Source organism: Salvia miltiorrhiza, chromosome 8 (assembly GCF_028751815.1).
Source record: "Salvia miltiorrhiza cultivar Shanhuang (shh) chromosome 8, IMPLAD_Smil_shh, whole genome shotgun sequence".
NCBI lineage: Eukaryota > Viridiplantae > Streptophyta > Magnoliopsida > Lamiales > Lamiaceae > Salvia > Salvia miltiorrhiza.
Genome location: NC_080394.1, coordinates 19283137 through 19352992, shown reverse-complemented (window position 1 = coordinate 19352992; position 69856 = coordinate 19283137). Strand labels below are relative to the sequence as shown.

The following is a 69856-nucleotide window of genomic DNA, read 5'->3' as shown; positions in this document are numbered from 1 at the left end:
GGTTAGCCATCGAGCTCGAAAATTTTATTAAAAAAAAATCAACTAATATATTTTTTTTGACAATTTTATATTTGTCACAAAAATATACACGCACATATAAATAAATGATATTTTAATATTGACTTATATAATCATTAAATTCTTATAGGAATAGAGATGCATACATTTTTCTTAAATGATTATCATTTTGAAAATTTCTACATCTAAATGATTATATTAAAACAAAGAGAAGTAAAATGATGAACATGCCTTTCGAATATTGAATCAAAATACATTTCACAAATATTTTTGGGGGGAAAAATCGTACTCTCTATGTTTCAATTACTATATTGGGACATCCCATTAGTAGTGTCTCATAACATTTTTAGTAAAAAATTAACCATTTAAATATTATTAATGATGAGCCCAACTCATTTTACATACAAACCACTTAAAATAATCTTAAATATATTCCACAACACACACTTTATATACTAACTACAATTTTCAAATCTTTGTGCCTAGAAGTAATGAGACAATACTAATTGGACGAAGAGACTATTATACTAACTTTTAGAAGCAAAATACATAAGTTAGAAAATAAATAACGAGAAAAATTTTATATAATCAAACAAACACATTATTTTTGGGTCAGCCCTTCAGGATATTTTATGGTCAATCTTATTAGATTGTCGGACTATTCTGTTATGGAATAGGGCTATTCGGGCTGAAGTCATAGTAATTTTTAATGCAATTAAGAAGGAGAAGATTATATTAATTCATTTTAGAGCTTTTAAATTTTTAAATAAAAGTTTCAAAATATGAAATTTGCATTAGTTTTAATATAAATTTGTAGATGAAAATTAGTTATATATCCAAAAGGTAGAATTTAAAATATTATACAGATTTATTTAATTTTTAGCCATGTTTTGTGTACGAATTATTCTTTATTTATTTGTATAAATATACGTGTTGTTATCTTTTTATTTTTATGTTGTTTGTATCTAAATATGATTTTTTTAAATAATAATATAATTTGGAAATTTAAGTATCCAAAATTATATTAAGTGTGAGCAATTAATTTTGTTATATTAACGGTTTAGTAATTTGTTCAAAATGAGATTGACTTAAATTAATTACTTTATAATCTATAAATTTAATTATTATTATATGTTTCTCATTAAATTTAATGTTGTACTTATCGAGTGGATAATATTGTTATTATGCATTGTTTCAAATTAAAATATTGATATTTAAATTAACAGTTATTATCAATTAATTTAACTCATATTTATGATATTTTATCCTTTTAAAAAAATAATTTTTTTGTATTAATTAATTTCAACATAACTTTGTAGATGAATAATTAGTTATATATATTAAAAATATAATTCAAATATGACTTTTTATTTATGAAATATTTATTATTATTGTGGTGTGTAATAGTCTACAATAATAATATGTAACATTAATTTTCAATGTTTTAGTAAATGATGCGGAAAAGGGTAGTGATATTGATCCACAAGAAGCTCAGGAAACTCTTGAAATAGCAGAAGCTAGTTTGAGAAAAGCTGAAGGAAAGAGACAAATAATTGAGGCAAATCTAGCTCTCCGACGAGCTAGGACAAGAGTCGAGGCTGTCAGTGCAATTTCATAACTAGTTGGTTCAAATAATTTTCAATTGTGTAATAACTATAATTATCATTACCTTTTATACAAAGTTGAAAATTTACATTTTCAATTTCGGGACTTTATTGAGTAATTGATGTGGATTATTTTATTTTATTTTTAAAATATATTTTATATTTGCTTATATTTTTAATATTTATATATTTATTTATTTATTTAAATATGTCATTTAATTTTGATACTCACCGTGAATCGCATACTAGTTAAATTGGCGTTGCAGTTCGAATAATATTAAGTCAATCCGCCAATTAATTGTGATATTTTTGTGGGAATAATAGAAGTTGGATTTTTTTTGGTTTAAAGAATAGAAGTACTATCATTTTATATATGTTTACATTTGCTGAAATATCATACAAAAACTAATGTGAAATTGGATATTTATTTGACAATCTTTTTTTTTTTTTGCAACATTATTTGATAAACTTAAATATTAGTCAAATCAAATCGATCAATAAAAATATAACTATTAATCAAATTAAATTGGTGGTGCAAAAAATATTATGGGGTATGAAAATTCACATTGATTACACGTATTTATATATATAGGTTGTTAAATGAGCGATTTTTAATTAGAAAGCGATGAAGACTCAATGTGCGTTTTTTGCAAAGAGAAAAATAATTTTCAACGATAAAGATTCAAGGTGCATTTTTTGCAAAGAGGATGAGGAAAATACAATTCACCTTTTCTTTAAATGTAAGATCGTCTCCTCTGTTTGGGACGATTTCACAAATGGCTGAATATGTATATGGTATCTCATTATGATCCTATCATACATTTTCTCCAACATTTGTGATATTTTTGGAAAAGGTAAACTGTCAAAAATTGCTGCTACAATTTGGATAGGGGTGGTATGGTCTATTTGGAAGACAATAAATAAAATGGTCTTTGAGGGTGGTGTCTTTGAGCTCGCCAAGGCATGATGAGATTAATATTAGAGTTTGGTCTTGGATTTTTTTAAAGGATCGAAACTTGTTTGATGCTTCTATTGCTCGTTGGATGTCTAATCTGAGATCGTGTTTGGAGTCGTAAGTTACGTAGGTGTTTTTGGCACTGAAGTGATCTTTTTGTAAGGAACTGAGTACTCTTTGCATTCAAATTGTGTTCTTAATATATTTCTTTTTCTGATAAAAAAATAAAATAAATTAGAAAGTGATATATGTGGATAAGAAATGTGAGAAACATAAGATTAATGAAATAAAAAGATGATTACAAGATATGCAAAAACTCTCACATAATTTCACATATGGAAAGGAATTAATGTGAATATAGAAATCCTTATTTAATTATAGGGGTTATTGCCGTAAAATACATTAAATTTGTTAATTTTTTGGTTTATATCACCACTTTTTTTTGCCAGAAAATACATGAATTTATACTTTGTTTGTAATTATCCCATCATTTACAATTTCGCCCAAATTAAATCTGAGGTGGCAGTCGAAATTGCCAAATCATATGTACACCTCTCTCTCTCTCTCTCTCTCTCTCAGACACACACAAACACACGCACACTTCCCCAACCCCCCTTCCCCCTCCCCCATCCCACCGCCACCACTTCTCCAGCCCGGTGGAGCCTCCCCCTTCCCCCTGCCTGCCAGAGTTTAACAGATGAGAGGAGGCGTGTCGTCAGTGGCCTTGTTATGACTTTAGAAAGAGGACAGACGGAGGTGACATCGTGTATGGCAGAGTTTTCACTGGAAATTTTGGGGAAAAGGGTGGCTGGATTTAGGGATCTGGGGTTTGGGAGCCTAGGGCTCGGCAGCGGCGGCTCTGCCGTCGTTTCGACTGAAGCAGAGGAGAGTCGAGCGAGGGAGAGGGAGATGTGCAGCGACAGTCGTCGCTTCGCCGGTAGCTGCTACTTTGGTTGTGTATGTGTGTGCAGAGGAAAGAGAGAGAGAGAAAAAGAGAGATATAGAGATAGGGGGTGGTTAAGGGATGAGAGGGCGGCAACGGCGGCGGCGGCGCTACCGTCACCGGAGAAGGAAGAAGGGGGATGGGTTGTCCGCGTGTGTGTGTCTGATAGAGAGAGAGAGAGAGAATGGGTGGTTAAGGGATGAGAGGGCGGCGACGACGACGACGCTGAGAAGAAAGAAGGGGGTGGGGTTGTGCGTGTGTGTGTGTGCGGGTTTGTGTGTGTGTCTGAGAGAGAGAGAGAGAGAGAGAGAGAGAGAGAGAGAGAAAGAAGTGTGTTAATGTGTGATTTGGCAATTCCGACAGCCACATTGGCCATTCCGGCTGTCACGTTAGCAGCCACCTCAGATTAATTTGGGTGAGATTATAAATGGTGGGATAACTACAAACAAAGTATAAATTCATGTATTTTCTGGCAAAAAAAAAGTGATGATGTAAATCAGAAAATTGACAAACTTGATGTATTTGAAGGCAATAACGCCTTAATTATACCCTTGCGACAATTGAATTTTTGCAACAACAATCACCAAAGATTTCATTGCTTAAATAGAATTTAGGCTATTGCAAAAAATAAATTATTTTCATATACACACACATCAAATTTTTACTTTTTTTTGGACAAAATCTATTTTTGAACATAAATATCGACCACATAATTGAAAGATATCAAGAGTGTTCTCGGAGTCGGGAGCTCGATGGCTCTTGTCTTCGACGAATATGAGGAGAACGAGGAACAATGATATACTTTTAGAAGATAATAATTTACATTTATCTATATATCTATATATATGAAAGTTGAGGTTTTTTATCCTTAAATTTCTATTCTCTAAATTTTTTTCACTAAATTTTTTCTCTTCTTTTTCTATTTTAATTATTTTCAAAAAATCGTTAACTTCAACTCATGAAACAATATTCAACACGAATGTTAAATTAAAGATACAAGAAGATCTCAAATTCGATGTAAATATTATAAAAAATAATTTTAAAATAAATAATTTATGATTATTTAAAGTGTCAAAAATATTTTTCTTCTCTCTCATTTATTTTTTATGTTGAACCTCATTCTTTTGTTTCATTTTATTTTTGTTTGTTGGTGAAAAAATAAGAAGATGTCATATTTCCATTTCAAAACAATTTACATGATTGTTTAATTGTAATTATTTTAAATTTAAACATTTTTTTAATTGTAGTATTTTTTTTAATACAACTAAGGAGCATAAAATTTGTATTAATTTTACTATGAATTTGAAAAAAAAAACTGTTATATATCTTGAAATTAGAATTTAAAATTTATGTATACGAATTATTTATTTATTTATATAAACATATTTGTTATTATATATATATATATATATATATATATATTATATTATTCATATTTTCCCGATTTTTAATTAATTTTAGGTTATTTAAATATGAACTTTTAATAATAATACAATTTGGACGTAAGAGTTCAAAATAGTTATAACTCTCTCCGTCCACGAAAGAACTTCATAGGATAGGAGGGAGTGACACAAATTTTAAGAAAAAAAATTGTTGAATGTATTAAGAGTGGAGAAAAGATTATTGAGAGTATTGTGAGTTGTGAAAAGATGTTGTAATTAGTATTGAGAGTGGTGAAAAAATGAAAAGTAAGTAGTGTGGTATAGTCCAAAAATAAGTATAAAGTTCTTTTGTGTACATCCCAACAAGGAAAAGTAGAAAGTTCTTTCGTGGACTGATGAAGTATTAGATAACGGCTATTAATTTTGTTATATTGATGATTTAGTGTTATTTGCTTAAATTATTTGCTTTACAATCTATAAATTTAATTATTATACAATATTCATTAAATTTAATATTATACTCATTATGTTGATAATATTGTTTTTTTTTTTCTGTACACTATTTTAAATCAAATATTAATATTTAAATTAACATATATTTTTTTTATCAATTAATCTAGTTCATAAATAATGATATTTTGATATATTTACATAATATTAAATTTTAAAAATAAATAAATATCATGACTCGTGCATCGCATGAGAGTGCGTAATAGTAGCAATTTATAAAAAAGGGTTTATCTATCTCAAATTTAAATACTGTCATTTTCTATAATATTGTACTCCCTCCGTCCCAATATTCAAGTCCCGTATTCCTTTTTGAGCCGTCCCATGTAACAAGTCCCCTTTCCTTTTTTGGCTAAAATTAGGGATGAATTAGTAGCTTAATTAGCTATACTATAAAACACAAAAATTAACCCTAAAACCTACCCACCCACCCGATCAGCCACTCTCTCTCTCCTCTCTTCTCTCTGACGCCTCCACCACCACCATCCTCACGCCTTCCTCCACCTTCCACCGCTTCCAACACCTTCCACCGCCTCGCACCTCCGCCGCGATCCTCTTGCACTGACGCCTCCACCATCCTCACGCCTCCGCCACCATCCTCCTGCGACGCCTCCACCTTCCTCCTGCTCCGCCTCCAACGCCTCCATCGCCTCGCGCCTTCGCGGGCTCCAACGCCGCCTCTGCCGCAACAGCCGCCGCCCTCCGCCTTCTTCCACCGCCTGGCACCTCCGGCGCCTCGCGCATTCGCCACCGCCTTCCACCGCCTCCAACACCTCCTGCTCCGCCTCGCGTCTTCGCCGCCAACGCAACTCGCGCCGCCTCGGGCTTCCGTCTTCACCGACTCCAACGCCACCGCCGCTTCGCGCCTCCTCCTGCGCCGCCTTCCACCGCGGGCATATCTGCTCAAATAATTTAGGGATTTGCAGGTATTTAGGGAAAATTGTCTGGTTTTGGTTGTTGGGGTGTGGTTGCATATTTGCAATTGAATTTGGTTTTTGAATTGATAATGCGAGCATATTTCAGTGTAAGGTGTTATAGAGCTGGTTTGGCCGATTTCGATTTTAATTTTGTGTGATTAGTTCAAAATAACGAGGATATGATCTGTGTTGGTTGTGATGTTGAGATAGCTCGAAGTTTAGATTCGTTTCGTGCTTAATTAGGGTTTTTGATGTGGAAAAAATGGTGCAATGTTGTGTTTTGCAGCCATGTTTGGAGGTGGTAACAGATTATTGAAGCATTCAAGAGGAACAAAGAAAATCCAGTCTCCAGTTTTCATTGCATTGCTGATTTTGGTAATAGTTGCATTGGTGTTCTTCTTTGGAAACAATGGTGATAGGTCTAGTTTGATGCCTGACTTGGATAACCAGAAATGGAGTAGCTTGGACTCGTTGGTTCGATTGGATCCATTTGTGGAATGGAACTGATTTGATATGGCAGTCTCCAAAGTGTCTGTCAATTGAATTCCAGTTTTTTAATTTTGCTTGTACTTGTATTAGTCAATTGAATTAGTAAATAAAATAACATTAAATAAAGCACTAATTATGTGGTCCCTACTACTTTTACATTCACTTTAACTCTCCTAAATACCCGTGCCCAAAAGAAAGGGGACTTCATTAACGGGACGGAGGGAGTACTTTACATCTACTAAGTGATTAGTGACGATATGAAGAAAAAAATGCAAAACTTCAGGGTAAAAGACTCGAAATCATTGGATGCACATTTGTCTTCAAATATAAAACAATCAAAACAAAACAATTCATTATCTGAAATTTGAAATGGAAAACATATAACTCATTGAAAATGACATATACATACATATTCAAACCCTTTAAGTCTGTCTCAACCGACATGGAAAATATATTGAAATCGGATAAGTTGAAATTGAAATATTTTTGAGTAGATAATATATAATGTTTCACATTTCGAGAGTTTTAGCAATAGCAATAGCAATAGCAATAGCAATAGCAGCTAAACAAAAACCCAGAATACAGACATCGCTCACTTGTTTGTCCCTACAAAACAATTCTCCAACATTTCCATTAACATCTTCCCATTATTTTATGCAAAAAAAGCTGGAAACTTTCCAATCAGATTCGCACTAACTTTCTCAATCTATACCGGCATTACAACTCCGCACTCGCAGCAGCATCGATTCTCTTAATGGCCTCCAAAACCGCCGTCGTTGCATGGTCTGCTCCACCGCTCTCTCTCTATCTGTATCTCTCACTCGCGCACACACACACACAGTGTTGTTCTCTGCTTCTTCTCTCTCACCGTGCTTTTCAGGGGTTCCGGGGAAGACGGCCAGTTAGGAATCGGAAACAATGAAGAGAAAGAATGGGTCTGCACCATCGACGCCCTTAGCTCCGAAAAAATTTGCTCCGTTGTCGCCGGCAGCCGCAATTCCCTCGCTATATGTGAAGACGGCAAGGTTTCCTTTGAACCCTTTTACTCTATTCCGTTTCTTTTGGCTTTCCAAGAGCATTGGATTGCTAGCCTTTTAATTGGTGGTTTGGAGCAATTATTTACTTACTTTGTGTTCGAAATTGTTAGTTGTTTACTTGGGGTTGGAATCAAAGAGGGACCTTGGGGCACCCGCCGGAAACCAAAACTGAGAATGTTCCTAGTCAAGTTAAGGCTCTTGCAAACGTCAAAATAGTTCAGGTATTTGTTTCAAGTTTCGAGCTTTGGAGTAGGAGATAATGAATAGTAAGCCTTGTTCATAAAATGTTAATGGTTTTTGTTTTTCTTCTCAGGCTGCTATTGGTGGTTGGCATTGCTTGGCTGTTGATGATCAAGGCCGAGCCTATGCGTGGGGTATGCAAACTTACTTGCCTTTATGCACTATTTTTCTCTTTGCTCGGAAGGGCAAACAAATTGGAAAAATTAAGATACATTACGAAATGGATGTTTGATTCGTACAAGTGATTTATAGATGATTAATGAAATCTTGGACCTTATTTCAGTTCGTTGTATTTAATGTGATTCGAAACTGAACACAATTATGTAAGGTGTCTTCTGCTTCTAAAGGTTGAGGTCTACTGTGGTGCAGGCGGTAATGAGTACGGGCAGTGTGGTGAAGAACCTGAGCGTAAAGATGATACAGGCAGACCGGTTAGAAGAGATATTGTGATTCCACAGAGATGTGTGCCAAAACTTTCAGTTCGTCAGGTGACTCAACTACATTTGTCTAAATTTCGTGCGTCTTGAAATTTCATTACAGTTTAGATGTGGTTGGCTAAACAAGATTGATGAAAGTTTAGGACCAGACTTGGGCGTGTATGGAACTATGTTTATTTTGCGCTTAACTGAAACTTATGCTAAATGTTCATTGTTGAACTGTTAGTTGCACACATATCCATCTCCGGAAATAGATATCGTTCCCCGTCATTTTACTCATCTCCAGTCTAGAATGACCAATAAGAGGTCTTGCTCTGAGAGAGGATTTCTGGTTCTGTTCAATGATCAGCATTTGCAAGACAGTAGGGGCTAGAGCTCCTTACCCTCAAACCCGACTTAGCACGATTTCATAAATCTGCCAGCTTTTTATGATTTTGTCACTCACTGTTAACATGTCTAACTTTCTCACACCTTAGGTCGCAGCTGGTGGGACGCATTCAGTAGTTCTAACACGGGAAGGACACGTTTGGACGTGGGGTCAACCATGGCCTCCCGGTGATATGTATGTTCCCATGCATTGAAGTCTGCAATATTATTAGTATTGCTGTGCTGCCTGTACTTCTATTGAAGCATCCTAGGATCCATGATCAGTTAGTGTTGAGTAATTTCCTTATCTTGTTTGTTAGCTAAACCCCATATTCATATATTCTCCTCGGATTTGTAGAAAACAAATTTCCACTCCAGTCCGAGTGCAAGGCCTTGACAGTGTGAGAGTTATTGCAGTTGGAGCATTTCATAACTTAGCCCTTCTTGATGATGGAACTGTAATGGCATGGGGCAATAATGAGTATGGCCAGCTTGGAATCGGTGATACACAGCCGAGATCACAACCAGTTGCCGTCCAAGGACTATCTGATCTTAATTTGGTTCGTGTCCCCAACCCTGATATATCTCCTGGAAGCTTTTTCTTACATCGAGAAGGCATAACATCTTGCAAGCATATTAACTTGGCTGCTCAAGATACTGGCTTTTATACAGATTTTTTTTTTATCAATGTCCTTTGAATATCAGTTCTTTCTTTAGATGATTAGTGCACCATGAAATTGAAAATATTGCTATGGCTTAACCAACAAGGGGATGAGGCATTTTCAGGGGTTGAAGCCCTTTAGATGCATACTTTGTCAGTTATTCCAACGAATTCAAGAATCGTTGGCAGTTTTCTCTTCTGTTATATTATAGCCAACCTGATAATTTATTGAACATTCCCCCCCAAAAGTAAAAAAGAAAAAGAAAATGAATAAGAATGATTCTCCTGATTTTATTCATTGCATGGTTTTGCAGGTTGATATTGCTGCAGGAGGATGGCATTCTACTGCATTGACCGATGATGGAGAGGTAAGATTTCTGATTAAGCTTTGGAATTGGAACTTAATTCTCTTATAAACTTGAAAAGAAAAAATTTGCTGACCATGTCTTGAATGAATCTAAAGCCAAACACTACTAATGGCATACATGGTGTAACTTGTAACTTCATTTTCCACATATTTACTCTCTTACGTTATGGTGATAGATCTCATTGATATTCTGAACAACATATCTGGACATCTCTTGTATTTGTTTATACGCTGTGATTATGTGGATGAGCGGAGCGTCTCGTCTTTCTTGTAGGTGTACGGCTGGGGTAGAGGGGAGCATGGGAGACTGGGTTTTGGAGATGACAAGAGCAGCAAAATGGTTCCTCAAAGGGTTCAACTTCAAGTAGCCGACGAAACAGTGCAGGTTTTCCCATATTTCCTATCCTTACACTATATCATTAGGCTAGCATGATGTCTTGATGAAAAACAAATCAAGATGATTCAACACATGCTTATTGAGTACAGGTGTCTTGTGGAGGTACGCATTCTGTCGCGTTAACACAGGATGGTCGCATGTACTCGGTGAGTTTCTGCAGATTATTTTTCTCAACACTTGAAAAAATGAACATTGTGTAAGAACAAATGGTCTTATATCAGTCACAGGCATGATAAAATTGCTTCCTTATGAATTGTTTATGTGTTGATACTGCTTGTTTGTTTTCAATATCTTTCAAATAATCTGAAGCATAGATACATACACGACAACTAATTCTGAATTCTGATCACGTCAGTTCGGACGAGGAGACCACGGTCGTTTAGGTTATGGAAGGAAAGCAACGACCGGGCATCCGGCAGAAGTGCCTATAAACATCCCTCCTCCCAAGGATGTGACTGCAGAAGGCCGTTGGTGTGCGACCCTCGTTGCTTGTGGTGGCCGCCACACGCTGGCTCTCGTAGAATGGCGTGATCATGAACCTGAGGAGCTGCTCTGAAGGAAGCTTTTTATTACTATGATCGATCCGGACGCTTGGGTGAGAAAAATATAGTGTAATCAAAGTAGAATATCTGTGGTGCTTGCAAAGTCCAAACGAACTTAACTAGTATCTATGTGAAAGAATACAAGCCCTGAGAGTCTCGCACTTCATCTTGTGTTTCCTTTTCACTATATGTTGTATTTTATTTACATGCCACAGTATTCACACACTCAAAAGGGGACGGGGAAAACGAGGCAAGGCGTAGCCGGAAACAAGATCTGGGCGTTAGAATCTGCTGGTAAACGTTTCAGCATGCAGAAGCAGCAAGTAGAGTAGTTGAGTCACTCCTGATATAGTGATGAATGCTTCTAGTGTTTGCTGTCAAATTATATATGTATGTTCATCAAGATTATGAGATTGAAAATATATACTCCCTCCGTCCCCAAAATAAGTTCCTCTTTGGGGATGGCATGGGTTTTAAGGAAAAATTATAAAGTGTATTGATAGTGGAGAAAAATATGTTATAATTAGTATTGAGAGTGGTGAAAAAGTGAAAAGTAAGAATAAATAAAGTATTATTAATGGTGGGGTAGTTGTCTAAAAATAGAAAAAAAGAAAGATGAATTTATTTGGGGGACGTCCCAAAAAGGAAAAAGAGGAACTTATTTTAGGGACGGAGGGTAGAGTTTTTAGGAAACCTTACCAAGCGTTTACCCCTGTGTCCTCCCATAATGATTTGCTTGCAAACAAGCCTGTATAGTATACAAGACCGACCATTGTTTATGTATATGTATATGTGGAGAGAGAGAGAGAGAGAGTACCCAAAAGCGAGTGCATTTAATGCCCATGAAAAGATTGCTGAAGTTGTAGCAGTGGCGAGAGTGAGACTGCTCCATATTCGAAGATGAGCGTAACCCAAAATCACTGAGCATGCGCCCATCACTCCTGCAATTAATGCATATACTAGAAGGAAAATTGTTGAAGGGTTCCCGCCCAAATCTGCCAACTCAAATAAGACGATACTCATTAGAAAAATGTGAAATTTTTATTCCTACTACTTCTATGGCCTACTCATTATCTCCTACTTTTCGTGCCTCCCCGAAAAGTTTAAACTCGCTCTCATTGTTTACATACATTCGAATTGAACCATTATTTATTATGCATCTCAAAAGGTTCTAAACTCAGCATCTTCTGCAAATTTCACCTTATGTTTTAGCACCTACTGTCTCTTATGTCATGACCCTCTTTCAATAGGATTGGATCCTCCAGCAAACAACGTCGTTTCAGCTTTCTATTTTTCATATTTTCCAATGCTTCATGCTTAATGAAAATGGTCGACAAAAATCAATTTATGAGTTAATACTTAATATTGTGTTATTATGATCATAAATAGGTAGGAATTATATGACACGTATATTAAAAAGAACTTTAATTTGAAATCAACTTTAAATTGATTTCAAATCCATTTCAATTGTAATTTTGTTAATACAAACAATTTTGATGTCAATTTTCATAGGATCTATTTTTCTCACTTTCTTTCTTTTTTCCTCTTTCCTATATCGCGACAAAAGCCTTTTAATATAGTATACGTAAAAAAAATGAACAAGTTATGAACATTTAAAATTGTGTGTGAAAATACGTATATATAATGTGGTTCGAGTGAGATTTATATATACACTCTCAACGGAACATTTAAAATTGAATTTTGTGATTTTTTCTTTTTTATTTGAATTATTAATGATAATTTTCATTTTATATATTTAATTTAATTATACAATAATTTTATTAATTCATTAAGGAGAAGATTAAATTAAACTAAATATCATTAAAACTAAATTAGATTTATATATGAAATTGATATATATATATATATATATATATATTACTGTTGTATATATTATAGTGAGATCTTGATTCAAGTTAGTCAAAATTACAATTTAAGGCAATATTAATTATTTCAATAATATGAAAGGAATAATAGAATTATAACAATATAGACTTTCATATATTTTTATATATAAATAAAAACACACACAAATGTATATTTATTTAGAATATTATCACTGTTTTATAATACAAATATATCCTTTGTTGTAAATATTATATAAATATATATCTACATAATAATTCTATATTAAAACTATAAGTAATTTATTTATGTTATGAGAACTATAAAACTAATACTATATTATGTGTACATATATAAGTAAAAATATTTTTAAAAAGTTTGAAAATTAAAATATTAAATACTATATGACTTTAAGTTATTTAAGTATCCACATAAAAGTGATATTTTGACGAACAAAAAAAAAATGCTTAGAGTTCTCTCACATACACATTATATAGAGAGAATATATCTTTTATATATAGAAATAATTAGATTTATAGAAACAAATAGAAATTTAAATTTGTTTATAAAAAGAAAAACTTAATTCTGGTGACGGAATAACATACTACTAGCGGTCTAGCAGATAAAAACTTTCCAAAAAGTATCAAACCTATAACTAGCATCTAAAAGTAATAAAAATAAAAATGATAATATTACACTATATTATTGCAAAAATCAAATTGTATGTTCATTTTTATTTTTGTTTTTACTCTGGGGGAGGAGGAGCGGTGGGTTTAAACCCTAGATATCACTGTTCGCAGACAGACATTCGCACTGCTTGGTGTCCCTTTGTGGACATCAAATTGTATGTTCATAGAAAGCAACAAAAAAAAGTTGAAATTTTGAAATAGTATGAATAATATGTTCTCACTAGCTAGTTTGCTATTTTATCTATACACAAATTGGTTCCAATATTGAATTTTGTAAATGGCACACAGCAATATCTACAAAATATGTATATTATTAATACTTTAAGGGCGTGTTTGGTTTTGAATTTTACAGCATATTAGTTAAGTTAATACAGAGTAGTAAAGAGTTTGATATTCTATAACACGTATGCGAACGGCCCTGCGATATGTGAAGGCCCTGAGCTAAAAATCCGGATTACGCAGGATAATTAATACCGCCTCCCCCCTCGGATTACGCAGGATAATTAATACGGGTCTGCAATTATGTCCATTTTTAAACTTATCTAACCTAGAAATATGGATACCAAACGAAAATCATGATTAATTAACCATAATAGCAAACAACCAACCAATATTAGTAACACACATTTATCCACGCTAATAATCTAGTTTACTAACTATACTGACTAATCCCTTACCCAAAACCAAACACATCCTAAAAGAACCAAATTTAGCCTGTTTGTTTGGCACAGATTCTGACATGAGAAAATAATCTGATTCCAAAATATTAAATTCTTGTGTTTGGTTAAATTTTTAACAGTTAAGGAAAGTAATAAGAATCCTGAAAATAAGGAAAGTAGCGCAACTTTCCAGGATTCTTATTCCCTAACTTTTCTTAGGTATTCTTTTTCCTCATTCTCAGGATTCTTACTTATTTGTATTATTTTATAAAATATAAATTCTAATTTTTATTTAGTAGGTATTTAATATTATTATTATTAAGTTCATAATTTATTTTTAGCAAATTATAATTTATTTATGAATCATACTTTATTAAGAAAATCTTAGTTTAATTTTTTAAAACTATAAATCATACTTTATGTACATTATTATTATTATTATTATTATTATTATTATTATTATGTAAGAAAAATTGAATTTAATTTTAGAATTATAAATCATATAATTAACCTTAATAATGTACTTTGTTGTTACTAAAAAAAATAATTAGAGAAATTTATTATAAAGATTAAATTACAATTTAATTCTTATATATATTGATTAATTATAGTTATTTAATGATACAAATCCGAAATCCTAACAATTATTTTTGGTATTTTCAAACACTGAAGAATGAATCTATTAAGATTCATTTTCATGAGAATAACAATCCAAATCCACGTTACTTTCCTGGCAAACAAACATGCCAATAGGTTTTATGAATATTGTAGAGTGGAAATTAAAGTTTCTAATTACACCCTACCCAACCACGATATTTTATTTTGAATATAACTATTCTTTAGTTCGTAATAGGCTTATTTAGAGTTTGGAAAAATAGGAAGAAATTAAAACATTGCATCGGCAAAAGGCAAGCATGAAGCATGTAAAGTAGAATAAATCCAAAATATTCTAGAAAAAGCAAGGCCGTGGCTCGCAGCATTTTCAGTTGCAAGAACAATTTTTTCAACGTAAAAAATGAATCGGCAGTGCGCGTGTGTGAGAGAGAGAGAGAGCAGAAGCAAAAATGATGCGAAGAAAATAAAGAGGTCGTACAAGGATGGCTCTGGTTGCCGTCGATGTATTTGTCGAGAGACCATCCGGCCAACCCAACAAGTATGAGACACACTACCGCGTTAACCACCAGCAGCGGCCCCATCACCCTTCTTCCACCTCCTCCATACGCCATCCCTCTCTCTCTCTCAATAACTAATTCATATGCGCCTGTTATACGTCTCTATGCAATTTGCATTTATTTCATTCACACACCCCCCCCCCCCTCCTCTCTCTCTCTCTATATATACACACACACATATATGGGTTGGTTGGAGGTGGTGGTGGACACGGCAAATGGCAATGATGAAATACGTGGTACCTTCTGCAGGACTGAACCTCAGGTGTAGGATGGTTGGTTTAATTTCACGAATCACGATGATTAAATAATTAATTTAATGACTCCAAGGGAACATCAAGCGGTGCGATCTTCTGTCTATAAACAGTGAAGTCCCCACTTCCAAATCAAAAAAATAAATAAATTTGAGATGTGATAAATTATCATGTAATTGAATTAGAATGTGAGCCGAGCGGCTGAATTATAAAAATTAAATGTATTTGAATTACAATTTTTATGCACACGAAGATTAAGAAAAAATATTTAGAATGTAAAGTAAATGTGGATCACTGGTAAAAATAATGCGTAAAAGTAAGTTGAGATTACTTGTTATGGATGTAAGTAGATTAAAAGTTGGATACGTAAATTAAGAAGAATTAGTGATTTTAATTATTTTTATTTTAAAAAAATATTTATTATAAATATGATCCCCTAAAACAAATATATGTCATTTAAACTAAAAAAATATATTTATTTTATTAATCATATATACCTCATTACTCAAATTAATCAAACATCACATATTCTTTCCATCTTTCTTCATACAATCTGATTAAACAATTTTATACTCTTTCCCCAATTCACACCATCATACATCTCATTCATTAATTCTCGCCAAAACCACATTTCCTTTCTGTCTCTCTTTTGTTCCCTTTTGCTTCTTTTAAGGAGATTTCTTAATTAGTTCAATTGTTTAGCACGCTATTTCGGGAGTAACTTTAAAACCATGATTCATATAATAAGAAGAAGAGGCAAGAATAGCAACTTTAGTTTACAACCATAAACAAGTTCGACCAAAAACAACCTCAATCAACACACTCACACACAGAGTCAGTGTGAGAGAGAGCAGATTGAAATTCTATTTAACTGATGATAACAGTATTATTCGATACCAAACTTGTGAAACTGAAGGAAGGCAACTTATCTTTATGAATACTAACTACATATGAATTCTATGTTGGAAACATTGATGCCAAACTATCCTCTTTAAATCAGATCAAGTGGAGGTTCGAAGACAAGAGATAAACACCCTAAGAGCAAGAGGAAGAGGGAGAAATACAAGAGGGATTTGCAAGGATCTGAATACCGTCTAACAAATGTGATTCTTTCCTGTCGACCTGCTTCTGTAGATGCATCCTTCACTTGCACGACTGGGCACGTGACGAAGCCATAGGCTATACCCACAAAAGCTGTGCCAAAGTGTGCCCTGCAAACACCGGAGTGAGTGAGGATCATCACAGACATGCCCTAACTATATGTTATTCCTATATAATTCAGATATATCATCTCTTGATCAGTTTAATGCGAGTATGACCCAGCAAATGTATATAATGATTAATACTGTTTTGCCTTTCCTTTTGTGATGGCAAGGTGATACACTTGACTTAGCTCAACGAAATTATGCATGACAACGAGCTTCACAGTCTAACGAGCAAGCATGCTGATGATATTTAAGGTAAATGGTTGCTTGAGTACCAGTCATCAATAGGGCTGAAATTGCTAAGGACACATATACAAGCTGTCGTGATAATTGCAACCCGAAACATTCTTTCGTACGCATCCCCTGAAATCTCATCTTTGCCTTGAACTTGGTAAATAAGCCAAGCTCCAATAATGGCAAAAATCGGTTCCTGTATAAGGATAATCAGGTTATCTATAATGCAGCTTGCATAAAGTTAGATACACATTGCTAAAATGAAATAACCGGAAACTATCTTTGACCAGGCTAAGCAATTTTGCCATGTCAGGGACCATCTGCATTGTTCTTATAGAAACTTGGATAGCCATCCCTTGTTGACAACAATATTGACAAGATTGATCATCTACTCTCCTAGATCACATAACTTTGATGTTTATACAAGTTATTTTTGGCTTTAATCCTGTTCGTTTAATTCCCCAAAAGGAAGGATTGTTGTTAAGGAAATTTCGTAAGTGCAAAAAAGATTATGCGTTTGAAACTAAAACGCCTACTTGATCAGTTGCAGCTTTAAAATAATAACAGAAGACTAATGATTATTTTAAAGTTGCAGTTGATCGAGAAGCTGTTCAGATCACTAATAATTATGTGAAAACCAACATTATACAACTGCATATTTTCAGTAATTAGCTTACCGTCCCACCAACGGATGGCTCAGGTGTGTGAAGATAGCTGATTAGGTTTCCAGAAATTCCTCCAAGAACATATAGCAGTAGAAAGGTGAATGAGCCATATTTTCTGGACACTTCAAGGCCAAAAGTGAAGAGGGCCCAGCTCCCAAGGGCTATATGAACGATACCAGAATGCTGCGAATAACTAAACTTCAGCAGAATGAATTACATACAAAGAAAATATTGTAATATATTATGTTCACTAGAATTATGATATGTAATGTTTTTTGAGATGGCACTTAAATGCTCCATCAATAGAGAAGGGGAACATGCCGGAATTGTAGAAAAAGGACCATATAATCTTGCAGAGTTCCATCTTTAATCAAAACAAGTTCGAGCAATTATGAGTCAATATTTGAAAATTTGCATAATTTCTAAATCCAATTTTTTCCATATCAACAGACATAAAAATGTTGTTCCTCTTGCTTCTCTTCTTAAACACAAGTAGTATTCTTGTTGCAAAGAATTACCAGTTAGATCAGAATGAGCATTTGTGATGGCTAAAGGATGATAAAGGCGAAAATAGCTGATAAGCATGATTGTGCACCTATACTCAACTTTTCTATGTGCAGGTAGGTAGGTGGTGTGTGTTATCACAGTATAACCTATGCTAGACACCGTGAAATTAGCCCGAGCCCTAAGTAGTGACTGTTGAGTAAGATCTCACATGTAAACTGAATATACTTCCACGCGTGTGATAGTTAGATATAGAGTTAAATAGCTCGCATTCTTCTTCAGAGCACATCATTGTAGCAGAAAGAAGCCAAGGAGAGAAAAAACAAGTTACTAACTCGAAACCCTAAGTGCAACAAGAATAAACTGACAATAGGATATTTCTAAGTAATAGGAGGTTAACACTTTGGCTTTTCTCCTAATACCAATTGTTTGGAATGTCAAATTTTATATCCTAGATGAAACATTTACAATTATAATTTCAGTTATCTAGGCCATTTCAAGGGACTTTACCTCATTTTTCACATGAAATATTTGTCAAACAGAACTAAACTAATTACAGTAATGAAGCACGAACCGAATCATCAATCTTGTACCAGAAAGATGGGAGTCACTAGCCTCCACCACTCTCCGTGTAGAATCAAGTTATTTATCTTTGCTCCATAAACCGTGGGCAGTGAAAATAGCTCGAAAGTAGAGCTCTTTACCGGAGTGGCAATCTCAAAGAGGAAAACTGCTATGTTTATAGATACCAATACACCACTGCAAGAATAAAATAAATATTTTAAAAGAAAGTTAATATTAACATTGGTGTGTAATCACCACAGTGCAACAGAAAGACTTAAAAGGAACACTGAACACATATTACATCAAATAGAAATCAGGGGCATCGATGGAAGATTGTTCTTTGCTCTCAGTATTGTCGAGTTTTAATTCTATATAATTTTTAAACGACCTCTCTCCTCCAATTCCCAGGTCCTTCTTGGCTGAAGTATCTACTGATGCCCTTGTATCTTTATTAAAAATGATTTCTGATTCCACGTCTGAAAACAGCAAGACAAAAAAGGGGAAACGATTAGCAAATGATCAATTCTATCTGTTGGACCTATTTATCAAGAGTAAGCACAAATCTTTTTCGTGGTATAACCATATTACGGCCTTTAATTTTGACAAGATAATTTTCTAGGGATCTGAGTCCATTATCTGCTTTGACATCATCAATCTTACCAATAGAGACTCTCCTCTCCTTAGAAATTCTTGAAGAAGGCTGTTTGGCATAATCACGAAGCTTTTCAAGATAAGAATTCAACGAACTCAAATGCTCCACAGAGGAACTCGTTGCTTTTGCAATTATGCAATATTTTTCCTTACGTCGGCTCCTGGTAATGGAGGGACATAGCAAGCCCTTTTGATTTCTCGGAGGCAAAGATGTTTGAAGCATGAACTCGCCCACTTTAGTTCCAGTTTCACCTTTCAACATGTTTCTTTTTATTGCGGGAGTGAAAGCATCACATGATACAAGCTCCCTCTTACCTAAATATTGCATATTTGCATATTGCATAATAGAATTAATATGAGTTGAAGGTAGTAAAATCACAAATAAATCCGTCTTGATCCTTTCCCTAATACCTTTTGCGCATAATAGATTATTATCTGTACAGAATAATCTATGACTCCCCGAAACGGACGCCATGTATATCTGAATCAACAACTGCAAGCATAATTTTTTTTGTTAAAGAAGTATTCTGCTAAGATACCAAAACAGTATAGTGAATTATTCAACGGCCATCAGTGTTAGATAGCAATATATCAACCATAGTAACAAAACTCCAAGGCAAGCATTTCACTTGACGAGAACATAAGCATAACTTTCAACAGTTGATCTCAGAATAAAAAGAATCACAGAACTCAACATGCAAACACCAATAAAGAGAGACGAGGATGAGATGGAAAAAACATCTCACCTGCCAAAATATAAGAATCTACAACAAATGTCAAGACATCTTAAATAAAACATACAATGATAATATAGACCAAACAACAGCCTCTACTCCATTAACACAAAGTTTGGACCAATCATCCAGCACCCTTATTTCCAAAAGACCACATATCGACAACCAAGCAAAGAATCCAATAAACCAGCATCAGAAATGCTTCTTTATCTTACACAGCTACGACGTCAGTGACACAAAACATGCTGCATGGGCTGTGAGCGTAACATCACAATAACTAATCGTATCGTATGCAAATATTCAACATACCCAAAAAAAAGAAATATGAACAAATTTTGGTTGAGGCATTTCAACAAACAAGTAGCCGCCGACGCAAAACTAAGTGCGGGGCAGATTATTCCTCGTACCTTCAATTATAGAAAGAAACAAGCGAGGGAGAAACGTGATTCCCAGGTTATAGGAGATTCACCAGCTTGAAGTTGTACTTTCATAAATGCGAGTGCCCGGAAGGCTTCGAACTTGAGCTCTTCTTGAAAAGGGACAAGTCGTGGAAGAGTCCAAACAAGGAATTATGCCTTATCAGTTATCATCGCTTCACCCACCCATATTCCGCCACGTGTACGATGTACTTGTACAGCCACTACTTTCTTTCCAATGCGATCTTGTGGGTCCGCCAAGTCAACGTCTAGCTCCACATCGCCACCCTCTATCTCAACATTTTCTTTTATTCCGCTTGCATTTCACTTTTTACACAAATTCTTGTAATGCATGTTGACCCGTCCGCGCTCCGACCCGCGACCCAAACCCAGCGGCCCTGCCCCGCGCTTTCTTCCCCACCCTGAACCGTATTAGCCGCATTTCCCCGCCCTCCCCTTTTAATTTCTCTCCCTCTCTCTCTCTCTTTCTCCCCCTTGAGCTCTTTCAGCTGCAACTCTACGTTCAATTACTCCGCCTCGTCAACCGCCGTTCTAACTTGCGCCGCAGCAGGTTTGTCTCTTTCTCCGCGTGTCTTATTAGTTGTATCGCAAATCCGAGAATCGTCTGATTTCGATCTGGAATTACAGATTTTATCCGATGGAAATGTCGCTCTCTCTCGCGATTTCCCACCAGCAGACGGCAACGAGAGCCACGTCTCCTCCATCAAGAGCTACAGATCTAAGATCGAGTCGGAGCTCTTTAGGTGATGTCAAGGCGCCCAACGACGTGGGTGTGATTTCTACGAGTTGAGGCCGTTCTAACCATCGGATGAACAAGTTTGCTGAAATCATCGCAAGATTTTCTACGGTAGGAAGCATAACCATTGTTGAGATGAGATCACGGTGAGTTCTAATAGCAGAGCTAAAATCATTCCTGGGCCAACTGAGATCATGACATTTTAGCCTTACTGCCTTAGTGCCCAAAACGTTTTTCAGCTTTTGTAATTATTCTTTGCTTGTGTAGTATTTAGATGGCTAGAGTTAAATTAAATGTTAGTAAATTTCTGGCTTAGATTATTCAGTTGTAGAATCTGGTGTTTTCGACCTGGATTGTACTTGTATTTTTGTATCCTTTTAAGAAGACAGAGATCCATTTCTTTGACAGTTTTGAGAATTATGAATTTAGGATAATTTGAGGTTTATTTATGGAGATCCAGTTCTCAAAATCATTTCGAGCTTTTGTACTCCCTCCGTCCCGTTAATCAAGTCCCCTTTTTTTTGGGCACGGGTATTTAGGAGACTAAAATTAAGAGTTAAATGGTATATTTGAAAAAGTTAATGTTACTTTAATTATGGGTCTCAGGCTCATTAACACTGCCGCACCACCACAATTTCTGAACCACACCACCGTAGCCGCCAGAACAGTGAACGGAAATCAAAACACCACCACAGAGAAATCAAAAAAATGGAAATCTTTCAATTTCTGAAATTAAAACAACAAAAATAACTGAAAGGGTGGAGGCGAGCCCTAATCGTTTTGGGCGAAACAACCAAAAATGGAAATCTTTCAATTTCCTCTCCGCAGCGGCCGACGGCAAGAGGTGGTGGGCGAGAGCCGGAGGCGGAGGGCAGAGGCGGCGTTGGAGCCCCGCGGAGGCGCAAGGCGGCGGAGGCGTTGGAGGCGGAGCAGGAGGAAGGTGGAGGCGGCGCATGAAGATGGTGGCGAAGGCGCGAGGCGCCGGAGGTGCCAGGCGGTGGAAGGAGGCGGAGGGCAGCGGCTGTTGCGGCAGAGGCGGCGTTGGAGCCCGCGGAGGCGCGAGGCGGCGGAGGCGTTGGAGGCGGAGCAGGAGGAAGGGGGAGGCGGCGCAGGAGGATGGTGGCGGAGGCGTGAGGATGGTGGCGAAGGCGATTGGCGCCGGAGGTGCGAGGCGGTGGAAGAAGGCGGATGGAAGGTGAAGTTGTTGGAGGCGGTGGAAGAAGGCGATTTGAGAGAGGGGAGAGGTGACGATTTGAGAGAGAAGTGAGGAGAGAGAGAGAGAGAGAGAGGGGCAGGTGGGTTAGGAAAGAGAGAGGAGAGAGAGACATAATTAAATCTATTAATTGTATCCTAATTAATGCTTAAAAAGGAAAGTGGACTTGAATATTGGGACGGCCCAAAAAGGAATACGGGACTTGAATATTGGGACGGAGGGAGTATTAAAAGTCAATTTGATGTCAATAATTACTTTTCATCATAATAATAATTACTTTGAAATAACGTTGAAATATATAAAATACAAAAAATAAAAAAAAAATACCGTAAAAAAAGCATAAAATGTTTAGTACGAATGGTTTAAATATGTTTGTCTCAAGGTCTTTCACGCTAGTATTGGCATGAGTAAGTCATTTCACATTTCGTTCCAACTCTTGGCATGACGGACGTTTATACAAATGTCACGAAATGGAATATTGGTACCATTCGTATCAAACACTTGGTCCCATTCGTGGAAGAATAGAGTGTTTGACACGAATGGTACGACATAGTATATTTGTATAATTCGTCTAAATCTTAAGTGCTACTTTTATTATGATAAATGTAGGGACGAATGATACGAAGTGCAAAATAGCATACTCGTAACATGAATGGTGCGAATATGTCATTTTGCACAATTCATTTCAATATTTGGCAAAACAACAACTAGAGCGAATGGTTCGAATATGAAATTTCGTATCATTCGTTTCAATACTTGGTAAGAACATACCTTGAGAAGAATAGTGTGAAATGGAACATTCATACCATTCGTCCAATGTGTTTGCGCGACATAAATGTGAAATAATACGAAATAACACTAATTAGAAAATAATACAAATTCGAAAATAATATTTTATTCATTTTTTTCATTTAATTAACAACAAATACAAGTGTAAATCTTACAAAATAACTATATGAGATTATCTTACGTGACATTGAATCTTTTTGTTGGGATCCATGTGATGTTGTTTTTAGCACTTGCAACATAGTACGTCAATCGGTGTGACATTGTACTTGAATCTCTACAAACATCGGATTGTTAGCAGATTCTATCAGAGACCACCAGTCGTCAGCATGGTCTCCATCAACTAACTTTGTCTGACGTTAACTTGTTCTTTATCCTATGGCATTGCACTTGGCTGATGTGTCCTTGACTGCTTAATTTCTTCTTGAATTAATTCTTCTTAGCTTTTGGTTAGCCTTAGTTGATCTTCTTTGTTAGTAATCTTGCAATCAATTGGATTTTACTTTATGCACTTCAGCTAGCTCTTGGTTTTATAAGAGTTGCTAGTTGATCACTTGTAAGCTAATGATTTTTCTTCAATATTTAAGCTACCTTACATGGACATTGGTTGTTAGGTAGGACTACAATCATCAAATATAGATTTCTTAAAAAAAAATACTAGTGTATCATCTGTTAAGTTTCAATGAAAAATCATTTTACATTGTGATTTATAAGCCCTTTACATTATTTTTATGGTCATAGCATATGAAATAGTGTGTGTGTGTGTCTATATATATATATATATAGGGAGAGGTTCAAGAAAGAACCATAAATAAAAAAAGAACGGAGAACCATTTTCAGCCATTCGATCATCAAGATCTACGGTGGATGCATCATCTTGTTGGATGAATATAGAACCTAAGTTCGAATCCTGAAGGGAGCATTTTTTTAAATTTTTTTAGTGCATTAATTTTAACAGCGAATGCATTAATTTTTTCAGTGAATGCATTAGATTTGATGATTCTCTCGTTCTCACAAATAATGTAGTTCTCTCTAGAACCACACCCTATATATATATATATATAGGGTGGGGTTAAAATAGAAACCCCCCTTAAGATGAAAACTAGGAACCTAATCTAAACCAATCATCTAGAAAAAATAGATGGTTGAGATTAAATTACAGATGCATAATTTAATTAATATTTTAAATGTAATTAAAATTGGAAGGGTAAAAATGTAACAGTAGATTTAACAATTACTCTCGAGTTCCTATTCCTAATTCAGTTTTATTTTTTCACTTTTTATCTAGGGTTTCCGGCGCCTCCTATGCAACTCGAGTTCAGCGATCGAAACTTTTAGTCTACGGCGTTTTCGGCGGCGACGAGATTCTTGCTCGTCGGTCTGTAGCACGTAGCGTCTGAGAAGAGTCTGTGCAAGGCGACAGAACGCTGCAAGTTGAAGGCACGGCAGCCGATCTGTGCAAGGCGCGGCGACTGAGCAAGGCGCGACGGTCGTTCTGTCAAACACACGACGACCGTTCTGTGCAAGGAGACGACGTTTCCGGCGACGGCGAGATTATTACTCATCGGTCTGTAGCAGGAGAATCTGTTGAAGGCGGCGGAGAAGGCAAGGTGATTCAAAACTGGTATTTGCTTGACCATTTCGAATTTCAGACGCATAGAGGTTGGATATTGTTTCTTAGAGGTTCGATTTATGGTAAATTTTGATAAATTGCATAGTTGGTGGTAATGGAGTAACCATCTCCCTATCAAATGCATAGATATTTTGATAAATTGCATAGTTGGTGGTAATGGAGTAACCATCTCCCTATGATCAAATGCATAGATGATAGGTGTTGGTGCATAGATGGTAAGTGTTCTTGCAAAGATGTCTACTTGCATAGAGTCTTGCTTGATGTTTCGGGTATCATATGCACATATGATTAGCTTTGTTGCATAGATGTTGGAAGTAGAATCATAGATGTGAAATTGTGTAGATGATTATGATTTCACATGGTTTAGAGATTAAATATTGATTTGCTTATGCATTTGATTGCAAAGAGAATGAGTCGACCGTCGATTTCCTGAAGTAGTCCACCGTCGGCGGTGGCGATTCAGCTCTTAAACCGGCGGCTCGCATCCGACCATTTCACGAGTTTTCGATGAAATTTTAAAATCCGACAAAGACGTTTTACTTGTTTTCGGACCCGATTTCAAGCTTCTCCGGCTATTGCACATTTACAGCCGACATTTTTCAATTCCGGCGCCGACGGGTTAACAATCGGCCCTATTTCTTATAATTTGTTAATAATATGGTAGTTTGTTGCACAGTAGAAATTCTAAGTGCATAGTAAAAATTGTAAATGCATAGATTACTTTCGTGCACAGAACGACTGGATTGTAAAATAATATGGTAGTTTGTTGCAAATTAGAAATTATGCTATAGTATGAATCAATAAAAAATGTTACAATTTGTTGCACAGTAAAATAATATGGTAGTTTCCTATAATTTGGAATGGTTGTCGAAATTATATTGATAGATATCATAATTTTTTTGGATTATGCTATAGTATGAATCTCGTTTATTTGATTTTTTTTTTAATGTGAAATGTGTTAGTTGCATACTCACCTTAAGCAAAATGCATTTTTTGCATTGCATTTGATGTTATATCGTATATTTTTATATGATTGTTAAGGTTTTAGTTGCACACAATAGCTATATTATCTCCATATTTGTTTGATGCTTAAGATCTGATTTCTCCCATGGAATCGTTATCGAACTTATATTGATAGATATCATTCTTTTTTTGAAATATGGTATAGTATGAATCAATATGTTTGAATTGGTTAATTTTTTTTTTTTTTTATGTGAAAGGTTGTAGTTGCACAATAGCTTAAGCAAAATGCATTTTTGAATTACGTTTGATTTTGTTTCATATTTTTTTGTATGGTTGTTAATGTTTTAGTTGCGCACGAGGACTATATTATCTACATATTTGTTTGGTGGTTGCATTTATTGCATGAGCAATTTGAATTGTAGAAAAAATCGATATTCGAAACGACTTTGGAGTTGATTCCAACCGGCTGAGGCGGCGATTTCACGTGTCTGCGGCGGCCATTATAAACCCTATAATCGGTCAAAAATCATTCGGCAGCGCCAAGTTCACGGAATTGGCGATTTCAAGCGGTGGCGGCGATTGCACAGAACTTGATTCGAGGCGACGATTGTGGTTCTCCTCCGGCCATATCTGAATGCCAACGGTTTTGCTTCTCATTTAATAGATAGTAATTTAGGATAGTACAAATTTTAACTTGAGTACTGTAATTGGTTTTTAAAATTTATAGTGTTCTTCATTGCACATATTTGAACCTTTTTTTGTTGCTTGCACAAATGATCAGGATTGCAGTAGGAGTTCTCCGGTTGTTTATCGTCTTTCTCGATTGGTGCATTGAAAAGTGCTACTTGCACAGTCGGAATTTGTTGTTGCACAAATTTAAATTTTGACTTGGTGCATTGTGAAGTAATACAAAAACATACATTATTTGTTGTTGCATAGATGTTAAGAATAGTTGCACAATTTGGTGGATAATACTATTGTGATGTTTTGTAATTGTCTCTTCTTCATTCGTTTTCATTGTTTAATCTAAGTTCATTTAAATTGTTAATTAGTGCATAGTAAATAATATGTTGCACAAAAGATTGTTTAGTTGCAAAGCTAAAAAAAATATAAATTATGAGATTTGCACAGTAAATAAGATGTGTTCTAAAAGATTTTAAATGTGCATTGGTGTATTGGAAAGTTCTACTTGCACAGACAATATTTGTTGTTGCATAGATGTTAAGAATAGTTGCACAAATTCGTGGATAAGTCTATTGGATGTTCATTTGCTTTAATTGTTTAGCCTAAAGTGCATTTGAATTGTGAGTTAGTGCATAGTATATATATAATCCGTTGCACAAAAGAATTTATAGTTGCATAGCTTAAAAATTATAAATAATTTTGAATTTGTTGTTGCATAGATGTTAAGAATAGTTGCACAAATTATAACACTAGATGGAACGTGCAACAAAAATAAATAAGGCTCTTTAATTATAAAATAATATTCACTAAAACTTGTATCTATTATTGAGTCCATAATTAAAAAACAAGAAGGAAAAAAACGGAACTAACAACTTAATTCACAATTTTAGAGTATTTAATTAAATAAGAATATTATAAAAAGACTTAAATAACCTTCTAGTAATCAAAAACATAAAAAAACGGAAGAAGGGAACTAAACAAATCAAAAAAAGCGGATATTTAAATAGAATCTATCCTAACCATAAGATCTAAAATTTAAAAGGCCAAGATTAGTTCCTAGTTCTCATTTTAATAGAGGTTTTTATTAGAACCTCTCTCTCTCTCTCTCTCTATATATATATATATATATATGGGAAGGCTAAAATAAGAACGCTTCTTAAAATATAAATTAGGAACCATTTTCAGCCCTTAGATCATCAAGATCTACAGTTGATTCATCATCTTGTTGGATAAATTCATGGTCCTGAGTTCGAATCCCAAAGGTAGCAAAAAATTATTTTTCGCAATTCATGCCTTTATACAGTTTATTCATGCGTGTTATACATAAAATTCATGCATTTTTGCTGGTTCGTAATTCTTAAAATAAGGGTGGTTTATTGAATAACTGCCCCCTATATATATATATATATGGAATGGTTCCAATGAGATCCTTCATATATGGTGAGATATTAGATTGATTTATAAGTATTGATCTAATGTATCTTCTGGCTGATATTTGAGAGAATTTTTTTTACTTGAGTTTGAATCTTGGAGGGAGCGAAAATTTAACTAATTTTTTAATATCGTATTTCAACACTATATATTGTCTCATTCATTAATCTCACATCTCACGAAAAATAATAATATCACTAAAACTGGTGTTTACGGAACCAACACCTAAATCTATAAAAGGAAACATAAAATTCTACCTAGTCGAGAAGGCTGGAAAGAGTAAAAATAGCTGATCGGGAACCTTGCACGAGAGAGAAAACAACTATTGTATTTGAAAATATGAGATAGCGTAAAAAATAATACACGAGCTCGGGCCCTATTTATAGATTTACAAGCAGAGGGGTAAAATAGTAAAAACATCTTCGGTGCATGTGTCATGCGTGATGGAAGGGTACAATGGTAATTCCGATAATACGCGGGAGACCTTCCCGCGCGTTTATTGGCTCCTCTGATGGAAATGTCTTCTCTGGCGAAGGCGTCTTCTCTGGTGATGTTGACATCTCTGGCATGAAGGACTCCTCTGGTAAACACGTCGTCTCTGGTAAAGGCGTCTCCTCTGGCGATGGTGACTTTTCCGGCGCGGATGACTCCTCTGAAGAAGAGGGCTCCTCTGTCAAGAATGACTTCTCTGGTGCGGATGACTCTTCTGGAGAAGAGGGCTCCTCTGTCAAGAATGACTTCTCTGGTGCGGATGACTCCTCTGGCTAGAGTCATTCCTCTGATGGATGAAATCCTTTTGGTAAAAATGGTTCTTCTGACCCATACGGCTCCTCTGATGAGAGTGATTCCTCTGATTTGTACTCTCTCCCTACTCTGCATATATTGCTCCTCACCAAAAACCTAACCATATATGTTGTGTGTGTGTGTGTGTGTGTGTGTGTGTGTGTGTGTGTATGGTGTGGTTCTAGAGAAAACTACATTATTTGTGAGAACGTGAGAACCATCAAATCTAATGCATCCACTGTAAAAATTAATGCACTCAAAAAAATAAAAAAATTGCTCCAATCAGGATTCGAACCCAGGATCTGCATGCATCCAACAAGATGATGCATCCACTGTAGATCTTGATGATCGAATGGCTGAAAATGGTTCTCCGTTCTTTTTTTATTTAGTGGTTCTTTCTTGAACCTCTCCATATATATATATATATATATATATATATATATATATATATATATATATATATGGTGCGGTTATAGTGAGAACCACACTTATCGTGAGAACATAAGAACCATTAAAATCAATGCATCTACTATATAAATTAATGCATTCGCTATTAAATTTAATGCATCCGAAAATAATAAATTTTTTGCTCCCTTCAGGATTCGAACCCAGGATCTGCATTCATCCACCGTAGATCTTGATGATCGAATGGTTTAAAATGGTTATCTGTTCTAATTTTATTTAGTGGTTCTTATTTGAACCTCTCCCTATATATATATATATATATATATATATATATATATATATATATATGAATGTGGTTGAGATTAATATCATTTGAAATGTACAACCAATTTAATTTGACTTATGTTTTTAATTAACTTAGTTAAAATAATATATATATATATATATATATATATATGTATGTATATGTTTTATACAATTATTTAATAGTACAGACTTTATCTAATAGTATAGAATTTATCTATAAATGCATATGATTATTTAATAATTTTTAAATGTAAAAATTGATTAGAAATGTATAAATAAATAAGAATGAATGAGAATTGAGGAAAATTAGAATGAAGTGATTAAATATTTGTTTATATACGTTTTGATATGATGAAGTTTTATAAAAGAAATATTTGTTTATACATGTTTTGATATGATGAAATTTCATAAAAGATCGACTTGTGATTGGAGATTTTAGAAAAAGAAAAGAAAAAATATGTAAATTTGACCTTGGATATGATTGAGGTTTGATAAGCTGCATTTAATCTATAATATATTAGAAAGACAACTTCAATTTCCATCAATTTTAATGGCAATTTTGATATATATTTCAAATAATTTTTATGTCAATTTTCTTAAGAGTTAATTTCAACAATATTTAATCTTGGGTAAACATGTTGGTATTTTTTTTTCTTTCCTATAATTTTATTCTTTTGCAAAAATCATGTTATTATGTTAATGAAAATATATATTCAATATGTATCTTAAATTAAAGAATGCGACTAGATCTTTAATTTGATATATTATATGTAAAAAATATGAATTAAAATGAATAAGTTATAATAATTTAAAATTGAGAAAATATATATATATATATACATACTAAATATGTATGTATAAATACGATATTATATTATTAAAAAAAAATTCATGTTTTGGTTAGATACTAAAACCCTTTGATGATGAGGACCTGCTTATGTGCCTTAGAGCAATAGTCTTGAGCTGCCCTCCTTCGCGCCCCTAGGGGTGTAAATGAGCTGAGTCGAGTCGAGTATCCATGTGCTCATACTCGAATTCGGCTATATTGATGAAGCTCGAGCTCGATCTCGACTCGGCCGAGCTTGATTTTTTTGAGCTCGAGCTCGACTCGATGCCATATTTGTGAGCTCGAGCTCGACACGGTTCAGCTCGATTGTGGAGTTATACTCGAGTTTGAGCTCGAGTTCGAGCTCATTTAAGCTCGGTGAGCTCGAGCTCGTTTAAACTCGGTGAGCTCGAGCTCGTTTAAGCTCGTCTAATTAATGCTTCAACAGATACTACGAACAATTTCCCCATCAGTATTTTGTTGTACACAATCGGAGACTCTAAGCAACTCTCTCCATCACATTTATTGATATAGGAACAACACCTAAACCAACAAGACACATAAACCAGATAATGAGTTACACTGCAAGAATGTCGTTTCTAGACACAACCAAAATTTAGAAAATAGAAAGAAAAGAGCCGTCGCGCCGTCACTGCTGCTATCGCGCCAGGCTGGGAAAGGGCAGTCGGTGCCTGGTGGTGGCAGATGATGCTGCCGTCGCGCGCGCGCCTGGCTGGGAAAAGGAGAGCCAAAGGCGGCGGCTCCGTGTTGCACTGCTGCTGCTGTTAGGCTCGCTGGAAGGACGAGCCTCCGTCGCGCCGCAGAGCCCGGTTGTGGCAAATGATGCTGCTGTCGAGCTCGCACCGGGCTAGGAAAATGAGAGCCAAAGGCGGCTGCTCTGTGCTGCACTACTGCTGCTGTTAGGCTCGCCGGAAGGAAGAGCCGCCGTCGCGCCGAGTGCCGGGGTGCGCGTCAGCGGTCGTTGGTCGCCAGTCAACCGAGAGAGAGATGGGAGATTGGGGGCGTCTGCTAATCTGAGATAGGACTTAGGGTTTTGTTCAATTATTGTATAATTCAAATTCAGTAATTGTGTTACAATGGGCTTAGGGTTTGGGGATTGGGCCATCTTTGTGGATTTGAAATATATTTAATTTTGGGCCTACATATAATATATTATATATATAATTGTTTGAGCTCGATTAGGCTCATGAGCCTAACGAGTCGAGTATCACGAAACTCGAACTCGGGCACGGTACCACTTGAGTAGCTCGAGCTCGAGCTCGACTATACTAACATCGAATCGATTTTGAGTAATTTTCGAGCCGATCCCGAGTAGCTCGCGAGCTAGCTCAACTCACTTACACCCCGGCGCCCCCTGATAACACTCACTTTTCTATAATTTTTAATGTTTCTATTATGTCAATTTTATAGGGAATTGAGTGTTTGATGATTGTTTTGTGCTTAAATTATTTTATCTCGTGAAATGTAATACTAACTCGTGCTTTGATGAAATCTACAGAAATATTGAAGCTGAATTTGAAAAAATGTTCTAAATGGGAGTTGTAAATCATCTCAATACAAGTTCGAGCACAAAAAAATCACAAATTGGAGTTTGAACGAGGGAGATATGGCCGAAACAAGAAAGTAGCGCTCAGTAATGAATAGTAGTCGCCGAGATTTCCGGGTTTTTGTGAGATTTCAGGCTTTTATTAGTATTTTTTGATTTTCTGTACTATGTGTTTTCGGTGTGCCTATACATAAGTCTTTTTGTTGACCTATTAGACACCTCTCTTTTTCACATTTTTTTGTCGAGTATACACTGAAAAATTGGCTATCAATCGACTTTGTTTTAGAATGAGTTGAAAACATAAGTGAGTGTCTAGCTTTATCTTATGTTGCATGCCCTTGGTTTGAATTGTTTATGGTGACTTAGTTGAGTGGAAGATGAAATTTACTCCATCTTATTTTGAGAATAAATAATGTGTTGTGTCTTGATATACTTTTGACCTACTTAGCCTACATTTTTCCACCCTAACCAATGTCCCTACGTTACAACTAAATAAAAAGATATTTTTTTATCTTAGTCTATGCACGATTATAGAAATGAGGATTGTAGACAATTAGCAAGCCTATGGTAAGTGGTCCACAATTTATTGACTTTCGGTGAGAGTATACACGTCCCACGTCAATTGAGAGTTGGGTGATACGCATACTTGTGAGATTCAATTGTTTGGAACGTCAAAGTTGATTTTATTATATGTGATGCTTATTTGTGATTTTTGTATTTGATTGTTGAGGATTTGAAGAATTATTTCATTCTATTTTTTGGAGGCATTGATGATCTAAAAATCTCCTTATTAGTGTTTGTTGATTGTGTTCTTCCCATTATTTGAGGACGAACAATGACTTAAGTTTGGGGAAGTTGATAACACTCACTTTTCTATATTTTTTAGTGTTCCTATGATATCAATTTTATTGGGAATTGAGTGTTTGATAGTTGTTTTGCGCTAAATTATTTTATTTTGTGAAATGTGATACTTGCTCGTACTTTGGTGAAATCTATAAAAAATTCGAAGATAGATGTGGATGAATGGTTTGAATAAAAGTTGTAGATCATCTCAATACGAGTTCGTGAGCGCAATCGGTTCGCAAATTAGAGTTCAGACGAGGGGAATATGGTTAAAAAAAGAAACTACATAGGTTCAACTAATAGAAGTGGGATCACCTAATTACATAGAGATTTAGAGACAATTTCTGGCAGTTTAAGTTCTATCCTTCTCAATATCAGATAACAACAATCTTCATAGTCCAATTCTAGTACTTATCATAAGATCAACAAGAAACTCAAAACCCTTCAAATGCCATAGGTTCGACTAATAGAAACAAAACCATAAATAGAAACAGTCCACCCCATATGCCCGCAACGCAATACGAAGGAGCAACTACCCATATAGAGGCCGATGAGATCAGTGCAAAAAACAACTGGAAATGAACGTGGGTCCAATTAATCTCTTAAAACCATAACTAGCGAGCATCAAGTAATTTGCACCATTACTATGGAATATGCAACAAATCTGAAAAATGAAACTCCATAATATTGTCCGTCAAGAATAAAAATAACATCAATCAACTGTTGAGACACAACAATGATCTCTCAAATTCCATCTACTGCTGCTATAACTAAAGTTTACCCTAAATTGTACAAAAATCAAAGCAAACTAATCTCTTACGCCTTATAGTCTATCAAATTTTCTAATGGGCTCAACATTAACTCATTCATCCGTAAATTTTATTTTGATCCAACCACACACCAATTAATGTAGCATTCAACACATCATGGTTAAAAAACAAAACTCTGAATACCAAGATCAACTATAATAAAAATACATAAAAACTAACCAGCATGATTTCAGTCATCCTCTTCGTCGTTGTGCTGTAAAATTGACGGCGATAGAAAAGGGTTGGAGAAACTGATTAAAACCATATATGGCGTAAACGAGTCTTGGATTCGAGTAAAAAAATTTAGGGAAGAGAAGAAATATATGATTTTCCATGGCTCGTTGGCTTTTTGCAGAAAGATTTATTCCTTTGCTATAGAACGGAAATGAAATGATTTTAATATCTATGAAGAACATAAAAGATTATCCAAGCCGATAAACCAAGCCGATGTCTGGCGTATTGATACATATAATTTTTCAGTTATAATCAAAACTATGTTTTTTAATAGTGGGACATGGAGTGAGACACACTTTATGATACACTGAATCTCATCCACATTAAAAGGGCGAAACTGAAAAATAATACTCATAAAAATAAAAATATCCAATCATACTAGTGTTTTATGTCTCAAACTCTCAGCATTTTTCATAAATGGTTATGAACTTTCATTTTCTCCTAAGAAATCTCGAAATTTCAGCATTTTCAATAAAACGTCCCAATCCTTCGTTTCCTCCTGAAAAATCATGAACTTTCAACGTTTTTTATAAAATGTCTCAAACTTTCGTCATATTCCATAAAATGCCCCATTAGTACAAATTCTTTTTTTTAAGAGAATCCCATTTTTTTTTAAGAGAATCCCATTATACAAAATCTGGTGACCTAATTAAAGATGACTCATTTCGTCATAGAAGTCTCAAATTTTCAATGAAGTGGTACTATAACATTCACAAATCAACAACAATCAATTTGGGGAGAGTCATTTTTCGATCACTGTATTTTGTGCAGCGGGACATTTTTATAGAAAATGTTGAAAGTTTGCGATTTTTTATGAAAAAACAAAAGTTCGAAACATTTTATAAAAAATGCTTAAAATTCAAAACATTTTATGAAAAATACTAAAAATTTTAAATATTAAAAAAAAATTAAAATTAGAAATATATTATAGAAAATACTAAAGTTCGGAACATAAACACTATTAACTCTATATTTTATCAGTAATTACAAAGTAAACAATCCTACGAGTGTCAGTGACAAACAGTGCCCAAATCAGAAAACTCTTCTCTTGAAGGCGGGAAAAGGAATCGGGAAATATTTTATGCAGAAACCTCCACTCCTCCCAAGATTTAGGGCAAAATTTCCCAATTTAGCGGAGTATTGTATACTGTCGTGCCGGCTTATTTTAGCACCGTCAAAATTCTCCACCCATAGCACCGGCAATTTCAGATTTCAGAACAAGGAAAATCGAATAAAATAAAATAAAAATAAAAATAAAATCAACAAACGCAATCCCTAAAATTCCTGTCGTCGGATTTCAGAATTAATAGTCAGCAATGGCGGTTGAAGCATCTGTAGGTAGCTCAATAGCGTCTCCGTCGGCAAAGCGAGTAAAATCAACCGGAAAATCGGCTGTCGGTAGCCCAGTTAGTGAATCTGGTGACGGGGTGAACTGCCATCAGGTATTTCCTACTCATACGAAAGGCTCCTGATTTTTTTATTTTTTTTATTGATATTTCATTTCAGCCGGGATGGATCAGTTTGTCGACCTGAAGATTTTGCTCGAGTGCTGACTCCATTAATTCATATAACTCTGTAGATGAAATTACCTAAACTGGTTTTCATTTTCTTTTCTCGCATATAAACTCAATGCTGTAGTGTCGTCGAAAAACCAGGGATATCACAGCAGCGTGCAAGAATCACAGGAAGAATAAACCATGTTTGGTAAAGATATGTAGCAAATGCCTATTGAACAGGTTATAAACGTTTTCTGTTTACTATGATAAGCTTTTGATTTAGTTACTTGAAGCTCCCAGTGAATTGTATTTTGGATCCAGGTACGGTGAGAAGGTGGAGGAAGTAGCTAGTGTTGAGGAATGGATTTGCCCGAAATGCAGGGGCATTTGCAACTGCAGTGTGTGCATGTGAGTCGTCTGACTTATTTATTCATGATCGTATGGGGTTTTTCTGTTATTACAACCGTGTCATTCAGGAAGAGAAGAGGTCATCAGCCAACTGGTGTACTTATCAATACTGCAAAGGCAACTGGATACTCTTCCGTCTCCGAGATGCTGATTTCTGAGCGTTTACATCATGAAAATGTTGGTATTGCCACGAATGCATCTCTGGAAAATGTGGGCACCTTTAAGATACAGTGACTGATTTTGGTGATCTGCTGCATTATTTTTTTATCTCATGTTCTGCTTCTGAAATTAACAGGAAGTTGTATTTTCCGCCAGAAAGAGAGGGAAGGAAAATTCTAATGATGGACAATTAGGTGCTCATTCAAAGAAAACGAAACGTTGTAAATCGGCTAAAACCAGCCACATTGTGCTGCCACTGGGAACAGACTTGACCAGTGTGGCTGGAATTGATGTACCTGCAGAAGATGTTGGCAGTGCTTTGGAGTTCTTAGAATTCTGTTCTGTTTTTGGAGAGGCAAGTGACTCTGTTTATATACTCCCATCTTCTCACTTTGATAGTCCACATTGCTTTTTCACACATTAAGAAAATACAATTAACGGTGTTTGAAAAATGTAATTTATATGTAATTCTTCTACTTTGCCCTTATTATTATTCTACATATTATCTTCACACACATTAAATAAGGTTATTTTAGTAAAAGAAAATTTTAGTGCAATTTAAATTTAGAAAGTAGACTATATCTTGGGATATCCCAAAAAGGAATAGGGGATTATCAAAGTGGGACTGAGGGAGTAGTAATTAGCAACTACTAATGGTTATTTCAAAACTAGGTGTTATCATGTATATGGATTTTCCTATTACTAAAAGCGTTGCATCCTCTATTTTCAATCTTTTTAGGTTTATGTCCTTATCTATATATTCATCAACCTTCATTTTGTATATTAGCCCAATATTCTCAATGCTTGCAGGTCATATTCACGAAAGATAGTGATTTCTGGTTTACTTTTTCATTTTGCTTTAACATCAACTAGTGTTTCATGATTAGTTGTTATTCTCTTTGAAATGTTTTCACTAGTGTTCCATGATTAGTTGTTACTCTATTTGAAATGTTTTCTCATTAGTAATCACTATTTCTAATTAGCATCTCCGTTATTGTATAATACAACCTTTATAATTATGGCTTTACTTATCTTTTTGGTTTGTTTCCTCTGATGAGAAACAGATCCTAGAAATGAAAAATGGGGAAGCAAAATATGTCCTTCAAGATCTATTACATGGACGAACTGCAAAGCGAGGAAGATTATGTCCGGTTGTCCTGTTTCATATGCACCTGTTATCAATAATTAAAATGGAACAGGGAGAGAAGTATGGCTCTCGATCTAGTAAAATTTGGCAAGTCAGAATCTATTATGCTGGAATGAACACTTTTCCTTTTTTGTATAGATTTGCAAAATTAAAACCAAGCTCATGGTTTGACACGCTGAAGAAATGCTTGGCTGAATCTCAACGTGTTCTTAAAGCATTGGGGATGGATTATTTAGAGAAGGCTGCTGATTATGATGCTTTAAATGCTTCAGAAAAGCTTAGGGCCTTAAATCTGCTATGCATTCATGTTCTTGGAACGAAGTAAGGACCTTTTCCATTTTAAGTTATACATGCCACTCCTTTTTATTCTTTATCACCTAGCTAGATTCTCTTCTGCTTCTTATATACAGAAAGCTAAGAAATTGGATAGAAGACCAAAACAAACAATTTGAGCAGAAGACAAAGGAAGCTAAATCAAAGGTTTTTGATGCTACAGACAAGGTAATCAACATTCTAATTAGTAATTACACCAGTTGTGAAACTAGATTTATATCAGCTTTCTCCCTCTTCTCATACTATACTCTCAACAAATAAAGACTTCGCAGCTGAAAATAAAAGGTGACATTGCCAAAGCAATTGATGCTAGGGATGGGGAGCGGGAAGCTCGTGCAAGGCTGCTCGAGTCAGAGGCGATGCTTTTGAAGAGTAAGTTGTGAAATATTATACCATTGTTTAAAGTTCAACGTATATATGGGATCTAGTGAGAGGCAATGCTTTTGAAGAGTAAGTTGTGAAATATTATACCTTTGTTTAAAGTTCAACATATATATGGGATCTAATGAGAATCAATCATATATTTGTTGAGAATTGAGAACACATGCACAAACACATAAAATTCATGAACAAGAGATGCATCATAAACAAATAAATATTAACACATGCACATGATTGAAATTCCACTAATGTGGTTGTGCATGAATAACATTATTTGTTCACTTTGGTCATTTCTTGTTCATGTATTTTATGTGTTTGTGCTGTGTATTGTTCTCACGTAAAAATATCATACTCACACGATCTTTCTCCAATATTATACTTCCTTCGTCTCGTAAGAGTGTATCATATTTTCTATTTTCGTCTGTCCCATAAGAGTGCATCACTTCTATTTTGGGACATGGCCCCCACTTTCTCCTTTTAACCACAACCAGTCAAGCACTCATTTACACTCAATATTTTATCTACCAACTTTTTCTTAAAACCCGCACTATCTCATATGTGATACACTCTTACGGGACGAAGGTAGTATATATATATATATATATATATATATATATAGGGGAGAGCTAAAATAAAAACACTTCTTAAAATATAAAATATAAATAATTTTCAGCCCTTAGATCATCAAGATCTACGGATGATTCGTAACAAATCAACTTTGTTGGATGAATTCGTGGTCCTGAGTTCGAATCCCAAAGGTAGCAAAAATTTATTTTTCACAATTCGTATCCCTTTGTCATATGTGTTCTACATACAATTCGTATATTGAAACGTTTATTTTATTTAGAGTGAGAATTAATGGTCGCAGCAAGCGTATAGAAAAACGTGTAGTATTGTTATGAATAGAAGTGGAGGCACGGTAGAGAGAGGAGAGAAGAGCAGAAGGAATGATTCAAATGAGAGGAAGGAATCCTTTTAAAATGAGAAATGAGATTAAATCTGGAACATCAGATATTAAAATCCTACAATTGAGAGTAATTATGTGAATTGAGATTAATAAATAAGGTAATAAATGCACAAACAACATCTGAGCCTGGATAATGTAGGGGGCGAAATTTTACCATTCAATTTAACAGGCTATTCGTAGGTATAATTAATTTGTTCATGATTTTATTAACTATGTTACATATTTGTTTGTAGATCTTAGATTTGGACTCTAGATATAATGATCCTATAGTCTATAAGTCATCTTAAGAAATCATTTATGAAAATAAGTTATATTCTCACTCTATCCAATATATATATATACTATATATATATATAGAGAGAGAGAGAGAGAGAGAGAGAGAGAGAGAGAGAGAGAGAGAGTTGAGATTCAGTGAATATGCTATCTTTCGTGATAAATGAGAATAATGAATAAATCAATCAAAAAAATCCATGAATAAATTGCTTGTAATGTACGAATAGCCGTGTCTGTTAATGTGATGAAATTCTCGCTTTCTCTAGGATTCTAATCCAGTTGAAAATGACTATTCGTGCATTACATTGGTTTATTCGTAGATTTTATTTACTTATTTGTTATCAATTCTCATTCTCACGAAAGATAACATTCTCAATGAAGCATTTCTATATATATATATAGTTGATTTTTAAGTTCAATATTAAGGATAAACTGGATGTCATTGACTCATTTCTTCAGGGGCTTTGTTAGCATTTAGCTATTTGATGTTGTCATGTAGTTAATATTATTCCCACAGCCTGTATTATTGTATTTCCTTTATATAATCCTACACAGACAGTTTTAACATCATAGCTCCAGAAAGTTTTGTCTCCTATTGCTTGTATTCTCAACCTTGATTTTTCACCCTGTCAAATTACTTGGGGTCTAAACATTAACCAATCCTTTTTTATGAATTATAATGCTGAGTGGGAGTCAAAACCACTTTGATTATATGGTAACATTCTACCCGGAAGCAGAAATTGCCAGAAGAGAAATTCGCTCCTTGGTCAACTTAAATACTGTGTTGTATGTTGTAACTAATACTTTTAACAGATTGCTTCCCTTAATTGCGTAACTTCTCCAACTTTGTCATCATGGTATCTGGGCATACTAAATTGCAATTGTCAGCTTCAACTTTGGTGCACAGTTAATTAAATATATAGGGGCATAACATAATAACTTGTCTGACTTTGTGATGCCATCTGTCATTTAAATCAGCTGATGCTATGAGAATAGAGCCCATCTTCATGGAGTGCAGTGGTCATATGTATTGGAAATTGAATTGTGCTGATGAATCTGATGTACTGCATCAATGTAAGTAGCATGGCAAATATATCATTCTTTCGTTTGCTCTTGAGCATTACTAACCATATATTCTTTGACTGCTAGATGTTGGGAAAGGGGATACTCTTACCTTAAACGAAAAATGGTTTGCTCTCAGTGCTGAAGAAAAAGAAGTAATTGAGAAGAATATTAGTACAAGGTAAACTATCTTCTCATTCAAGTTGATGCATGTGCATCTTTTTCCTAGTTGCATTTTCAGGTAATGGTCAATACCAAAGAACACTGTAGGACAACTTATACACAAGATGGATGCTGGCACTCGTGAATCTTAAAGAAGGTTGGGACACGGGTGGACCGGGGAAGCCCCATCCCTAATTTTGAGATATTATTATTATTATTATTGAGAGGTTCAAGTAAGAATCACTAAATAAAATAAGAACGGAAAATCATTTTTAGCTCTTCAATCATCAATATCTACGGTGGATGCATCACCTGAGTTTGAATCCTGAAGGGAGCAAAAATTTTAGTTTTTTCGAGTGCATTAATTTTTGTAGTGGGTGTAGTTCTCACTAGAACCACACTATATATATATATATATATATATATATATATATATATATATATATGGTGCATTAATTTTTGTAGGGGAGGGATAAAATAAGAGCATTTCTTAATATATAAAATAAAATAATTTTTAGCCCTTAGATCATCAAGATCTACGGTTGATTCGTAATCCTGTTGGATGGATTTTTGGTCCTGAGTTCGAATTCCAAAGGTACCAAAAAATTATTTTACACCATTCATACCTTTATACAGCGATTTCATACGTGTTCTACATAAAATTCACACATTAAAAATTGCTCTTATTTCTTATTTTAAGATGTGCTCTCACGGTAGCCCACCCCTATATATATATAGGGGTAGTGTTAGTACAAAAAAAATAGAACAAAAGTGTATTATTAGTTAAAAATGAAATAAAAGTGCAATTTATAATTAATTAAATTATAAGAGAAGGTATGATGTGCTGATACAAAAAGTTAATGAGACTTTTTTGTGGACAAGAAAATGGGAGTAAGTAGGACTCATTTTCGTGGACGGAGGAAGTATATATATATATAGGGAAAGAATCCGTAGAGAAATACAAATATTTAGGTAATTGAGAAGAAATCTCGGTCATTTCTACTTGTTCTGAATTTATTCTATATATATTTTGCGAATTTGCGAAATGTTGAACATATTAATAATTTTGATGAGCATGCATTTTTTATTTAATATATTGAAAATCTCGTCACTCCAGGATTCAAACCCCAAACTAAAATGTTTGTTCATCAAAAGTATTGATCTGTTCAACAATTCTAAATTTCGCAAAATTTTTCCATGGAACCTAACTATATATATAACTATATATATATATATATATATATATATGTTATGATGAGAGAGAACATAATATGTTATGTTAATAATCGTAGCATTCACGCTAATTGCTTAACATTATATGGCGGTTTGTTATACTTAATTTGTTAAATTTGTGTTATTTACTATGCATATTTTTATAGGACGGAGAGAGTACTTAGTTTGTTAAATTTGTGTTATATAAATGATGGAACAATTTAAAAAAAAAAACTCATAGAATTGGCTCTTCATGTGCTTTCAATGTAGCTGATGAATCTATGGAAAAAGAACAACTATTTATTATAGCAAGTGACATAGCCCTAATCCTAATCCCATCAAAATTCTACTTGGGCCCAAAAACAAATTGTATAGACTGCCCAATTTTTTTTTGGCTCAGGAATACTTTCAAGCTTCATACTTCAACAAGTTCGGTCCTTCCCACCGACAAATCCTAGATCCGCCATTGGTGGGGAGAATATGCAATCGTAGAAATAAGCATGAAAGTAGGAGTTACTCAACATAACTATGGTTTGGTTATATGCAGAAGAGACAAACATGGCTCCTGTTTGCATGCTTGCTTTATTTTTTTATGTGTTTTCATAATTAGTTCCTAATTGTACAAATATGAGGGGTATTCCCCTATTACTCTAGTTGGTCTTTTGAAATAATCACCATCAGGCCAGTTAGAAGAGAGCTTTCAGCCGGTTGTATGCATAATGATCTTACATAAGAAACTATAGGGTTATCTGTTGGAATGTGAAGCTTCTCTAATGTACTTAAAATAGATTTCTGTCTGGTTTTGACCTCACTAATGCACTTTGTCACAGGGGCCAGTAGTAACTCTCACAAACATGCTAACCGGATGCTGACGTTTGGCTTCTCATAGGCTCATATCTACACCAGTAATCACTTGTTTAGAACATTCTCTCTTATTTTTGTATTGTAGTCCTCGGAAAAAATCCTTTTATTTTATGCAGTCAACTTTACATTCCTTGATTACCTTTGCCACTCTATATATATTATCAATATTTTAAATATATGCTTCATATATGAACACAAATTTATGGCCTAGCATTTTGCTAGAATTGGAAATAATGTTCTGCCACGATGCATCTTTGGCAATATATTGATTTGTTTGCACTTTGCAGGGCCTGATTGTACCTTCCTCGTACCATATATATACCAGTTTGAGATAATTAATGGAGTTGCAAGTATAAGCAATATCTGTAAAAGACAGGAATCTATAACCAGTGATAATTCACCTGTTGCTTCCACTATATAATACAACAGAAATAACTTGTGCTATACAATAGGGTCACAAAAATGTAGAACAACCCTGAATGGTATATTCTATTGAATTCCCAACAAAAACTCGTAGACTGTCTGCTTACAATGTTGTGTTAGAAATTAGTTTGACCTCGTATAAATCTTTCCCGCTCTCAGCTGCATTAAGAAATGAGTGGTAATTAGCTTTGAAGTGCTGTGTCTATGTTCTTAGTACTTGAATTCCTGACTATGTGAAGCAAATACTGTACAGAACTTACAAATTTCAGCAGTGATCCCTGGCCCAAAGAAGGAAGCAAATTTTGCCTAGATTTTTATGTAAAAATGAACAATGAGGAGTTAGACTTAAACCTGATATCGCAGGAACTTGTGCAGGAATAATTGCGTTGTGTGCCTAGGAGTTTTAAGGAAGTAAATAGATATCACCTTTCTTTTTTCAAAGTCGGACAACTCTAGTGCTTTGGCCTCAAATATCAATACCAGTGAATATCTGCCATCCTCGGTAACCTAAACAAGATAATGGTATATAAGATCATCAGAGCATCTGAGGCAACTCATCACAGTGGTATATCAACAGAATAGATGTCTTTCCACACTGACGTTGTAGAGCATTAATAAGGGAAATACTCGTGAGAAACAAAGGAAGAATCAAGATGGTAAATTCAACATAAAATATCACATAGTGAAAGAAACGACTGAAAACAATCAAGGTTCAAGATCATACTTCTTCCCGTATATTTTGTAGAATTGGAGCACTCCTCCGAGGAATACCACCACCCTGCAACAATGGCAGAACAGTTAAATCTTTTTTAGGTTAACTGAAGAGGTAGTCATTTCATACAGCAATTTTCATATTTGAATCCTAAATTCTGTACGAACTGCAAGATTTTAGTATGATTTAATCAAAGGAAAAACAAAAAGGACTATTATGCAACTTTTAAATAAAATAATCAGTTTTCAGCCTCAAATTCGTAAATTATTCTCTGCCAAAATCCAATAGCAAGTATATAATGGCAGATCGAGACACAATTTGCTAGACTACAATAATTAATCCACTGTGCTCTGGCTTACTCCAAGTTAAAAAGTCACGATCATGCTCTACCTTTTCATGCAAATTGTTAGTTTGTTGAAAACATTAAAATCTTCAATCCTTCTAGTCCTAATTCCTTTCAATATTTTGTTATAAAGCACAATCTTCCATAAGAAAATAACTACTGTAAAGTTATATGTCAATATTGACATAGGAGGGTTAGCAGGAAGAAAGCACGAGAGGAGGTGTTTACTACCTGGCTGTATTGGAAAATTCGCTTTAATGCTTCATCCAGATGCTGCTCATCCCCATAACGATATCTTGTAACGTCATTTCTGACCTAACAAATAAAATGAGATGTCACTTCTAATGGAGTCTGACAACTAGAGGCTTGTGCATCTCTATAACAATGACAAAATTATGGGAGACTGATGTGTGAAACATGAGTTTGAATACAAGAATCTGTTAAGAGGGAATACATTTCTCCATAATAGGACCTCATCCTAAGGATTTGCAGCATGCCATCACCCAAAGTGTTAGGTGGAAATCCACAAAAGAGCACATACATCTATGATCCATCCCCAAGTCCATGACCAGAAGTTTAAAATGAGACTTGAAAGCTCTTATTGAATCACCCAGACTTCCATTTGAAAAAACATAACGGCACAAATCAATGTTCGTTTTGAGAACAAGCATATCAGGAGGCGATGGAAATGTCATGACACAAATTACTCCTCATACTCCCATCTATGTGCATATACATGCAGTAGATTCTCTCATGTAGTATATGATAATTCTCTGCTTGCATCTATACAATTTCAATAGATAAAGAAATAGTGCTCATAGGGCATTTATATGGTAATCATTCATATTATTTATCAATACCGTATGAAGACAGTATGAGTTTTCATCAGCTTTAGTAGTGCATCAGGTAAGCAAAGAACAGTTGGCATCAATACTACCAGCCAGCAAAGTTAAGCCATTTAAAATTAGAAACGTATTGTGACACAATAACAACTTGTCTGTCAGCAGTAACAGCAGAGAAAAAGGAAACATATCGAACTTGATGGAAGCCAAAGGGCGTAGAGTAGCATATGAAGGTTATGACAGAAGCAAACATGGATATTGAAAGAAAAGTTAGCATCGTAAATGGACACAATATCATGCAGAGAACGATAATTGTATATATGAGAAATCAGAAAAGTAAACATAAAAACTACCTGATTGAGAATTGGAGTTGAACACTTTTCTCTCAGTGCCAGGGCATCTGAATAAGTCACGCAGGGTACGGGCTTAAGTTCTGCATACTAGACAACAATATCAAGATAAAGATATCGTAAGTTAGGGATGGATACATAATAAACGAATACGTACTGGGTACAGTCTTATGCTCTGCACACTAGACAACAGACAAAGATATCGTAAGTTGGGGATGGATACATGATAAATGAATAAGTACTACTTCACTTGTGGATATATGATAAACGAATAAGTACTACTTCGCTTGTGTGGTCGGTAGGCAAGCTAAGCTTAGTCTTATGGAGTTAGATGTATAATGTGAATAAAAAGAATAAAAGATTATAAAGAACCTTGAGAGCCATGCCAATGATTGCTAGAGGAAAGCCATAGGTCAGCATCAGCGCTGACCATTCAGACCCTGGAAGGATATTGAAGTAAGCCCCAAAACCATACCTGTAGGAAGACAAGCAAAAATTGGCAATGCTCAGTTGACGTAAGAAAGAAAAATGATGTTGACATCCACTTTCTTCTACATAGATCTTTTGGACAATTTGATGCACATAAAGAAGCATGAAATCCTTGTTCAATATTTTGCACCGCGACAGTCACACATATACTTATTTATCTTTTGGGAGAATGTTGGGTAATCAAAGATTACAGTTGAAATTCTCATCAACACTGGCCGAGTGTCAAGGAATTTGTTTTTGCAAGAGGGGCAGTTTGGCATGCATGTGACAGCCTAATTCAAAATAGTTTCTTTCAGAACTTAGATAAACCATGGTTTCCCTCGCGGTTGCCATCATGCCATTTTTTAAAAGTTTGCTTAGCTCCCAATGTTAGGCCAAAAAGGGCAGAACTCCAACTCTATAGGTTCTTCTTTCTCTTTGTATTACATTAAATAATCTAGTAAGCAAGCACAAGAAAATACTAAGGCCTGGATTAATTACGAAAGATTCATATCCTTTCACCTGACAATTTGTACTGGATAAAAGGACAGAGAGTATACTCACGAGAGAAGACTAACGCCAAGTCCTAATCCAATAACACCGAAAGAAACCTGGACATAATAGTCAAAATGTTAATAATTGTGAAGAGATACTCCTTTGCATTCCACAAAAATGATTCAAATTCATTGCAAAATAACAAGCATCTCCATCTATGCGGCCATGGATCTTTACAAATCGATGCAGCCAACTACTTAACAGAGCATAACCACTGACACTTACAATCATGAATTCTCCACCTTATCTCTTCAATATTCTATTTTCTTTTAAATTAGTAAATTCGCAATCTTTAACATAGGCTTGTAGCAGAACAGAATAAGCCAAGATAGAACACGCTGCAGCTGAGAAGCACACACCCATAAAGAAGAAAAGAAATTGAGTAGGGAAGAGAAGAAATTGGTACTTTGGCGAGCGTAAATTCAGCATCGGGGACGACTGACTTGTCAGCATTACCAGAGGCAATGGAAGACGACGGAGTTGACTCGGCAGCTCGAGCCAATCTAGGGCTCCGGTACAATTTAAGATGGGTTTTGAGTGGAGATAGGCTGTGACGATTGGATAGGTTAGGGTCCGGGAATCCTAGAAGAAGCAAAACAGGGTAGACAGGTGCAGCCCGGCGATCGGACAAGTATTCCGCCGCCGCCGCCGCATCCTGCCACCATCCCCGCCGCGGATGTCACTGCCATATTCTGTTAGAGGTGTGTGTTTGGATCAGTTGGGAGATTGGAGAAGTAAGTGTGGCCACTCAACCGCCAAAATCTTGGATGATGACGTGGCACTCTCTCATCTTCTATTATTGCTCCAAAATAAAAATATTAGTAAGAACTTAAATTCAAATGTTCATTTTGAATATAGAGAGTGAGAGCTCAACAATTCAATCTTTGCTATTTTCTTTTCCCACTTCAAGAAAGAACAAAAAAAGTTTAAATTCAAATTATTTACTGCTCGCCCTCCTAAGTTCTAACATAAGTTTTGAGAAAATATTTATAGCCTTAATTTTGATTAATTTTTATATATTATAAATTTTAAGAAATTATTTAATTATGATATGTATAATTCTTCGACATAAAAGATGCTACAATTGTGTCAAAGCTATGACAATAATCATTTTTTATTGAAATTACACATGAAACAATAACTAATTGCTACGAAAACATTGTCTAACATATTATAAACTCAATGAGATTTTCGACAGTAAACAACTCATTGTCATCAGATCACGGATATTGTCGGAATCGTGCCTAAAAATCAGCCAACAAAAATGTTAAGTTTGTGACGAGTTCTTGTTCGTTTTAAAACAAGAACACAAATGTATAGCTAAATGTAACATTTACGAAGTCAAATAATGTCATTTTTAAAAATTTTGACATAAAAATAGTGTCATTTATATATATTAAAACTTTCATTTACATATATAAAAGTACTCCCTCCGACTCACAAAAAACATGAATATTTTGTCATTTTGGACTGTCTCACATAAATATGAACATTTCTATTTTTATACACTACTCCACCACAATTCATTTACTTTTTATCTCTATTTTTTGTAATGTAGGATCCGTTTTTCACTCACAACACATTTTTATCTAACATTTCTTAAAACCCATGCCACTTACAAATGTTTATGTTTTTGTGAGACGGAAGGAGTTTTATTTATTAAAGTAAATAGTATCATTTAACTAAATTAAGAAATAAGTAATATTATATTTTGTATCATTTTCGGTGAATAAAAATGTCATTTGCGTGCATTAAAAGTGTCATTTATAATAGAGAAAAATTTTGAGATAGCCAAAATGAATCATGGAAATCAATTTATGGCCACTTTTTGAAAAAAACTTAAATTCTGGCCATATTTTACAAATTCGGACGTTTTTACCCTTAATGAGGCGAACCGGGTAGGATCACTTTGTTTTATTTTGAATTTTCATTGGCACTTATGGCACTAATTAGTGCCAACGAAAATTCAAAATAAAACAAAGTAAAATGGTCTTTTTTGACACTTATGACACTATTTAGTGTCACAAGTGCCAACGGAAATTCAAAATAAAACTAAGTAAAATGGTCATTTGGGCACTTATGACACTAATAGTACCATCACAAATACAGAAACAACAACATCATTTAAACCCTAAATGGAACATCTAAACCCTAAATGGATAATCTAAACCTTAAATGGAACATCTAAACTCTAAATGGATAATCTAAATCCTAAATGGAATATCTAAACCCTAGGGGGAAGTGTTTAAAATGGTCTTTTTGGCACTTATGGCACTATTAGTGCCATAAGTGCCATACGTGCAGCACAAATACAGATCAGATCAGATCTGCCGATGGCTGAAATCGAAGGAAGTGACGGCTACTGTTGCAACGTAGATTCAGATCTGCCGATGGAGGAGGCGGTGCAACGATCAGATCAGATCCACCGCCGCCTCATCAGATCAGATCCGTTGCCGCCGCCGCCTCATCCTCCGCTCCGACGACTTCTGCCCAAGCCGATCAGATCAGATCAGATCCATCTGCCGATCAGATCAGATCCACCCCCGCCGCCTCATCCTCCGCTCCGACGACTTCTGCCCAAGCCGCGAGATCTACGTGCTCGGCGCCGCTGCCGCGCAGCCACTGGAAAAAGAGAGAGCTCCGGTGACTTCTGTTCGGCGCCGCAGCCGCGCAGCCGCTGGAGAGAGAGAGAGGGAGATGAGAAAGAGAGAGAAGAGAGAGAGAATGGTATAATAGTCATGACATACAAAAAATGGTCAAAATTTATTTTTTTCAAATGGTGGACAAATTTGATGTTGTATGTTGAATAGGGTCATCCGGCCCTATTGTTTCTTTTTAATACTACATCGCTTATTTTTATACAAAATATCATTTGATTTTATGAAAAATATCATTTACAAATTACTATATACTACAAATATCATTTTGATTTTTTTCCCTCTAATTTTAGTGATATTAGGGCTTTTTTGTGTAATTTTATTATTACTTAATACTCTCTCCGTCCCTGAAATAACTTTCTCATTTTTTCTTTTTGGGATGTCCTCCAAATAACTTCCTATTTCTTTCTTTCCACTTTTGGACAACTACCCCACCAATAATACTTTATTTATTCTTACTTTACACATTTCACTAGTCCCAATACTAATTATAATACCTTTTCACAACTTTCAATAATAATTATACTATTTTTTTCCACTATCAATACACTTTACAACATTTCCTTAAAACCTATGCCGTTCCTCAAAAGGAAGTCATTTCAGGGACGGAGGGAGTATTATTTGGGTAATTTTAATTTCATATATATTCCACGTCAATGTTACGTGTAAATTTAAATCCACATCATTGCCATGTCAATTTTACGGTCACCGGAGCTAAAAATAGTGGGAAAAATGAACAACTAATTCAATTCGTGATAAAAAATGATTTTTTTTAATTATAAAAAAAATAAAATTCGGGACAAAGTTCGGGATATTTGGTGCAATTAATAACCCTTAATTTTATCATACATATATTCCAATTCCAATGGTCACTGAATATAAATGGATCGGAACAAAATAGAAAACTGCGAGACCAACAAAAAAGTTTCTTACTCCATATAAAAGCAAATTAACTTAGGATGAGATAGTCTAATTTGTATGTAATTGAAAAAAAAAAAAAAAATTAAACATCATAACAAGCATTGATATGATAAAGTAAGGTTGGTGATGAGGAAGGATTGATGTTTTTTCTGGGTTTGCAATTGCACTTGTTTCTCCTCTGCCACAAACCCTTTAATGGCTGCAGACATCCTCTTCTTCCTACTCCTTGGCTGCACATCATCCTCACCATCTTCTTTCTCTCTCTTCCTTCTTTTCTATTTAAACCTTCTTTCTCATTTCTTTCTCTCTCCACCTACACATCATTCGAACATTACTAATTAAACATGCATACCTACATGAATGACAAAAAATGAGCCATATTTCTTACACACTAGTTCATCAAATGATGAAGATCGTGACCACATCTCTCTCTCTCTCCATATTTGCATGCATGCATGTGTAGGAAAGAAGAGGAAGAGTGTGACCACATAAGCACTTTACATATGGTTGACATGTGAGAGAATACCGGCCCTTGATGGCTATGTAACATGAAGTCTCAATTGTCTGCTCTTAATACATCAATGTTCTTTTTCGCAAATCTCGCACTTTAATTAATTCTCAACACAACAATAAACTTCTCAATTGTCCATTTCATGCATTAATTACTTCACGTCCGCACATAATAATAACAACCTTAATTATAACGCTTATATAGTAGTAATTATGTCATGTCATGTCCCTACCATTCAAATTGTAAGTCGTTTTATGATTTTTATTATTTGTATTTTAGTTGATGTTTTGGAGTTTAACATCAAAGCTGTACTTGTTCACTTTCATGATTAATCGCATTCCATGATTAAGAGTTGCAATTTATTTGAATAGGAGGGAGACTTATATTTGTTGATTCTAGATTGGTAAGGGATCTTAATTACCTTTAGTTGTGGTCCGTCTTTCTGAGTAGAAAGAGAGGAATCTACGGATGATTCTGCTTCACTGCGTCTTTCTTGAATTGAAGGAGTCGGCGGCGCACTTGGCACGCTCTGTGTTCCGACATCTCTAGTGACGGCGGACTTGTTCTTCTCTGCGAGTGAAATTAATGTGAGGCGATATATATGAAACAAGAATTGTTCCATTAACAGAAACCTAACCAACCTTGGATTGTGATATTGAGTTTATGGTGTAAGATGATTGGAGCAGAAATAGTGATTCTGTTTCTCGCCGATAGACATTCCAATGGCACTTGGCCTGACACCGGATTCGATATGTATTTCTCAGCATCGCTCCATTTCGAGTGCAGAATTACTCTCTCCGACGACCACATGCTTCGTGTCTGCAACGCTGTGCATGCCATATATATATAAACTCACTTCAGTTGGACTCTACAAACTATATAACCAAATTTAAATTAATTACCTTTGAGGGCTGCTGTGAATGAATATGTAGAAGGATCGATTTTCTCTGACCCAAAAATCAACATGTTAGGATTTGAGACGCTAGTTTTGTAGGAGTATATAAGTGGGATTAATAAAGAAAAAGAATACCTGAAGTGGTATATCCAGGAGATGAAACAGTGCTAGAAATTGTTGTACTTGATCTTAATGTCGACCTTTCATCTTCTCTGAAGCTCTTCCAATTTGATGCGGAAAATCGTCTCGTGTTCGTATCACGGTGGCCGAGTTGAGGCTTGAAATCAGCCATGGATGCTGTAGTTGAGGCTCTGAGCTGAGATTAATTAGGATCTTGATTCTTGGTTTTTTTGAAAAAAATTATAAAAAGTATTTGTGCTTGGTTTGAGAGTGGAGTGGAACACTTGTTACTTGTAGTTTAATACTAGTCCAAAAAAGTTGAATGTTTTTTCTGATGGGTGAAAGGTGCTTTTGAAATGTGGGCAGGCAATTCAAACTGCATATTCTTGCTTTGATTGAAACCTTTTCTGCATACATCTTTATAGATAATGGGCCATGGTGCTCATTGGCATCTACTGCACAGGAATCACAGGAGCAAATCTATGCCTGAATTCCCAAATTATATCTTTGGAATTTTCTGAGTATTGCATTATTACAGCACTAGAATCTGCAAGAGATGACAGATGGTTTGAATTTTGAAATGATTGTATGAATTTTTATCAAAGTTTTTCAAACTTCCTATAGAAATTAAAACCATATACGTTATATAGTTAAAATCTCAAACTTTTTATGTTTATGCAATGATAGATTCATCTGATTAGACACTGTTTGTTTTAATAAAGTATAAATAAAATGATGCCATTGTTAGTCTTAACAATCATTAGAAATGCTTCCATAAATTAATAAATATATGGGTAAGTGTATTATGTATGGAATTTTTTTTTGAGAGCATATTATGTATGTATTAACTTCCGACGTGCACATTCTCATTCAATTAGCTTTACTTAAAAATTGGTTAATTATCAATTAATTCACTTTCACGAACGTTCGCTCATTTTATAATTTTAAAGCTCTTTCATTTGATAATTAACTCTTAAACCAAAGAAATAACAAAGACCTCAATCGTTAACAAATTAAGTAATTAGCAACTCAAAAATAAAAATAAATTAAAATCTTCCATCAGATTGAACGTAACGGCCGTTTGTTTGCAAGCCTATTCGTGGGTCCTCACTGAAAACAGTTTATCATTATTTTCACAAATGATTCACCAAAAACCCATACATTTCAAATCAAGATCCAAGATTTGATTTGTGTGCGTTGGTCTAATTAACGGTAGGTGGTTAATACCCAAAGCTTGAAGTCTTGCATTCGAGTCCATCCTCGTATGATATTTAAATTTATTTATTTATTTATATATTTTTTTAAAAAAAGAATATAAAAAAAAATTCAAGAATAATTTCGTGAAAAAAAAATCCAAGATTTGACAAAATTATAGAATTCAAGAGTTATTGCACATGATTAGAATCTAGGGTTTGGAAATTTTTAGCCTTCGTTCACGCCCTGCGCTACCATGTCTAGTTATCGTACGTAAATATGATACTTTTATTAACAACAAGTTACATTTTCATTAATAACAAATGACACTTTTATCAATAATAAATGGAATCATGCACATAAAATATGATATAAAAAAATCATAACAATAATTGATAGTTTTTTTTTATTCTAATAATTGATAGTTTTCTTAAATGCAAATTATACTTCGCAAATAATATTTTTTATAAAAACAAATGATATTTTGTAAAATTAACAAATCATATTTTTAATGCGTAGAAATAGTAATATTTTTAATAACAAAAAATAATATTTTATTAATTGGAGGGACTAAGACGGGATGGGTTGAGTTTCGCCTTGTTGGAAATTGGTTATGAGTAACCAATATTTGATAATTTTTCAAGTACCGAAAACATTTAATTTAGCATAATTAAATGGGACAGGATCGATCTACGTTCCGAGTAGATGTTCGTAGTATATTTATTTACTCAAAACCGATTTCCGGTGAGTGAGAAATAATTATTTAAAGTTGGGTACTTAAAATATGGAGTTATGGAAAGAGATAAGCATTAAAAAGATGTTAATGCCTATGCCACATTATTATGTGGATGATAATTAAGACATTATATAAGTTATTACATCAGTGCATGTAATAAAAGAGATGTGCACAAGTGATGGGTTGCAAAGCCCACACGCGCGCGCTGCCGTCGCTCACTCGGCCCCGGTCCCCGACCTCGGCCGTGGACTTGGATCTTGGCAATTGGTTCTTGGGTTGGTCTTTGGACCCACCCTTAGCTCCCAAAGGACCAACGATTTCTCAGTCCAAAGAACGAGGCCCAATCGTTTGGGCCCACACGTGCACAAGGGGCTCGACCCGACGGGAGGACCCGTTGGTCTCCCAACTAGAAGCTTCCACACCTCCATAACTCCCGTCATTATTGAACGTCATTATTGGACGTGAGGGAGTTACAACGTAACTGCCGCTATTACTGCCGTCATTATTGGACGGGAGAAAGTTACAATGTAACTGCAACGTAACTGCCGTCATTACTGCCGTCATTATTGGACGGCTGGGGGTTACTTGGTAACTGCCGTCATTATTAGACGGGATCCTCCATAAGTGGATTGTGCCTATAAATAGGACAGCCACTCCATGCATCCATACACTCCGAAATCTGCATTCTAGCATCCACATACTCTCTGCACTCATATAGTCCAGAAGCACTGTTCTCGCCTCGTTTAAGTTCGTCGGAGCTCGTTGGTCTGCGGTGCTGCTACCTACGAGACGAAGCCGTTTTATCTTTGGGGACGACACGCCAAACCGAGAGCACTACCGGGGCGTATCTCGTCTTGCGGAAAGAGGATCCTCCTCGACTCGGCTGTTTTCCTGGTTTCGTTACTATTGTAATTTCAATACAGTTTCTTTTGTAATCTCATCTCCTACATTTCTGGTTTCATTGTAACTACGCCCGCGAGCTTATATTCGAACAATCGCAAGACGAGATAAGCTTGCAACGTGGGAGTTTTAGAACTTGTAATTGAACTTAAAACTTTCGAAACTTAAACACCTTTGCTGGAGATGTCGACCGGTCCTGCAAACTCCACCGAGGCTGCCAACGCCGTTGCCACTGCCAACGCCGCTGCCGCTGCTTCTGCCGCCGCCTCCGCCGCGGCCGCATCGACCGTGGCACCCGCCACCTCTGCCGCTGCTGCCTCCACCTTTAGTGGTGGACATTTTGGTGGTCCAACACCGCTACCTTTCTTGTTTGGTGCTAACCAAACGACTCTTGGAGGAGTTAGTTCCGTGGAAGGAACGGTTGGCCAAACCTCGTTTGGATCAACGATTGGTTCCACTTCGAGTGGTTCCATGGGGTCCACTTTTGGACGAACGATTGGGGCCTTCGGGACCAAAGTGGTGAGCCATGGCAATATGGCGGGATCGGTGCCAATGCAGCCCCCGAGGGCGAATGCAATAGCCGAAAAGCCACCTAAGTTTGGTGGGTCACACTTCAAAATGTGGCAGCACAAGATGATGTTCTACATCACGACTTTGGGCTTGGTCGATTTCCTGTGGGAAGACGAGCCTCCTGCGCCGGCGGACAACTAGACCAATTTCTGGGTGCATGCCGCATATGACGATTGGCGCTATGGCGACTATCTTTGTAAACATTTCATTTTAGAAGGTTTATAAGAGAGTTTATACAATGTATACGCCAATGTAAAGACCTCCAAACCACTTTGGGAGGCACTAGAGAATAAGTATCGTAGTGATGATGTAATAGCTAAGTTCTTAGACTTTAAGATGATCGATGGTAGATCGATCATGGATCAAGTGCAAGAATTCCAACTTATCTTGCATGAGTCGGAATCCGAAGGGATGAAAATGCCCGAAGCTTTCATCACTGCAGCGGTCATCGAGATGCTACCGCCAAGCTGGATTGACTTCAAGAGCTACCTTATGCAAAATAAAGAGGAGATGACTCTTGAAGGTCTCATGGTTAAGCTGCGCCAAGAATTTGAAGTGAGAGAATGTATGACCAAGGTCGAAAACTCATCTCAAATCAAAGGCAACTTGTTGGAGAAATGCGGTCCCTCCAACAACAAGCGTGCTCGCCCAAATGCCAAGGACAAGGGCAAAGCAAAAATAAAGGATTGCTACAACTGTGGCAAACCGGGTCACTTGGCAAAGGAGTGCTACAAGCTCAAAAAAAAGAAGGCGAGACGTGATATCATTATCATTGAGTAGAAGTTGATCAAGACAACTTGGCGGCTTAGACCAGAGTTTGAGTCCAAGTTGTTATAATCATTGTTTAGATAGCACTTTGGTAGAACATAGCCAATGAGCTTATCTAACTCTATAATAATAAGAATGAGTTTATTTCTTATCTATTTGAGTGTTGTGATTTATAGCATTGTAGACATGTGAATCTAAATGCAATAAAAAGATTAGTAAATATGGATTTACTAAAAATAAACGAGTTTAACACTCAAAACAAATGTCAAATTTGTGTTGAAGCAAAAATGACGAAGTCTCCGTTTCATTCTGTGGAAAGGAGCACTAAACCTTTAGAACTAATCCACACCGACGTGTGTGATCTAAAGTTTGTGCAAACTCGAGGTGGTAAGAAGTACTTTATCACTTTTATTGATGACTGCACAAGGTATTGCTATCTTTATCTTCTAAGAAGTAAAGATGAGGCTATTGAAGCTTTCAAGAACTTCAAAACAGAAGCCGAGAATCAACTTGGTAATCGAATTAAGATGGTTCGAAGTGATAGAGGAGGAGAATATGTTGCTCCGTTTGAGGAATTATGCAACGCTAGTGGTATAATACATCAAACAACTGCTCCATATTCACCTCAATCTAATGGTGTTGCTGAACGCAAAAATCGAACTCTTAAGGAGATGATGAATGCCATGTTGATTAGTTCTGGGTTACCCCAGAACATGTGGGGGGAGGCTGTTCTATCAGCCAACTATATCCTCAATAAAATACCACTCAAGGGAATGGACGTCACTCCCTATGAGTTGTGGAAAGGCAGAAAGCCCTCATACAAATACCTTTAAGTGTGGGGGTGTTTAGCCAAGGTGCAAGTGCCTCCACCCAAACAAGTCACAATCGGTCCTAAAACAATTGATTGTATCTTTATTGGGTATGCACTAAACAGCAATGCACATCGTTTTTGGTACACAAGTCAGACATTCCAACAATGACTGTAGGAATGACGATGGAATCAAATAACGCTGTCTACTTTGAGAATATCTTTCCTTGTAAAGACAAGGGAAAAGAAGAAGCTAGTACAAGCAACGATACTAGAAAATAAGCTACTAGTTCTGAACCTGTTGAGACAGTGTCCGAATCGCGAAAGCGACCAGGCCCTGACCTTGAAGTGTCAGAACCAAGACGTAGTAAACGAGGCAGGATATCCAAGGACTTTGGTCCAGAATATATCGCCTTCATGCTAGATGAAGAACCTTCATCTATCAAAGTGGCGTTCTCTAGACCAGACGGACTACTCTGGAGGGAAGCTGTCCAGAGTGAAATTGATTCAATCATGCAAAACCACACTTGGGTGTTGGTTGATTTACCTGAAGGTTGTAAACCTTTAGGATGTAAATGGATCCTAAAAAGGAAATATAAAGCTGATGGATCAATAGACAAGTATAAGGCGCGCTTAGTCGTTAAAGGATTTAAGCAGCATGAGGGGTACGATTTTTTCGATACCTATTCACTAGTGACGAGGATTACATCTATTCGAGTGCTTCTTGCGATTGCTGCTCTGCACAATCTTGAGATTCATCAAATGGATGTCAAAACTGCGTTCTTAAACGGTGATCTCGAAGAAGAAGTCTATATGGAGCAACCTGAAGGGTTTGTAGTACCTGGACAAGAGAAAAATGTATGCAAACTAGTAAAGTCTCTTTATGGACTAAAACAAGCGTCGCTGCAATGGCACTTGAAATTTGACAATGTCATGTTGTCAAATGGCTTCAAAATCAACGAATGTGACAAATGTGTCTACATCAAGAGCACTAGTAATGGGTACGTTATGGTGTGTCTCTATGTAGATGACATGTTGATTATGGGAAGCAACAATCGTATCATTGTTGATACAAAGAACATGTTGAAAATGAATTTTGACATGAAAGACATGGGGTTAGCTGACGTGATCCTTGGAATGAAAATTCTCAGGACCACCGATGGAATAACTTTGACACAATTTCATTACATTGAGAAAGTGCTCAAAAGGTTTAATGCTTTTGACAAATCGCCTGTAAAAACTCCATTAGAACTCAACGTTCACATGAAGAAGAACATGGGTGAACCTGTTGCACAGGAAGAATATGCTAGAATCATTGGGTGCCTTATGTATATTACAAATTGCACTCGACCTGATCTTGCATGCCCAGTGAACAAATTGAGTCGCTATACAAGCAATCCAAGTAAAAAACATTGGAAAGCACTTGAGAGAGTTTTGAGATACTTAAAGTATACTCTAAATTTTGGAATACACTACATGAGATACCCCCGGTACTTGAAGGGTACTGTGATGCTAACTGGATATCCGACGCGAAAGACTCGTTATCAACGAGTGGTTACGTGTTCACTATAGGGGGAGGAGCAGTCTCGTGGAGATCTACAAAACAAACATGTATTGCTAGATCCACCATGGAATCAGAATTCATCGCTTTAGACAAAGCAGGTGAAGAAGCCGAGTGGCTAGGAAACTTTTTGGAAGACATTCCATGTTGGTCAAAACCCGTGCCGCCTGTCATGATAAACTGCGACAACCAAGCAGCTATTGGGAGGGCGAAAAGTGGGTTGTACAACGGTAAGTCTCGACACATACGTCGACGACATAATACCGTAAGACATTTGATCGAAAGTGGAGTTATCTCAATTGACTACATAAAGTCAATAGATAATCTGGCCGATCCGCTCACTAAAGCTTTGAATCGAGATCAAATGTATAAATTGCTAGAGGGAATGGGTGTAAAATCCACAAAATAAGGATGATTATAGTGGTAACCCAACCATGATGACTGGAGATCCCAAGAACGTGGTTCAATGGGAAAACTAAGCTATAAGATTCCAAGTAGAACACTCAACTACTTGCATTCCCTAGAGAGCAACTGAGTGTTGAAACCTGCTTAGTGGTAAGGTTAAGTCTTTGACTTTTAATGATTCTTAAACACCTCGGGAAGGTTGAGTATAGCAGGATACTCAGGAAAGAATCACCTATATAAGTGAGATGTGGGGGCCGCATCGACCTAACACTTATGAATCCAAAGAGCAGTCTAAGGCCCGCAAAGGACAAAAACGTGAGAACGAAATCAGGTTGAGGCGTTAGTGTGTTAATACTGTTGTCTCGGTGACAAACATGGTTTTTGTACCTCAATATCGCATGAATTGTTGTCATTTTCCCCCATGAATTGATTGCTAATATGTGTTTGTATCCCAATTTTGAGTTTTGATTCCTTGGTGTAGTTTTGGAGTAATTTCAGGAAAAATCAAGGATTAATTGGAGGATTTTGAAGATATGAGATTGAAGTACGTCTCGAGAGGAATCCGTGAGCGCAAACGGCGACCAAATCCGAGTCCGGACGAGGGAGAACGGAGCAAAACGAGCGGACTGTGCAAAACGCCCAGTACCCCGCGGTCACCACCCGCGGCCGCGGGGTGGGACCGCGGGTCAGCTGTTCCCAACTCCAGGAGTCACCCGCGGTCACCACCCGCGGCCGCGGGGCGGGACCGCGGGTCCCCTGAGCATCCCCCACGTTTGAAGGCCGCGGACGCGGGCCGTGACCGCGGGAAAAGGGCGGGGCTTCCCCCAAGTGGGCCCCAGACGCGATTTTAGCCCCAAAACTCCATTTTTCCCTTCTTTTCTAACATCATTCACCACACACACCCACTTCATCTTCCCCAACTCTCCAATCCCAAACCCTAGCCTCCATTCTCTACCATTTTTTCTCTCTTCCACACACAAAAACAACACCAAAATCAAATAAAGAAGGGGAAGACTTGGAAAGGAGCTCATCAAGACTACATGATTGAAGATCAAGATTATAGGATTTGTCTATGAATCTCTATCTCTCTATATCTTTATTTATGTTTTCTTATGACTTGAGATTTGCTTTTATTATGAATATGCTTGGCTAAAATCTCTTATCTTAGGGATTAGATTAGATGGATTTGTAATGGATTGATTTCTTTGTTCAATATATATCTTGATTGTGCTTATTGTTATCTTTTCAAGTCCTAGATTTATCTCTTGTATGATTGGTTGGCCACCTTTTGTGCATTTCTAATTTGTGATTTGAATCGGGAGAGGATAATTACAATAGATTAGGAGTTTGATACATATCATCTCAATAAACCGGGAGGTTGAGAGGTGGGTGAGGGCTTGTTGATCTTTTGTGCTCTTGGGAGTTATAGGTTAGAAATTGACCGGGGACGGCAATTATGACCCGTAATCTACTGTTTTAGTCGTCCGGGAGGGGGCTAAAACTAGTGGGGAGATCGCCCTAGATAAGTAGGCCATATCAAGATTTATATTGATTTAGATTGAAGTTCATTACGATCCATCTAAATCTAGTCCCTAGGATAACTTTCCTTCGAGTCATTCCCCAATTTATTAACTAAGTTTATGTTATTGTTATTTACTTTGCTTGCTTTAATTTAGCTTTGTTTTAGTTTTCAATACCTCTTGAACTTTGGTTGTCTAAATAGATTGAAAACAACTTATTAATAATATTTAGAAGTTTAAATTCACCAATCCTTGTGGAATACGATCTTGCTTCCCTTATATTGCAACTACACCGTATATCCGATAGTATTAACTAAGGATGGTTCAAGGCCGCAAACTACCTATTCTAATGCACTAAGGTCTCTTGAGAACAGAGCTTGTGTCTGCATATGCATTTTGGCTATTTCCACTCATGTGGGGGATTGTTGGAAATTGGTTATGAGTAACCAATATTTGATAATTTTTCAAGTACCGAAAACATTTAATTTAGCATAATTAAATGGGACAGGATCGATCTACGTTCCGAGTAGATGATCGTAGTATATTTATTTACTCAAAACCGATTTCCGGTGAGTGAGAAATAATTATTTAAAGTTGGGTACTTAAAATATGGAGTTATGGAAAGAGATAAGCATTAAAAAGATGTTAATGCCTATGCCACATTATTATGTGGATGATAATTAAGACATTATATAAGTTATTACATCAGTGCATGTAATAAAAGAGATGTGCACAAGTGATGGGTTGCAAAGCCCACACGCGCGCGCTGCCGTCGCTCGCTCGGCCCCGGTCCCCGACCTCGGCCGTGGACTTGGATCTTGGCAATTGGTTCTTGGGTAGGTCTTTGGGCCCACCCTTAGCTCCTAAAGGACCAACGATTTCTCAGTCCAAAGAACGAGGCCCAATCGTTTGGGCCCACACGTGCACAAGGGGCTCGACCCGACGGGAGGACCCGTTGGTCTCCCAACTAGAAGCTTCCACACCTCCATAACTCCCGTCATTATTGAACGTCATTATTGGACGTGAGGGAGTTACAACGTAACTGCCGCTATTACTGCCGTCATTATTGGACGGGAGGAAGTTACAATGTAACTGCAACGTAACTGCCGTCATTACTGCCGTCATTATTGGACGGCTGGGGGTTACTTGGTAACTGCCGTCATTATTAGACGGGATCCTCCATAAGTGGATTGTGCCTATAAATAGGACAGCCACTCCATGCATCCATACACTCCGAAATCTGCATTCTAGCATCCACATACTCTCTGCACTCATATAGTCCAGAAGCACTGTTCTCGCCTCGTTTAAGTTCGTCGGAGCTCGTTGGTCTGCGGTGCTGCTACCTACGAGACGAAGCCGTTTTATCTTTGGGGACGACACGCCAAACCGAGAGCACTACCGGGGCGTATCTCGTCTTGCGGAAAGAGGATCCTCCTCGACTCGGCTGTTTTCCTGGTTTCGTTACTATTGTAATTTCAATACAGTTTCTTTTGTAATCTCATCTCCTACATTTCTGGTTTCATTGTAACTACGCCCGCGAGCTTATATTCGAACACGCCTTACGGTTAATCGCCCTTACATGAGAATTTTGTGATATTGAATATGCTATGAAGTTCATCGAAAGTCTCGTCCAAACAAGATTCAATTATATCTTAGTTTCGAAAAAGATGCAAATTAAATTTGTAACCAAAATATTAATTAATCAAAAAAGAAGAAGTCGTCTATTAAGGTCGGATATAGTGAAGACATCTCGAATATTCATATATATAGAAAATCGCGACTTAGGACAAAACAAAATAAGAAGGGATACATCACATATGATGTTGGGAAATTAAAAAGAAGAAATGGGATGAGGCATGCGTAATTAATTTAAGTTAATGATACGTACACATCAATGTTTGGTTATTTTCATGTTTTTGGTTTAATTTTGTTTTGATAGTGTTTGGGGATGCATCAAGCATCGTGTTCAAGTCATCATCAGGTGAAAACCAGGAATATTTGTTGGAGGTAGATTTTGAATATTTTTTGGTTTTAATGATTAACGAATTTTCTTTTGGTTTAGTTTAATATATTAACTTTATGGCAATATCGTTTGGTTGAATTGAACAATTAAACTTTATTTTATATTGTCATTTTGTATCTAGTGACGGAGGGAGAAGGGTCTCCGCTCAAGGTTTTGACAAAAACAAATACTAATGCTTTTGTAAAATTAATTAATTATATAAATATATATATACCCTTTAAATATTTTTTTTTCTGTAGTAAAGTTATCATTAGATTATAATGCCGAACTATTGTTATTTCATGTTTTTGTTTATTAAACTTTATCTAATTAGAGGCGAGTTTGAATTTAGGTTCATTGTAGGGGCACATAAAAACTACCGTTTGAGTTTTCAGAAGTAAATATTTTACATTCACATAAGTACAATTTACATTTTATGTTGAATTCACTATTTTTTTTTTCGCTTCTATATAATGGATAGTTTGTTGTAGTTCTTTCCCAATTTTTCCAATTATAACTTGATTTTTATTACGTTAATTCTTACAATAATATTGTTAACATAATTTGGTAAAGATTCCTAATTTTTGTTATTAGGTTTAACTACTACTCCCTCCTATTCATAAATCAATCTAAGTCTTTTTAAGCTTTTGCACACATATTAATAAACAAAAATATAAAATTTATTCTTAATAACACAATTATCATTTGACAGAAAACATAAAAAAGACACTCATAAGTACATAAGATTTAACGAGTGCAATTTTGATATTTTACCCCGAAACATCATTTTAAACATAAATAACTAAAAGTTAAAAAACATATTTACGTTATAAATAGGAGGGATTATATGTTAATTAGTCGATTAAATAAAATTTGTTTTTATTAAATATATACTGATATTATTGTGATAATTTGAATGTTTAGTATTTTTTGTAAATATCTGAGGCACCAAAAAGATCTGAGGCTGAATTTAAAATACCGCGTGCCTCAGTATGTTTTAAACGGCAGAGGACAGGTCCAGTTATTTGCTGTCTGTTTAAGCATCGTCAATCTTCAAATTTTTCTTTATTCGTATCCACTTTTCTCTTTTTGTCTTTTCTTCTACCCAATCACCGCATACAATCCATGCGTAAATACTAAATAGAGATAATAACTCATTTTACCATTTTTCATATAATAACAAAAAATTATAATATTATAGATAAATTCACTTGCACACTTATGCAATTTATACAAATTCATGTGTAAATCATGTAAGAGCATAATAATCCAAAATGGCGTACTATATTTTCATATTTTTATCTATATGGTCATAATTTGAAATTACTATATGTTTTTTACCAGATTAGGGTGTTGTATCTATTGGTATATGTATAAAATACAAATTATTATAGTATAGCATTGTGAATCTATTGTGACAAATGATAATTTCATATTATTCACATTTTTGGTGGAGCTAGGATCCACAACCACAAAGTTATAAGAGTATTTTCATTAGATATGATATGCTGGAAATAGTGTATTCATTGTGAAATGATGAATTCCTTGTAAGAAGTGATGAAATCGTAACTTTTAGAATCTAAATACAAACACATCGCCATAAATCTTTACAATCTAAAAATATAAAATGATTCTTATTTTATAGGTGGAAAATGATTTCTATTTAAACCAAACCCTATATAATCTATAAAAATATTCTTAGAAATATTAATTAACATATCATACGTTCACTCTTTTAACCTTAAGAAAAAATTAGCTATTTAATAGATATACATATATAAATCTAGACATAATTTCTTGTTATCTCAATTCTTAATAAAAGTGATAATATTCATCTATTTTTAGTATAACTATATACTCTCTTCATCGTGTAAAAATAGTCCTAAGAAGGAAGGATATGAATTTTTAATAATTATAGATGAATGTATTGCAAGTAGATAAAAGAACCGACCTTAGAGGTGGTATTAAAGTAAATAAAACAATTCACCTTGGTAAATAATAAGATTTAGGTCATATATGGTAAGAATAAGTATAAATTGATATATTGATTTATTATGCAGTATTGTATATAAATGAAATAGAACTACTATTTGTTAATGTTACAAAATGAAAAATTATGACTATTTTTACACCACAGAATGTGCTATATAGACTTTAGACATAACATTGCACACACACTATTTTTAGCTAGTATATGTCTTTTGATTGATCTGCCTGTGTCCAGCATATAAAATAATTTAAGCGACAATCATGGTTATAGTATGATAACATCAAAGATAAAACGTGGTTTGATCAAACAAAATACATAACATTAAAATATTACTGTATAAAACATAGTTGATATCAACTAATTTTAAAAAGGAGTCGATCACACGCACCATATAAAAGGCTAAAATACCTTGCCTTTTCGTTTGGACGTATATAAATTACTCAATCTTGGTGAAGAATTAGTGGTTGATCGGCTAATTACATGGAATGGAAACGTATATTTCACTTGTAATAAAACAAAAAGAAAAAGAAAAATAAAAACATCAAGTCACGGTGCTCTATATATGCTTATTTGAGAGGAACAATGGGAATTGGCTGTTGCAAAAATCCCATCTTTAATGACACAGTTTGAAGGCATTTTGGTTGAAGAATCAAAGCAGCACAAGAAAAAGGTTTACGATGTGCAATTCAAGTGTGTGTGTGTGCAGAATCATTATCAACAAACTCATCTTCTCTTCTTGTAACAAAGAGACCTAAATGCAGTCAAATCAACTAAGCAATCTTTTCTTATTGCATGATGCTCTCTTTTAGTTTTCCCCAACACATTTTGCCAAGACCAAAACAAGTTGCATTGCTGAAAATAGGCTATTCCCAACAAAATATATACTACTAACATTTTCTGCTTCTAGTCTTATGCACTTTCACCTCATATATTAGTTAACAAAAATCCCTGCTAACCAAATCAAATTCATTAGCAACTTGGCAACAAGATTATCTTACAACCAAATCAATTCAATAATAGAACAAGATTCCATTTAAGTGATTGACATTTGACCGCATCAAAATCAACAAGAATGGACAAATGATTTAATGATCTATGACAGAATCATCTTAATCAATTAATCTTACAGCAATTTCACACATCAATATTGGTAAATACATTTCCCTTTGTCCTAGCCGGTTGTACTCAAATTGTGCAGCTCATTATGGATCTTGACTCGAAAAATACAGGTGATAGATAAACAACAACAACAACAGATGGCAAAAATTTGAAAAAACAAAAAGAAAATTATGAACCTGAATATATAAATGAAGGATCAGAGCCATATCTGAAGATAAACCTTGTAAGATTTGTGAATGTGGCAAATCCAGAAACTTCCCTCCAATCGATTATCTTGATTTCTGCATACGACAGCGAAGCATGTGAGACTTACTCAGGATATGGTATGGGGTTCAATAATTGGATCATGATAATATAAAACATAAAGTCAGAAAAATACATGAAGGAAACTGAAATCTCACTATAAATATATTAAACTAAAAAGGAACAAATTGGCCATCAAAAGATGAAATGACAATACCCAACAAGTTTGATGTTCACCTTAGGTTTTAGCATAGTCCACAGCGTTGCGTTTGCGTTTGTTGGATCTCGAAAAGAAGCATATTTGTGCCCAAGATTTCTTTTGCTTGACCGGCTGTGACTTGACTTCCTTCTTGGCAACAAATTCAGCCATGTATTGAACAATAGCCTGAGGTACAAAAAAACTTATTTAGCCTTCTGCAGAAGAGGAAAGAAATTGATTCATGTTATAGATGCAAAAGAAGAACTCAGTCTGATCACCTGAGGTCCTTTCACGATTACATCACTTGGGGGCACTGTCAGAGGATTTCCATCAACCTTCAAGACACGAAGTCGCGTTAACATTCTGAAGGAGTCTGGGAGGACCCTTATCTGGTTATTGCTCATATCCAACTCCTCTAGCATTTCAAGGTTTCCAATGGACCTTGGCAGATATTGTAAGTCTGCAAAATTGTTGCTTATGTTCATTTTCTGAAGGGTTGTTGCAAAGCACAAGCTCTCAGGTACAGATTCAAGCTCATTGAAACTAACATCGAGTTCTCTTATGTTCACCATGGAGGCCATTGTAGTAGGCAATTGTCTGATGTTATTGTAGCGTACTGTAAGAATCTCCAGAGATTCAATCCGACCTACTGCTTCAGGGACTGCTTTAAGCCTGTTATAGTCTGCATGAAGCTCCTTGAGTGAAACACAACGACTAATTGTATGAGGAATCTCCTCAATATTGTTCATTTCAATGTTCAATATCCTGAGACTGACCAGCGATCCAATAGTTTCTGGGAGCGATGGGAGTCCATTAGAGCTCAAATCAAGCTCCTGGAGACGAACTAACCTATCAATGGTAGGAGGCAGTGACCTCAACTGGTTTCCCCTCAGATCAAGATGAAGCAAGTTAAGCAAATCTCCTATAGTTTCTGGCAATTCAGAAATCAAATTTGCATGTAAATCCAACACTTCTAATGAGGAGAGCCCCCCTATAGCTTCTGGTAACTCAGCAATCCTATTTTCGGATAAATCCAACGTGGTCAAACACGAGAGCTTTCTTATTGAATCAGGAAGCCATTTTATTTGATCCGACAATTTTCCTCGTAGAACAAGCTTTTGAGTCCCTTTCTTCGCAGACGCTTCAATGAGACTCGCCAGTTTTATCAAACTCAGTTTCTCACCATCTTGCCCTGCAACAAATCAGTTGATCCTTTAAACACAAGGTCTCATAATGCATACATGTCAAAACAATCGATGTGGAGCTAGCTCACCTGAAGCAGTCACCGGCTTAAGAGTCGGATCCACAATCTGTGGAGCAGCCGAGAAATCTCCAGCTCGATTCCCAATCCCCAATCCATCCATATGAAACCCCCCCATCTTTGCTTTCTTCACATACATGTCATCCCTGGTAAACAAGGGCTCCGAAGCCTTCGCAATCTCCTTCTCGTTATAGAAACTGGACGAGGAAGAAGAAGTGGTGGTAGCTGAGGTGTTCACTGTGGGACTCAAACTGTTCGACGAGCTATAGGAGGCTTTCACAGTATCAGAGTACTGCGAATCTGAATAGCCCGGTAAGCACCTCGATGCTCTCTGGATCAAATCGTCGAACACCAAGTGAACACTCTCGAGATCCAACAGTTTCAGAGCCTCTCTGCTATGCTCCTTGCTCTGAAAATGGATCATGCTCCTCTGGATCTCCTGCAAAATCTTGAACAGCTCCTCCGGCACATCTTTCCCCTTGTTTTGCTTCGCAATCGCCTCCAAACCCAACTGATCTTCCCTCTCCACGTTTCGGATCAGAGTTTTTGCAGCTTCGACTTCATCGATCCCTGGCCGCGCCGGCAACGACCGGTGAAGTCTCATTATTTCTTCGACAACATCGTCGGTCGTCATCAATGATGACTCCATCAATCACCACTTGTACTACAAACTTATTCCTATAAGATACCAAGAATCACACCGACAATATATCAATACAAATCCAACCAAATTGCCTAAACAAAACCAAGGATTTCATCAATCCTTTCTTTCCTATTTCAAAACAATAACAGAAACCCGCCAATTCATCCCTCAAATAAAAAACTCACTGTAGATGAAAGTAGAAATACAAAGTCATTAACTGAAATTCCTGTTTTCAAACCATCATAAAAATCCCATACATGCCATGCCGCCATTTTTCTCCCAAATTGAATTACAATCGAACAGCTCCGAAACCCCAAAAAAAGCAGCAATAATTAATTTAACAACAAAAACATGCGCATTTGAAGCTCAAAGAACTCACTTTTACTAACCAACACGTCGCATCAGAAATTTTCTGGCCGTGAAACGATCCGCTCGCACCAATCAAATCGCGCAGCAGCTGAGCAATTGCTGGTACCGGTGAAAAAGGAAATCGAATTGGGGAAAAGAGGAAAAGGGAAGTGATGGATAATTGAAGTAATTATTTGTTTTGTTGCAAAGACAGAGACGGAGATATGGTTTATCAATAGATCCACTCAGCGCTAGCTTGTCTTAATTTATAGTCCCATTTATTGCGATTTCAGTTTTTATTTATTTTATTTTACTTATACTTTTTCTGTTTCCGGAAATGGCCTTGAGCGCTGGCAGAGTTTAATCCAGCTGCGAAATGCAAATTAATTTTTCTTTTTTAGTCAAAGGTTTTATCCAATTTAGTCATTCTAGTCTTCATAAATAAGTTTAATCAAATTTGAAAACCACTTTGAATCCATTTTCTCGTATTCAGATTCCTTCTAAATCCCATATCTAAGCAGTGACATATAGGTTAGAGTATAATGTTTATTTAAATGTAAGATAGTTTTCAAGATTATGAATTTGATTAATTTTTGAAAATATTTATGTCTATCCTACCTCATCTTCTCCGTAGCTTCTCAAATATTCTCTCTATCAGCTGGTGTGGGTCAACGTATCTAAACTTGATACAAAAAGACTATTAATTATATTTTGGAATTCGAAACATATAATTAATTAAATGATTGTTTATGAAATGTCATTCTTCGAAATAAAATACTCCCTCCGTCCACGAAATGAGTACCCATATTTCCTTTTTCGTCCGTCCACGAAATGAGTACTCATTTCCCTTTTTGACAAGTGTACCTCACACATCTATTTAATTAATACACTCAAAAAGTGGGACCCTTAAACTATTCACACTATACTCCATACATTTCTTAAAATTCCGTGTCGTCCACAAATGAGTACTCATTTCGTGGAGGGAGGGAATATAAATTATAAATGGAAAAAAAAATATTAGGGATGAGAAAAATACTCTAAATATGAATATCTTATCCGTATCAAATTGAAATTTAAAATTCAATTTGAAATTTCAGTTGAAATCATATTGATTTTTTGTCAAAATTTAAGATTTTTGTGTCTGCGAGGATGAAAATATTTTAAATTAAAAAAAAACTCAAATTTTAATTATATTTGTAATATATATTATGAATATGATATGAATAATTTATTATATTTTGGATTATTTTTTTTGAATTTTTTGCATTGCTGATTTTTTCGATTCTATTCAAATTTGATTATAAAAATTTCGAATTCTTCAAATTTTCAAATATTAATTAAGTTCGATTCAAAAACATTTTTTTTTAATTTTCAATTTTTTAATTGATCTGTATTAGAAAAAAAAAATTGAACTAGATCCGAATACTCGCCTTTAGATTTTATAATGGTAAGTACATTTGCAAATTTTTCTTGGTGGTTAGATTTGTTTATTACTCCATAATATAATATCATATCTACCGTTTGTAAGTCACGATGTTTAAAAAGAAAAAGAAAAAAAAAGAAGGAATGAAAGAGAGGGCCGGCCGCGTTATGTAGGTTCGTTTGCAAGTGTGTTAATCGAAGAATTTTGGCGAAGTGCAGTAGCGACAACTTAGGTTTTTCTTTTTGGCAAATTGTGTCAAACTTAATGCGTTCGGTTTATAAAATGATAGGGAGTGATGTGTAACATGTGTTCCAACAAGAGTAAATATAGGAAGCAAAAAATTCGATAAAATATCCATTATGTTTTGTGTAACTTGCTCCATCTCGTTCTATCTAACGATTGTTAACTCATTATTAAACGGAGGAACTTTTTTTTTTTTTCTTTTTTAATTTGGGGGAGCTGGGGAGAGGGAGCAGTGGAGTTTGAACCTGAGACCTCACTGCTCACAGAAAGGAGGTCGCATCGCTTGATGTCCCTTTGGGAACTTAAACAGAATAACTTATTTACCATAATATGTGAGCGCTAGGAATCAAGTTGTATAAAATATGATGTCGGAGTCCTATTTATTTTTTGTTATAAACATTAAGGATGTTTTTACTACGTAGCCCAATATATATATATTAATTACAAGAGCTATATATTATATAATTAAATAAACAATCTACACGTACGGTCGTCCAATTACTTACATAAAGGTGGAAAAATATCCGCACGCAGATGGGATTGAATCCAAGATTATTGACCATGATTCGTATATTTCAAGGTCGTCCAATTACTTACAAAAAAGAATTTTTGAGTGTCTCAGTTTTACCACTTAAGCAAAGTCTCATGGACCACGATTCGTATATTTTAATGTCTAAAAATTTAATCATTTTGTCACATTAATTTTTTGGATATTAAAACACATTGGACATTAAGAAATTCGTATATTTTAATCTCCAAAAGATTAACGTGCCAAAATTATTTATTTTACATGTGGCGTGTAACATCATAAATTTTGGACAATTGGGGAAAAAGTAGCACATCAATTTTCGATTGTCAACAAAATTTGAGAGTGATGAATTAATATAAATCGAAAATTGTGGTCTTAATTGCAATGTTCCACAAATTATGTGTGGAATACAAATCTTATAAGTATATAATAGGAAAATATT

General features: G+C 35.5%; 7 protein-coding genes and 1 long non-coding RNA gene across 19 annotated transcripts; 3 read left to right on the top strand and 5 right to left on the bottom strand.

Annotated features, from left to right (window-relative positions):
- The first annotated feature begins 7271 nt into the window (after positions 1–7271).
- On the top strand, positions 7272–11282 carry LOC131001610 (ultraviolet-B receptor UVR8-like). 2 transcript variants are annotated; one of them, XM_057928138.1, is made up of 12 exons: positions 7272–7598; positions 7696–7840; positions 7963–8073; positions 8166–8226; positions 8462–8580; positions 9006–9091; positions 9254–9455; positions 9871–9924; positions 10198–10308; positions 10410–10466; positions 10676–10915; positions 11078–11282. In XM_057928138.1, the coding sequence occupies exons 1-11, from the start codon at positions 7570–7572 to the stop codon at positions 10874–10876; spliced, it is 1176 nt and encodes a 391-aa protein (XP_057784121.1). In that variant the 5' UTR covers positions 7272–7569; the 3' UTR covers positions 10877–10915; positions 11078–11282. The 2 variants fall into 2 exon arrangements, with proteins under 2 accessions (XP_057784121.1, XP_057784120.1); XM_057928137.1 differs by lacking the exon at positions 11078–11282 and having other exon boundaries at positions 10676–11028.
- Positions 10533–15372, bottom strand: LOC131001689 (membrane protein PM19L-like). The gene is made up of 4 exons (XM_057928265.1): positions 15149–15372; positions 11680–11857; positions 11562–11610; positions 10533–11236 (listed from the first exon to the last, which is right to left on the bottom strand). The coding sequence occupies exons 1-4, from the start codon at positions 15279–15281 to the stop codon at positions 11144–11146; spliced, it is 453 nt and encodes a 150-aa protein (XP_057784248.1). The 5' UTR covers positions 15282–15372; the 3' UTR covers positions 10533–11143.
- A 947-nt stretch (positions 15373–16319) lies between these two features.
- On the bottom strand, positions 16320–20761 carry LOC131001599 (RHOMBOID-like protein 9, chloroplastic). Of its 2 annotated transcripts, none has more exons than XM_057928107.1 (8): positions 20443–20761; positions 19713–19794; positions 19311–19616; positions 18952–19126; positions 18680–18845; positions 17595–17765; positions 16959–17113; positions 16320–16689 (listed from the first exon to the last, which is right to left on the bottom strand). In XM_057928107.1, exons 2-8 carry the CDS (start codon positions 19774–19776, stop codon positions 16470–16472), a joined length of 1257 nt encoding a protein of 418 aa, XP_057784090.1. In that variant the 5' UTR covers positions 19777–19794; positions 20443–20761; the 3' UTR covers positions 16320–16469. The 2 variants fall into 2 exon arrangements, with proteins under 2 accessions (XP_057784090.1, XP_057784089.1); XM_057928106.1 differs by lacking the exon at positions 20443–20761 and adding an exon at positions 20251–20407.
- Positions 20762–20789: 28 nt separating this feature from the next.
- On the top strand, positions 20790–21615 carry LOC131001713 (uncharacterized). Its single transcript, XR_009093992.1, has 2 exons — positions 20790–21022; positions 21100–21615. It is a non-coding gene; the product is annotated as an uncharacterized LOC131001713 (long non-coding RNA).
- A 13069-nt stretch (positions 21616–34684) lies between these two features.
- LOC131001586 (uncharacterized) lies at positions 34685–42329 on the top strand. Of its 9 annotated transcripts, none has more exons than XM_057928071.1 (13): positions 34685–35133; positions 35330–35427; positions 35509–35595; positions 35664–35805; positions 35891–36109; positions 36819–36961; positions 37040–37222; positions 37312–37402; positions 37498–37606; positions 39834–39929; positions 40005–40098; positions 40188–40236; positions 42122–42329. In XM_057928071.1, exons 1-12 carry the CDS (start codon positions 35008–35010, stop codon positions 40222–40224), a joined length of 1425 nt encoding a protein of 474 aa, XP_057784054.1. In that variant the 5' UTR covers positions 34685–35007; the 3' UTR covers positions 40225–40236; positions 42122–42329. The 9 variants fall into 9 exon arrangements, with proteins under 9 accessions (XP_057784054.1, XP_057784060.1, XP_057784061.1 ...); XM_057928078.1 differs by having other exon boundaries at positions 34696–35133; positions 35664–35772; positions 37507–37606; XM_057928075.1 differs by having other exon boundaries at positions 34697–35133; positions 35664–35772.
- A 190-nt stretch (positions 42330–42519) lies between these two features.
- On the bottom strand, positions 42520–46527 carry LOC130998164 (uncharacterized; the record flags this gene model as incomplete). Its single annotated transcript, XM_057923595.1, has 9 exons — positions 42520–42737; positions 42839–42884; positions 43005–43085; positions 43303–43356; positions 43865–43948; positions 44829–44915; positions 45198–45300; positions 45858–45904; positions 46255–46527. Coding segments are annotated over 9 exons (831 nt in total), but the record flags the coding sequence as incomplete, so codon positions are not given.
- Positions 46528–49424: 2897 nt separating this feature from the next.
- On the bottom strand, positions 49425–52142 carry LOC131001662 (uncharacterized). Its single transcript, XM_057928224.1, has 5 exons — positions 50968–52142; positions 50840–50884; positions 50579–50764; positions 50359–50507; positions 49425–49739 (listed from the first exon to the last, which is right to left on the bottom strand). The coding sequence occupies exons 1-5, from the start codon at positions 51122–51124 to the stop codon at positions 49509–49511; spliced, it is 768 nt and encodes a 255-aa protein (XP_057784207.1). The 5' UTR covers positions 51125–52142; the 3' UTR covers positions 49425–49508.
- A 12348-nt stretch (positions 52143–64490) lies between these two features.
- LOC131001563 (plant intracellular Ras-group-related LRR protein 4-like) lies at positions 64491–67510 on the bottom strand. 2 transcript variants are annotated; one of them, XM_057928030.1, is made up of 5 exons: positions 67251–67510; positions 66241–66906; positions 65246–66159; positions 65006–65153; positions 64491–64806 (listed from the first exon to the last, which is right to left on the bottom strand). In XM_057928030.1, exons 2-4 carry the CDS (start codon positions 66875–66877, stop codon positions 65007–65009), a joined length of 1698 nt encoding a protein of 565 aa, XP_057784013.1. In that variant the 5' UTR covers positions 66878–66906; positions 67251–67510; the 3' UTR covers positions 64491–64806; position 65006. The 2 variants fall into 2 exon arrangements, with proteins under 2 accessions (XP_057784013.1, XP_057784011.1); XM_057928028.1 differs by having other exon boundaries at positions 64491–65153; positions 67251–67490.
- Between the last annotated feature and the right edge of the window lie 2346 nt (positions 67511–69856).

Excerpts from the sequence above, each read along its gene's own strand:
- LOC131001610 (XM_057928138.1), top strand. The coding sequence starts at position 7,570 with ATGGCCTCCAAAACCGCCGTCGTTGCATG. Across the intron at positions 7,599-7,695 it reads AAAACCGCCGTCGTTGCATG|GGGTTCCGGGGAAGACGGCC; the intron begins GTCTGCTCCACC and ends CGTGCTTTTCAG. Across the intron at positions 9,925-10,197 it reads CATTGACCGATGATGGAGAG|GTGTACGGCTGGGGTAGAGG; the intron begins GTAAGATTTCTG and ends TCTTTCTTGTAG.
- LOC131001689 (XM_057928265.1), bottom strand. The coding sequence starts at position 15,281 with ATGGCGTATGGAGGAGGTGGAAGAAGGGTGATGGGGCCGCTGCTGGTG. Across the intron at positions 11,858-15,148 it reads CGGCAACCAGAGCCATCCTT|ATTTGGGCGGGAACCCTTCA; the intron begins GTACGACCTCTT and ends TTGAGTTGGCAG. Across the intron at positions 11,611-11,679 it reads TTAAATGCACTCGCTTTTGG|GCTTGTTTGCAAGCAAATCA; the intron begins GTACTCTCTCTC and ends TATACTATACAG.
- LOC131001599 (XM_057928107.1), bottom strand. The coding sequence starts at position 19,776 with ATGGCGTCCGTTTCGGGGAGTCATAGATTATTCTGTACAGATAATAAT. Across the intron at positions 19,127-19,310 it reads GGAGAGGAGAGTCTCTATTG|ACGTGGAATCAGAAATCATT; the intron begins GTAAGATTGATG and ends TGCTGTTTTCAG. Across the intron at positions 18,846-18,951 it reads GCCCCTGATTTCTATTTGAT|TGGTGTATTGGTATCTATAA; the intron begins GTAATATGTGTT and ends TTATTCTTGCAG.
- LOC131001586 (XM_057928071.1), top strand. The coding sequence starts at position 35,008 with ATGGCGGTTGAAGCATCTGTAGGTAGCTCAATAGCGTCTCCGTCGGCA. Across the intron at positions 35,134-35,329 it reads ACGGGGTGAACTGCCATCAG|TGTCGTCGAAAAACCAGGGA; the intron begins GTATTTCCTACT and ends TCAATGCTGTAG. Across the intron at positions 36,110-36,818 it reads TCTGTTCTGTTTTTGGAGAG|ATCCTAGAAATGAAAAATGG; the intron begins GCAAGTGACTCT and ends GATGAGAAACAG.
- LOC131001662 (XM_057928224.1), bottom strand. The coding sequence starts at position 51,124 with ATGGCTGATTTCAAGCCTCAACTCGGCCACCGTGATACGAACACGAGA. Across the intron at positions 50,885-50,967 it reads TCCTGGATATACCACTTCAG|AGAAAATCGATCCTTCTACA; the intron begins GTATTCTTTTTC and ends TTTTTGGGTCAG. Across the intron at positions 49,740-50,358 it reads AAGACGGACCACAACTAAAG|GTGGAGAGAGAAAGAAATGA; the intron begins GTAATTAAGATC and ends AATGATGTGTAG.
- LOC131001563 (XM_057928030.1), bottom strand. The coding sequence starts at position 66,877 with ATGGAGTCATCATTGATGACGACCGACGATGTTGTCGAAGAAATAATG. Across the intron at positions 66,160-66,240 it reads TAAGCCGGTGACTGCTTCAG|GGCAAGATGGTGAGAAACTG; the intron begins GTGAGCTAGCTC and ends GATTTGTTGCAG. Across the intron at positions 65,154-65,245 it reads TAATCGTGAAAGGACCTCAG|GCTATTGTTCAATACATGGC; the intron begins GTGATCAGACTG and ends TTTGTACCTCAG.